This window comes from Papilio machaon, chromosome 5 (assembly GCF_912999745.1).
Source record: "Papilio machaon chromosome 5, ilPapMach1.1, whole genome shotgun sequence".
NCBI classification, from domain to species: Eukaryota; Metazoa; Arthropoda; class Insecta; order Lepidoptera; family Papilionidae; genus Papilio; species Papilio machaon.
The window spans coordinates 8,351,859-8,423,947 of NC_059990.1; the positions used below are offsets into that span (position 1 = coordinate 8,351,859).

Genomic DNA, 72,089 nt, shown 5'->3' on the forward strand with positions numbered 1-72,089 from the left:
GCGTTTAAATAAATTTCATCATTTTATTACAACGCCATCTTTGGCGTTAAGTTAAAACTAAATAGAACGCAATGCGATACAAGCGCGTAGAAATTCCTTTGATTACAAATTGAAGGTTTTAGTTTAACAGTACCACGGCTAGATGTAAGAGTGATCGCTTTACCAGCCCGTAAAAATATAGAAAATTCCTCATACGTTGGTAATGTGGAATGAAGCTTTTATTCGCTCCTCATATATTATGTAAAAACATGATACGAGGCTTTTATTTTGAGAACAAGTACAAATTTAAATTAGTAGGTAGCATTAATAATTTGTAAGTAATATTTTAGGGTAACATTTCATATTCCCATTGAAATGAGAATCGATGAAAATACATATATGATAGTTTTGTTAAAATGATATTTTGTACGCTTCACTTTTCGATGTAGTATAAGAAGTATTGAGTTTAATTGGCTTTAAATAAATAAATAAAAAATCTATTTATCTATATGAAACTTCACAAGTCAAATTTGTATAATCCCTCCAGCGAAATTATAATAATCTAGCACAAAAATAAAACAAACAATTCTATTGTAAAACTTTTAAATTATAAATTTCATGAACCATTTACCAGTACTTACAAGTACCTAATCTTATTGAAATCTCAATTTAGAGGTATGTGTTATTTTTTCTATTTCATTGAAATCGCCCGAACTTATTAACATCCGACTATTTACATACTAAATCACAAAATAAAAATCAAGTCGAATTTGCTCATATTTAATTGAGGCCGAAACAGAAATCACTATATTTTGTTTCGAACATTTATTTAATTAAATAAAATGATATACATGCCAAAGACAGAAAAGGGAATATGAAATAAATCGTTGTGGATAATAAAAATGTATGGATATAACTTAGGGCTTCCCATCTAATTATGCGTCATTTAAATAACCAATATTAAATTATGATAGCAGCTGCGAATAATGAAAAGGTTAGCCAAAGAGCAAAAAATTCCACAGGACAATAATATTCATTTAAGTACACAATAAATATAACATTACTGGACTAAGTTATACATGTTTGCTACGACGTAACGCTATACACAAGACACTAAAATTTGTAGCTAAGCTCTACGCAAAACAAGGTTCAATATTAAAATTTAAATCAAAGTTTTAGTAATAGACCACTACAACTTTGTGTTTTCTATTAAGGATTGGTCATTTTATTTTTTATGATTTGCGATATAACTAATTTATATGTTTTTTTTTTGTGTAAAATTATGTAGTATTTCATTTGTAGTAAAATAATAAATGATGTTACGCTACGAATGATTTGTTCTAGTATTTTAAATGTGATGTTAATGTGTAATATTGCGGTCTGAAATTCACAGTAGCGAATGTAATATGATATAATCCGACGAAGAGTATGTTCTGCACGTAATTTGCACGCGAAGCGTACAAAGCTGGCACGGTACGTGTTCAGCGATGTTATTGTATTCACGAACACTTGAACGGAATAAAGGTATGTTATTGCTAGTCTGACGTGTAGTCTATGACGCGGGTTCAAGAGCGGACTGAGCAAGTGGGCGCACTTGTCCTGAGTGATACTCAGCACGAGCGCCGCGGTAGGTTCCTGAATTAATTCGGCGATTGCTTCGAGTGGCCTCAATAGTGAGAGAAAATACGCCACAACCGGTTTCGATGTGATCGTTTTGTATATGATATACAGTGAGGGTGGATCAAGTGCGAAATATTAAAGTGGCATTACTTCACGCGAAACGTTTTTGTTGTATCCGTTTTTGTTAGAACTGCACCTTTTTGCTGAGGGATTCAGCCGTTTGATAGCTTAGTGCGGATACTCGTTATTTGGTATACAGTTTCAAATTTTGATTGTAGGCACACATGAATTTTTAAGTAACCGCTTTCACTTGATAGATTAGTAAACGTCACCGCACATAAATATTAATCAATCATTGTTGTCTAATTAATTCTCTATCATAATAGGATAGGAAATAACATTATCGTAACAGAGTAAAAATGAAATTTATATTGTAAAAAAATATTTGATACGCTAAATGTTCATTTGAAAAGGTACGGTTAATTAATTTATTTAAATAATGTAAATTATCCATGTACAAATTAATTCAAACCCAAAAACCCGACAAGCGCAACCCACAAACTCAATTAAACAGAAAATTGTTTTAATAAGGGATTATGATCGGTGCTACGTTGGTTTGTTATGACCACAAAATGTTTAATTAATAAATATTTCAATTAATTTTTCAAAATACACTTTAGCAAACAATTAAACTTTCAACAGTAAGATTAAAAATGTATTTCATTTTAAATGGAATGTAAAATTTTCAACGCTCTATTGTTCTCAAATTGCTTCGAAAACAATGTGACAACGTTTCATGGAACATTGATTACTAGTTATTATTATTACTTATTGGTTTATAATATTAGAACTTAGTTCCATTTAACTATGGAATCTTTCTAACTAATATTATAAATGCGAAAGTTTAGATGTAAGGATGTTTTGTAGAATGTATCTCCTGAACGGCTCAACGAATCTTGATGAAGTTTGGTATAGATGTAGAACATAGTCTTACTTAGGCTACTTATTAAGTTTCTTTTAATTCCGTGCGACCGGAGTCGCGGGCGTCAACTAGTATCACATAAGTTTATCTACATTAATCATATTATATTAATTTATTAGTTGTTGTAGTATTGGATATAATATTATTAAATTGATACCATTCAATTTTGAAGCAAATCGTACAACGATAGTTTCAACCGCTCGGTTTCAAGATGTACGCAACTTGTCACCTCTGAGATGTTGATAAAATACCTCATTGTACGTGATTAGTAGTTGTTGGTTACGGTCATTTTGTTGCTATTCCATATTAAAGACTACAAGTCTTAAAGACGAATATTGTTAAGATGACAAAGGATATATTTATGTTATCATTTGTTTTTTGTAGGTTAGTATCTAAAAGTACTGAGTCTGTTATTCAATTACAGTTTTTTTCTGATATAAATCTGACTTGATTTTTGAATTTGAAAATTCATGCATATTACTAAAATTTTCTTTTGATACAAATTTGTATGCATTGACTTGATCCGCATTTATTCACATTATTGTTATTTTTTCTGAAAATTCTTCTAGGACATAAAAGTGTGAGATTTACATATTCGTATTAAATTATTAATTTTGTTTGCAACGACACTACGCTTGCTCTGCGGTGCTTATATTTTCGAGAGCTGCAAAGAAAATTTTATGAATCTCTTGAGTGCACGTTGAGACTGTGTTAGCTAATATCACATCGGTATGAAATATGCTACCGCTTCACCATACATTGTTATGATTATGACTTAGTTATACAAAGTATCAGCTGTTACTCATATATTACGGATAAATTGTAACCTATATAATACACTGTAAATAAAATATTGAACAAAGAATTCATTTTATTGCAATCTATATAGGAAAGAACAATATGTACAATAATAATACATGATCTGAGTTAATCGATCGTGAATGCTGCTCATTATTACTTTGCCTAGGAAAATTGTAAATAGTTGTGTTTTATATTAAACAGTGGCAAACGAGCAAGTAGCCATTAGTGAATTCCCCGAAATAACGAGACGATCACTGCCCAAAGATATACGCAATTACAGATGCATTGCCTACTATTAATACAATGCAATACAATACAATTTTATTGGTAATATATACATTACAGGTCATAATCGATGGAGAAAGGGACGTACAGAAAGAGACTGTTTCCCTTTTGTATCGAATGTTATCGAAAAACTATTAAGCTGTTGTCGATAAAGTTTGGGCAAATGTAGAAAGTATCAGGCACTTCATTAGCTCATTACATCGTCACATAACTTCAAACTTTCTTGCTAGGCAAAGTTCCTGTTTGCAAACATAATTATGGCTAAGGCGAACTGCGATTGGGCGAAGACCGCGTGAAATTGGTACACGTTTGAAGTGTGACTACTAAAATCGTGACTTGGGAACAAATTAATTTATCCTTAATTTTGTTGTTAACTATTAATTAAGATGCTTTAAATTCTCTCAATAACAATTTTTTATCAGTAATAAAATATGTCGGAATAATAAAAGTGAATTTCGATGTTACGAAGATTTTGTCTCCACACTTGAAGCTTTACGCAGCTGTACGAGAATATGCGGAATTTTCTACGTTACTTTCGTTTAACGGAATAAAGTTAACTTTTAGCTTAAAGTGCGACTTTTTCTAATAAAAAAGTGATAATAAGGATATTTATTACTGTTTAATAATATCTATTCAGATAACAACAGAGAAGCAATAAGTCTTTAGGTCACATGGCGAACGCACGTGGCGCTAACTTAGCCAATATATGACGATCATTCCACTAAGCGGTCTTCCAATAGCGGACCCAGAGCGAGCTAGACTTTGTGTCTAATGGCGCACAAAACGCTGAATCTTGGCCATCTTTCAACAGTCAATCTGATTGCTCAGCTTTTTAACTTTACCCAAGACAATGTTTCAAATACAGTATAAAATTATTCAGTAAAATAGCAGCTATTTTAAGATATATGTTAGGTTGCTGTTAAATTAGTCGAAAATGACATGTAAACTGTGAATCCCATTTAGTTCTGAATTTACTGTCAATATGTCTGGTCCGATGATAAACTGAAGAAGTTCAATAATTGTTCGTTAAATTAAATGACACAAATATTACGTAATTCCATTAATTAAAAAAAATATTGCGAATTTTTAACCATACTACTTTATTACTGGAGTTTAAGCCATTCAGAGTTTGTAATAAATATATTTTAAGGTCAATTTTAATCTAAAATACAAGTAAATTAATTCGCTAACAAACAACAGTATGAAAGACTAAGTAGGCTAAGTATTTAGACTATCCTAATGAAAAGCTACAAAAGTGCTGACCGTTACAAATATAATTGTGTTCACGGAAAAAATTATAATGTCGTTACAAAAACTCTTTTTCATTCCACTCAACAATAACTTCATAATTAATTCCAATTAAGGTTGGTGGCTAATTCCTGAATTCATTTGTTTCATTTAATGGCTAAAGGGTGGCATAAATTGTGATGAATCATACGAATACGTGGAAGCTAGCGCGTACCATCTTTAGACCACATCTTCACCTCATCGGGTGAGATCGTGGTCAAGCGCTAACTTTTTCAATATAAAAAAAAAACAACATTCTATCCTGCTTCTATTTTGTGACACAGGACACTCAACCTTCCCGTTTCCTGTACCTGCATTAAAACAGCAGATAATGTATGTAACCGCACACTACAAATAGTAAAATTTGCATAATATATAAAAAGATTTTAAATATCCATGGCAAGTTTTATTTTAATTTCAAATTCTTAATCATACGAGAAAAAAGTTATATTTCTATTGAAAGGGTTACCGATGTTATCAATAAAGAAATGCTTCCGTCACAGAGTAAGTTTGGTGAAGACATTTCCTCCAGTCGTGAAGGAAAGAGTCGTTATTAACTTGAAACTATTACTAGGGTAGATTTACTACCAGCGACCCGGCGTGAGGGCCGCTGTAGATTGATAGGCAGTGGTTTCCACTCGAACGTTCATTCATTTAAAGTTATAAATGGCCAACATGTTCTGGACGGAATTGACGCAATGATTACTTTGAGTATAATAACTTAAGACGAGAATTCCTTGGAAGAAATAGCGATTTTGGATGTATCAATTCTGATTATGTTCGCCATTTTAAATTGTAATATAAAATGGTTGTATGACACAGTGTAATTGTTAACATAGTCAGTTTATAATAGGACTAGATATTATGTTATGAATTATTAGAAAACATTTTTAATGAAACTTTACTGTGTTAATGGTTCATTCAATTGTAAATTTCTAGATGTTTCATTTTGTAACATGTTTTGTCTCTTTATAAACTGACCAAGTTTGCTGTTGTTCGGTGACTTACGTCTCACTTGTACGACATTGCATATTATACTGCTCTACAGTGGTTATTATCCGTGCAATCCAACCGTAATCCGCCTTGAGATCCTCAAGTATTTGTGAGCTTCTATAAAAGTGTATGAAGTGGTACATTTTTCTCAGATATGCATGTTATTTACATTTTTAAGAGAGCAGCAAAAGCTTACTTCGAGACGGAACATCTGAGTGGCAATCAACAAGTTTTGATGTAGGATAAGTTTAAACTTAACGATATTGAAAATTAAATTTTAAGTATCAACATAAACAATTGTAAAATATTGCTTATTTACGATCTCTTAACAACATATCTTACTAGTATTATAAATGCGAATGTTTGGATGGATGTTTGTTTGAAGGTATCTCCGAAATGGCTTAACGGATCCTGACGAAATTTGGCACAGATGTAGAATATATTCTAGAAGAACACATAGGATACTTATAACGTTTTTTTTAATTCCGCGCGGACGAAGTCGCGGGCGACAGCTAGTACAACATATTTGTAAAATGTCAGAAAGGAATAAATAATTTAACGTTATTGTGATTTTCACACTATTCGGAGAACGGATTTCTTTTGACTACGGATATTTTTATTTACAGGCTATTTAAAGTAGATATTTCTAGTTATTTTGATTCTATCACAATGACAAAGCGATGAACCTTTGTTACATATTACATTCACAATTTATGAAATACCTCAACTTTTAATTGAATATTTCAACTTGAAAAGTTTATTGCTTCCACAACGTTCAATAGCGCAACATAACAAAGTCTGACCAAAACCAAGCGACTATAAAATTGGTTACGCTCAGAGAATAATCAAAATGTTGTTTTAGGCAACAACGAACCTCCGACCAACGTGCACAAATACATTTAGAAAATATTCACAGGAAAATTGTATAATTTATGGTTATATATTAAAATATTAATTACTATATCATAGTACATTAAATAATATTTTGAGTTATTCTTGAGCACCATCGTAAAATATCCAACCTTTCGGTGTTTTACAGTTTATATTTAGGGGAGTGTGCACTAGTTTTTTAGTTCCCTTCAACCCCCATTCTACCATGTGACGTTTAGACATACGACAGGTCTACACCCTTTCATAGTCGATGTTTCTCATGTTTGAACGAAACAATTTGAACCTTCGTTCATTGCGCGTGTAGCAAATAAGTGGAACAATTTGCCGGTGTCAGTGTTTCCGTCCGAGTACGATGTACAACGTACGATGTAGGGCTCGGGAGTGGAGTGAATGGACTAAGCTAGTCCCTAGACTAGTTCATCTTTGAACCTGATCAAAGCTTAACATCAGGTGGACTCATTATGAAAAGAATCATAATCAAGTTTAAAGTCCAAAATTTTTCATGCATCTTCCAGTTTCTTTGTAGAACAATTTCTTTACAAAACGTATTATACAGGATGATGTATACGGATGTATATTTGCATTTTAATAATCGCTTTTGCCGAGGGGCCGAGAAGGAAGGGCGCCACCAGACTCAAGGGTGAGCTCGCTTCTTAGCAATTTAGACGGTAAATTTGTTGGAAGTTTGCATTAAATGCAGCTCCTATAATAAGTCTCAAGGGTTCACTGCGACGGACTAACTTCTTTTCGTACAAAAGTACGCTGCTTTAGACTCGTCACGTTTGACTTCCTGTGACAAAAGCATAAACGCAATATTTATTAAAATCACACCTTTTACCTCCGGCGTACTTTGAATATTAAAAGGACTTTCTTTATATTTGAAATCGTTGTATATAATTATATTTTAAATTACAGTATTATAAATTGGACTATAGTTTCTTAAATTAAATTAAGCACTTAATTTTACATACATTTTGGTAATCTCAATAGATGAAAGAAGGTTGTGACGTAAGAAACGGGATTCTTACCACGATTAGACTGTTTGAGTATATTAGTAAAAACGACGAAAGTTTAAAGTTATATAACCACACGCATGTTTATCACCTCTAAGAAAGGAAAGGTCTAAAAGTAAGGTGAAATTGATGGTCTTCGAAAAAACTATTAAAGATTGTAGTAAAAAATTGTTAGTTCAACTTGATTATAAAATCTACAAAGGTGATAGATAACAATGCGTGTAACTATCAGATAACAAAGCCGTGCTTGAACACTGCGATAGCATCTCTTTATTGAACGTAATCTGATAGTTACTGGATGTAACTAGACGTGTATTAAAATTAAGTAACATTAATACTATTTCTATTATAAAATAAAATGTAGTTGTAAATACAACATTTAAAATGGTATGAAATTTAAAACAACAAATTAATACTGACTTTACTTTAGTTTGCTGGACGCTCTTTGCCTTTTTAGGTCGGCATAGTTGTTTTCACATTTAAATTTAATGTAAACACTCCATACCGAATTAACAATACGTTTGATATTTCACAGGCCACAAATAAAATAAATTGTAACAATATTTTAAAATGTATTTATTATCTTACTACTTACTAATATTATGAATGCGAATGTTTTGATGGATAGATGGATGTTATTAATGATTGGATGTTTAAAGATATCTCCGGAACGACTAAACGGATCTTAATGAAATTTCGATCAGATGTAGAACATAGTGTTGAAGAAAACATAAGCTATTTACGTATTTTTTAATTTCACGCAGACGGAGTCGTGGGTGACAGCTAGTTATAAAATAAATTGAAGCTAATAGACTTCTATTAAACCGACTTTGTTTATCTGAACTAAAGCTAACAGAATATCTATTAGGCATTTACTTATAACTTTATATATATTTACTTAACTTTGGTCGTGGCTTTTACAATTGTTAAATTAATGTCAACAAAGAAATAGTATCACAAAGGTAAAGTTAATCAATAGTCTTAACAGAGTTCTAAAGACAATGCTCTAATTACGGGAATGAGACATTAAATTGATTATTTTTGTTGCCTTTGATAAGTGATTCTATGTTCTTTATAATAATCTTCGTAATTAGATCTGTTCTCGTAAATAAAGAAATGATTACTAAAAATACATAGATAGAATAGTTATACGTAACACATTAAGCATGAGTGGTCTAGGAAGAGATGGATGGATTGCGTGAAAGGTAACATGATCAAGAAGGGGGTAACAATGAACATGAAAGCAGACAGATTGGTTTGGAAGACAGAAACCTGGTGCACCGACCCTACGTAAGTGAGACAAGGTCAGGGAGATGAGGTGTTAAATAATAGCATAGATTTTACTTTGATTTTCATATTTTTTTATTCACAGCGATAGTCATGTTTGTAGAGAGAATTTCCAGCGATAGTGGTTTGTGGGTTAATATAAAAATGCAGGTCTATTATGTATCTGAAACGAAGAGGAACATATGATGATTTCACAACATTCCTTTACAATTTAAATTAATTGCTTTTACACATTTCTAATTTATATTTTATTTATGAAATCAAAACTTCCAAATAGCAAAGTTACAATATTATTTGCACGCTTTTGGATCTTGACAAATTCAACTTGTATTGAAAGTTTCGAAGTCATATTATGCTTAAGAGAGCTGTTAATTATAAACTGTCGAAGGAGAGATTAACGCCTCGTAGTATACAACGCTGCATCGCATCGCATGGAATTAACAATTCCAATTTATCCGACTAACGAATACCGGACTTGTTAAACAAAGGTATGAAGCCAGTAGATTGTTAAACTTTTCTAATTAAATTTCACTTGTAAATGTTGACGAGAAACATTTGAACCGAATAGCACCCTTATATCTTTTGGTTAATTTCGTCAATTCTTGATTTGGTTTTCTTTTATTCGCTTTCTTGTGTCCTTAATCTTATTGAAATAGAAAGATACAGATGGAAATTATTTAAGAATCGAGTAGTCTAATATAAGACAGTCATACATTCAGAATAATGATACATTCTTTGGAAATGAAACAAAAAATATCAGTTTGAGAGACTATTAAAAAGGTGATATGGAACCCCCTTCTAAACATAATGTAAATGTGCCATTTCAAATTCGAAAATTCGTTTTAAGTTTTCAAGTATACTCGAGACAGACAAACACTAATTTTATTGTTATTTTTGAATCCTTTACCTAAAATAAAGGAATTAGTAACAAATAAGAACAAATTTTACTAATATTATATTTAAATGCGAATTATTGATGGACGAGTGTATGAATGGATGGATTTAGATATAGAACAGTCGGGAAGCACACATATGCTACTAACTTTTATTTTTAATTCTACGTGGACGGAGTCGGGGGCAAAAGTTAGTATGATATATTAAAAAGTTATGACTCATTTTACTTCCATGACTCGGGAAATACTAAATTTATTTCCACATGTAGTTTATTGCAAGGCTCCCCTTGGTCACATTAGGGGTTATTAATTCTCCTATATCGCTATCCCCCTCCCACTAATGTTAAATTAATTTACCTCGAAACGTATTGTGCTGTAGTTAATATTACATTAACACTTACTAAAGTTTAAGATGCCATATTGTTTATTATTCTAAAGCAAAATTAGATTTAAAATTTCATTTTTTTATAACATGCAAGTTGCATAATTTGTTTTCTATCTTAAGCGTATAAATTATAAATTATTTTTCTAATATTTTGGTAATTATTGGAATGAAGGAATAAATAACTTAAACATCGAAGCAATTGCTTAAAGTTAAGGCGCCTGTTATTTTTAATTAACTAAAAAAAAAAGATTGCCGATATATTACACAAGATTGCCAACATTGCAAATGTTTCTTATAGTTCAGGAGTTGCGACGTGTCGTAACATGTTTAATCTTGCTGTGAACATGTTTGGTTATGTCTTACAATGTCATTTATACCTTTCTGTTTATTGGACTTAAATGACCAGAGCCGACACCACGGTTTCCATTAGTTAACACCAATTGACCAGTCAAGTGCTTTTGACCGATTAATTGTGAATTGACCCTACGACGCGTCTTAAAATTAGCCACCTGCTTCGAATTTCCTTCTTATTGCGTTACGAAATAACTTTAAATTGAATCATACCATGTAAGTAAAGATTTAAAAAAAAAATGGTATAATATTTAATAATACTTTGTTTGAAAAAAGTTTACCAGACAAAGATAAATAAAGGAAAAAAATAAATAAATGGCAAATTTTTTTTTTTTTTTTGGTTAATGTGTAAGTACATATAACTCATTCAATGAATTTAGGCACAATATCTGTTATTGAACAGAAAAAAGTTAATGGACGATTACTATTAAAATACATCTCGAATATTAATAAATCATAGCATAATATAATCCTTTGGTATGTTGTTATTTACTGTTTGCGCCGAATTGTGTACCTGTACAACAATATTTATAGTTACGTAACATTTACGGTGTAACATTCCGGTTGCTACATTGTTCCGACTCTACCGCGTAATTGTTATATTAAACACTCGACCACAGAGTAGTAAACGAAATAGCATCAGAATTAAAATATATACTAAACAAAATATCTACTAAAGTAAATAACAATTTAGGTTTATGATTATATATAAAAATATATTAACATTAGTTGAAGATATGATTATTATTCAATCTTTAGACAAGACGTTTTATTCTATCGTTTGTTTCCTTTATTCGTAAAACTATGTTTTATTCGACTTTAATAAATGCAAAAAGATATTAATGTGAGAAAATCTCTATTACATTTAAAGAAATATTTATAGGCTGTGGCAATGCGGTGTATAAATAAAGCCGGAGATACGTTAGCAGTGGGACTTCTGATTATTAGGTTAGACTATGCATGCATTTGAATATTTTGTGAACATTAAGCTCACAAATGCACTCTGGTATAATGTTGAATTTTGAAGATATGGAAAATATTTAAACATCAGAAATAACTGATTAACAATGTCATTAAATATTCAACAAACCAAATTACGGTTCATTAAAACATCAATTTTGTTAATACATAAATCTGGTAAAATATTTCGAGAATTGGTTTTTAATTCAATTCATATTGTTGCTAACATTGTAATAATTAATTCTTATATAATCACTGTAATAGTGCACTATAAAATATTTTATTTGTACATTTATGCATGCACTAGCTGTCGCTCGCGACTCCGACCTATGTGGTCTATCAAGGCTTTGGTCTACATCTGTGCCAAATTTCATCAAGATTCGTTCAGCCGTTCCTGATATATAAATATCTTATATACAAATATCCATCCATCCATGTAAACATTCCCATTTATACGAGTAAGATTAGTAACATTTAAAACAGATTTAAAAGATAACCTCTCCTTGTATAATATGAGAAAGTCGAATAGATATGCACGTTACATCTGGTATGAACAGTACACAATAAAGGACACAAGAGCCCTTTCACGCTAAGTCGACTCCATTTATCATTCCGTGTACACTGCGAGGTGCTTTTGTGTGAACTGCGTACGCTCTGCGCTCACTCCACCGCCTAGTTATCATTGAAGAAAAGCAAACAGGTTGGATACGTTATAAATGAATAAAAAAATATCTCTACATTACATGTAAGGTTTTCTTTCCCTTACATAACGTTTAACTAATTTGTATAAAAGAGGCTTATATTTAAAACTTAAATAACTTTTGCCTTGGATACCGTATTAAAAAAAAAAAACTAGACTTTATAATATTAGTCATCATCGACCTGTCATTATCCCTAAGGAGGATCTGCCGACCCTGTATGTACTACTCCTCCGTACATCTCTATCAGCCGTCATATCTGAATTCACCCCCTTCTTACGTATATACTCTTTCACACAATCCATCCATACTTTTTTGGTCTTCCTCTACCTTTATAGTCCCTTTTAAGATATTTGTAAAATAAGATATAGTTAGAGTACTAATTTTTGACTAAAATTATACCTTTTTCCCTATGAAGCGTCGGTACCTTAAATTTCAACATAATTAATGTGCATAATCATCACAGTATTTATAATTTTGTTCGCAACTATCGATATTACTAACTTTATGTAAAGTCATAGTTTTCTGTGCGTTACGAGGCACTATAAACAATAATAACAACAAAACTTACGCCCGTAACCTACAGAAGTAGGTTTTTTGTGACTGAGTCACTGTTTGCCTTGAAGAGGCATTTACGGCATTCCAGTAGGCAGAGATCATGGACCTTAATATGTAGCAGTCCGGATACACCTATTAAAAAAACTTGAGAGGTGTCAAGGGACACCCAGATGGAACGAAGTTCCTTTCAATTAATTAGTGAAGGAACTTTGCATAAAAAACTTAAGTCTTCACAAGAAGCACATTTTATTTCTATGAATATTCGTTATATATTGTCACGTCGTTGCCATGGTGATATAGCAAAAAGTGTCGTGACAACTTTTCGTAAGAATTTTTTCCGTCTAGCCCCCTTTCACAACGCGCGATAAGGAACTTCGTTCCAAAAATGATTAAAATGACGTAAAAGATCAGTATTTTTAACAATTAGGGTATTTCTTCTAGGGTAGGTAGGTTCTAGGTAGGTTTAGGGTATTTCATTACGATACAGTGAAAGGTACAAAATATTTTTAAAATTTTGCTTAAAAAAGTTATACAAAATTCAAAGTTAAAACGTCAGTAATGATTATAATTTGTAGAATTATCCCGAGATACCAGCTGCTCCGGCCGGCTGAGCTAATTTATGGAAACTAGTGTTCATGAATGGCGAGACTTTGAAGCGAATTTTCTAATTAAGCTCCTGCACCTATTAAGACGGCGACCCAGTCCCTATTATAGTCGAGAATATTTAAATTAAATACTGATGAAGTCTTCAACCAGTCTTCTCACAATTACAAGAGTCTTGGAATATTTTGACATTAAAACAAAGTGCCCGTCGTGGCACAATACATTGATTAATTTAAGCTCATTTTATATACCTAAAGATTGAATATTCATAAACTTACAAGTAAAAAAAAATGTATTCCGTTGCATAGAGGTTTGGGGGCGTCCATAAATTACGTGAGGTGTTTTTTTTAATTTTCTGCCCCTCCCTCCCCCCATGGTGAGATGTCGTGAGATTTTATTCAACCCCCTCCCCCATCTCCTAATCTCACGTGAGATTTTTCAGATGTGAGTTTCTTACGTAAACGCGTTGGATTGTCATTGTAAAAAGAAAAAAACAAATTTACGACTAGTTATGACTAGTAATCAATGTTGCTGAGAGTTTAATTATAAGTGTAATAAAAATTTAACAATAGAATACTTAAATCGTAACTACTTAGATTAAAAAAGAGTATCTACTCTAATTCAGTCCATGGAGAATCATGCACGGTCTCAAGAGATACTATTGGAACCAACATGTCCATATGATTTTCAGTAAAATCATCTGATCCTTCAACTTCGTTCTGATCTAGCCACTCTAAGCCATTGGCACTTGCACAAAGTAATTCATTAGCTCGTCTTGTGACAATCCGTGAGGGTCGCACTTTTCGGAACATACGCGCTTGCTTAGCTGGTACAATGTGGGCTGATCGCCTGTGCTCTGCAGCTCTTGTGCTAGATGCAAAGTAAATACCGCATGTACTGCAGCATCTTTTCTCTAAATCATCACGTACACTTGGGCAATAGAGATCATAAGGCGTGCTGATGTAGGCATTCAGCGGTTGAATCGGTAGGCAGTGGCGTATTAGAAATGGAGCAAATGACTTTCCGTCATGCTCTTTAAAGTCCGGAATTGTCAAATGTCCATCAACTTGAGTGATAGGGTACGGAGGTGGCAGAAAACGGTCGTGAAGAATCATATGCAGATCACTGCACATGCAAATATGGTGGTTTGACAGTAAGTAAATGTATAACGTCGAAGTATGAATGAAATTATTTTCTATTGAACGAATTAGTGAATGATCTTTATCGTATTACGATTACGCTTAAGATTAAATCTTATGCATGTACAATCTGAATTAAATGGACCAAAATAGTATAATTTTTTTTTGTTTCAATCAGAAAAAAAATTGCGTGATATTTGCCGAGACCCCCCCTCCCTCCAACGTAAGATTAGATGAGATTTGACTCGACCCCCTCCCCCCCTTAAACACCTCACGTAATTTATGGACGCCCCCTTTATGTATCGATTATGAATTTATATTTGGGATAGCCTTAGCAAAGTTCTCTCCCTTCTTTTACCTTACTACGTACTTATCGCGCAAAAAAAAAAGGTATCCGAGTTTAGGTTGTCTTTCTGCGGCACACGCTTGACATGATCGACAAAGATTTGTGGAAATTCTTTTTTCAACGACACCATTCACTTTCCCGACATATTATATTTATACATAGTAAATAGACAGGTCTACGAATTTATCACTAAATGTTATCAAGCGAATTAAATTGTCACGGAAAGTTTTATTCATTATAATTTTTTTATATTATGTTCTTCAATAGTGGGGAATACAGATTTTTAAGTAAAAATTGAAAATCATTAAAATTAATGAACAAACTGAGTGAGATATGGCATTGACACAAAAAAGATAAACTACGAGTACATTTGAGAAATCATTTATGACGGATAATGTTGGTGGCACTTTATAAAAATTTAAAATATACTTTTTTGTCATAATTTTGTTTACCTCTTCGTTCTGTCTTATTTTGGTAAGAAGTTAATGCTTTTTCGTTTCACTTCCCAGTTGGTTAGTAGCACCAAATAGTTTCTTACTAAGTTTACATTTTATAGCACTTATGTTAAATTTTTAAGAATCCAAGAAAATAGTACAAACTTGTAAATAAATGATAAGGTGGACTGCAGCGCTGCTTGCAGTCCTTTCAGATAGGTTGTAATAAGAATCTGGTCATTTAGCAATCTAAACTAAACTATAAACTAACGCAATCGTTATTAGGTATTTTACGTTGCGTAAATTAAAGCAGTTAATAAGATGTTGTTTTTAAGTGGTTCTTTATAAAGGTGGTACACACCCACGTAGACATTGACCTTGAAAAATGTAACGTTCTTGAGTACTTGCCTGCTATAACTATTTCAAAATTGATGTTATATCACTTGATAAATTAATATACTAAAAATGTAATAAATATAATTGAAATTTAATCGAAAATCGAACCATTTTTTTCTTTATCTAAAAATAATATTTTAATTATATTCACAGACATATAAATCGTCGTCAACGTTTAATTGGCGTAATCCTAATTCTTTCATTGTACAGTCATAGTGCGGGACCAAATTAGATGTAGAGGGGTACCTTAGGTCAATACAATTAGTGGTAATTGGTCACAAACGGGGGCCATCATTATGCGCTCTTCTGACGCCGGCTTAACAATCTCATAATATTCTCTTAGTCTTCATTCCGCGGTGCAATGTACTGTTACGAGTTGTGTGCCTAAAATGTGATAAATATTTGAAGTTTTTGTATAATTCGGTAAGTTTAATTTCTAATAATTAATTAACGATTGTATATTATGACACGTGAATTACAATGTATGTAATTTAAACTTCATGTTTCTGTGTGTATTTTTCTAAATTAAAATATTTTAACTTTATAACAATTTAGTAACCAACAAATTAAGAGTTAATTGAAATTTATATCTCACTTGGAGCAGCTTCTATGTATAATAGAATACTTTGTTAAAAGTTTGTTTCACTTGTAACCTAGAAATATATTTCGGCGAAATTGTTTAAAATATGAGAGTTTTCCTTCAAAGATTAAGTTTAAAATTAGTAAGTAATAAATAGAACGTTAAATTCATTTATTTGGAAGAAAGAAACTTTCTTCTTTTCTCTCTTTCTTTCAAATTTATTTATTTAGCTCCTCGTCTACAAATTAAACTTCAATGATCTGAACTATGAATGTTACTGTATTCAGATTTTGAAATATTAAAATTAGTTTACTTATGATTTAGTTATAAAAATAGAAGTAGAGATTAAATTTTCATTTGATATAATAAATTGTACTAATATAATAAATGCAAAAATTTAGATGGATGGATGGATGGATATTTGTTAGAAAGTTTCTTCGGAACAGCTCAATGGATCTTAATGAAATTTGTCATAGATGTAGAAATTAGTCTGTAAAAACACATAGGCAACTTATTAAGTTTTTTTTTTTTTCTAATTCGCTTAGTCGCGGGCGAGAGCTATTATATCATATATTTGTTAAAGAAATTGTTAAAGTTGTAGGTTTATTCGAGGAGTTTAAAAGTTGTCAGTGGAATACATCTCTTATCGTTACTTCCTTAAGTAGAAAAGGTAATGTATGTAAATGAGTGTAACTTTATTCCCTAAGAGCTATTACGAAGACTTTGACCGTTTGATAAGTACGAGGGTGAAACTTTCCATTTGATTAGGTACTTCAAGAAGTTATATGCAGATCTTTTAAACATTGTAAAGATTTAGAATTTCAGGTTTTCTTTTCGGGAATAAGATTATGTTATGATAGCTGCGACTTCTTCAGATATCCAGAATATAAACGATTACTGTTTTAAATTTCATCTACAATCATTCATCATCATCAGCTCACTATACCTCCCCACTGAGGGGCTGGGAGCCTACCCCAAGTTAGGGGTGACTAGGCCATAGTCAACCACGCTGGCCAAGTGCGGGTTGGTTGACTTCACACATATCATTGAATTTCTTCTCAGATATGTGCAGGTTGTATCACGATGTTTTCCTTCACCGTAAGAACGTCGGATAAATGTACATATGTAAATCGAAAATCGAAAAACACATTGGTACATGGCGGGATTCGAACCCAGGACCTGCAGATTGCAAGTCAAGTGCTTAACCCCTGAGACACCGACGCTCAAGTTAGCTCCAATCATTAGTTGTTCATAATTCTTTTCATATCATTTTCAAATGTTACACTAATCTTTATCAACAATTTACTTTAAATCTTTATTTTCTTTACTTTAATTGTCTTTGTTTAGATGTCATAGAATAAATATTTAAACCAGGTCATATTTTAATACTCTTTTCATTGTAATAAAGTAAAACAATTAAATACTCGTCATATTCAAATGCAACTATAAACACGTTCAAACGACATTAATCAATATAATAATATCAACGTTGAAAAAAACCTTGAGTCATTACTTGGAAACTACTTGGTTCCAGGAAAGCCTTACGCTGAATCGCTGAAATATCAACTGTTAATAACGATGGATTTATTCAACTTAAAACTAACAAACAACTTTTAACAATAGTAAGATAGTTGTTGGGAATGTCATTTTTATACTAAAGTTAAAGTTCTTTATAAACCTCCCTCAAGTTGGATCGATGATCTGGTCAAGGTTGTAAGAGTATCCTGGATGCGGGTAGCATAGGATCATCGTGGAGATCTTTGGGGGAGGCTTATGACCAGCAATATTCGTAACGAGGCTGAAGAATTTGCATCTTTATCATTTGCATTTTTGTAAAAAAATCGATAGACATTTTTGCTATTTACAATCATAATAAAACAGTCTAAATATATATATATATATGTACAAATAAGTATATAAAGTCGCATTGGTGCTAAGATGGGACTATTTATGACTTTATATATTGTAGATTGCTATCTTACAATTCGCAAAATACAACACAGAACAAAACATATTTGAAATTGCCGTCTCTATTTCTTTATGTTGCGATTGCGGAATTGTCTAAATCATCTTTGGTTAGGCTTCGGTATCGATAGTACATTCTATAATATTTATAATACTTTTCGAACTTTTTAATATTATATGATAAGATTGTGCTCATTTTTGGCATATAAACTTTTAAATATTAATAAGGTGAGAAACAAACACGCGGCTGTCTGAATTCACCTAAATAGCGAATCGACCCGTCACCGTCGACATATACAACTGCAGATGCATTGCCCTTACCTTAAATCAACGGAGGGGACGCACAGAAAGAGAATATTTCCCCTTCCTATGCGTCTCTACCTCCATCAACTCCACTTCCTCATCCCATCCTTGAATTATAAGAAAAGGGTGGAAAGGAAAGAGAAATTCAGTCTTATTAAATTATCTGTTCTTTCAATTCATGCATATTTAGTGCGTGAGTGTGATAAAAATTGTATCTACGACTTCTGAGTTGCCTATCAATTTTATTTGAAACTAGCTTTCGCCCGCGACTCCGTCCGAGCAGAATTAAAAAAAAACTTTTTAAGTAGTCTATATTTCTTCCAGACTATGTTCTACATCTGTGCCAAATTTCATCAAGATTCGTTGAGCCGTTCCAGAGATACCTTCAAACAAACACCCATCCATCCATCCAAACATCCGCATTTATAATATTAGTAAGAAGTAAGATAACATATTAGTATTGCCACATATGTAATTATATGACTTTAATCAGAAATAGAAAAGTTATGAACATATTTTTAACTATGGAAACTTATGTCGTTGACTGGCGCACGTAATCTCATTAATGTTAGCACAACTATAATTATTCACATACGCGGTAAACATTTTGATTGCGCGGCTGTGTGTATAATTTAATTTGTTAAGTATTTCATGTCTAATGGTTTTTAATTCTTTTTACAAGACGACTTAACATTTTAATGGTTATGATCGAGAAGTATGGTTTTAATTTAGGACTCGTGTAAAAATTTTGACGAAATGTATTTTTTTCTCTTCAATTCTGACGGTTTTAAATGACTGCAAACCTAAATGAATCATATAAATAAAATTATCAACTCGCCCATAAATAACGCGTTGGGCAAACAATGTTAATTGGATTAAACTGGCTGATATATTCCTCGAGGATATTAGAGCGGCGTTACTAATGTAATTAGCATCTAATATTTATTCAATAAGGGAGGAACTGTAAGTGGGAGGAACATTAAATTCATTTAGAATGGAAACAATGCCTCACGAACAGAGGAAAGTGTTTCGTAGAAGCTACTGAAATATATAAAAGCCCTATCTCGCATCTCAAAGTAAAACAGATTAAGTATTATGAGAAAAAGGGACTCTGCTTTGCTGTTATAAGAAAATGAGATAGATTGACTTTGGCTTTATACGAAAAGGTTTTTTTTTTTTAATAAAGGTAAACCTGTATATTTTAATGTTGTTCATTTGTTGGTATAATTCGTATCTTAAAATAGAACACTCGGAGTTCCTTTCAAATAAGTTTAATTATATATTTCACGAATATCACTTGTATATTTGTTAATTTAATCAAAAGACAGTTCTTGAAGTTGTTGGAGTATAAAATGAGAACGACAATCAGGAGAGTTGACCAAAAGTTACATAACGATCGTACCCCGAGGCCTTACAGACCATTTTCAGAATATTCCCATACTTCTTTACTTGGAAAATGTAAACGTCTTTAATTTGGAAACGAAACTACAGTTCTTAGTACAACATTATTGTAATTATAAAATTTCGTTTAACGTATTCATTTTGTGTTTAAAAGTTCCTAGAATAATGGTTGCTTAGTATTATTATTTTATGCTTGTGCATTTTATGTTTTGTAAGATATCTGATGCAAAAGTATTTTAAAAGAAATAAACTAACAGCGAAATAGTGAATTTAACTCTACTTCTAAATAATCCTCGCAATAGTATAAATTCAAACCGAACGTAAGTAAACAAAAATGTAAGACGTTCCGCAATGACGGATGGAAAGAGACTGCCTCGAGCAGCAGCGCACGCTTCCTTATAAAACCTTTTGTGAGACTACCCTCAACAGTCTGTTAGATATTTGACATGTCTAGTGCTGCGCCGATACACCGGCACAGTGTTGATTTTTGTCTCTAACAGTTCGGCCATCCTGCATTTCCTTCGTCCTCGAAGGAGTATTGATCCTTGCTGCATCGTTTTACACGCTGTCCCAAGCGCCATGAAGAGCCAGAACACCTCCAAGAAAAAGGACCTAAAAGCAAATCAGCCCCGTAGGCAAAACATATAGCCCTGTAGGCACAACTTAGCCCCGTAGGCAAAACATATAGCCCCGTAGGCAAAACACAGCCCCGTAGGCAAACATATAGCCCCGTAGGCACAACTTATAGCACATTTTGTATCAACCATGTATCTGAAATAAAACTAATAATAATTGTTATTAAACATACGCCCCGTAGGCAAAACATACGCCCGGAGGCTAACCATACGCCCGGAGGCAACATATACGCCCGGAGGCTAAACATACGCCCGGAGGCAACATATACGCCCGGAGGCTAGACATACGCCCGGAGGCAACATATACGCCCGGAGGCTAAACATACGCCCGGAGGCAACATATACGCCCGGAGGCTAAACATACGCCCGGAGGCAACATATACGCCCGGAGGCTAAACATACGCCCGGAGGCAACATATACGCCCGGAGGCTAAACATACGCCCGGAGGCAACATATACGCCCGGAGGCTAGACATACGCCCCATAGGCAATCTTTGATTTTCTTTTATCGATCATGTGTCTGAAATAAAAGTTTTATTATTATTACCAATCATACGCCCCATAGGCAATCTTTGACTTTCTTTTATCGATCATGTGTCTGGCATTCCGCGCACCCTTGATTCGCGAACACTGGTATGATTCTGATGTCGACTCAACTTACTGCGACTACAACGATTATCACGGTAACGTTCTGACATTTTTCTCTTAGCCTTTATTTTCACGAAAATACAAACACAACCACAGAGTGAGCAAAGTGGATAGAATCACGCGGATCCTATCCCACTTCTGATGTAAGATATTTGATGCAAAAGTATTTTAAAAGAAATAAACTAACAGCGAAATAGTGAATTTAACTCTACTTCTAAATAATCCTCGCAATAGTATAAATTCAAACCGAACGTAAGTAAACAAAAATGTAAGACGTTCCGCAATGACGGATGGAAAGAGACTGCCTCGAGCAGCAGCGCACGCTTCCTTATAAAACCTTTTGTGAGACTACCCTCAACAGTCTGTTAGATATTTGACATGTCTAGTGCTGCGCCGATACACCGGCACAGTGTTGATTTTTGTCTCTAACAGTTTTAACTTGAAAACATTGTAAAAACCAGAAATTTGTGATTTGTTTTGATTTTTCAAATTTAGAAATTTCTTTCAAGAGATGGAAGAAAATGGAAACCTTAAGGCAAATATAAAATAAAGGAGCCGGAGGTATAATCAGCATTAGAGGTAAATCTACGAGCCTATGCTTAGGGTTTCACAGGCCACTCATTTTTGAAGTAAAATCACATCTTGCTCTTTTCGAACTCTGTTATGGTTTATTATTTTTTAATAATATTTTTTTATTCAACAACAAAAATACATTTTTTCCCGTAACTTAGACTTGTAGGCGGAGACCAGGGTTTTCCATTTGGAGAATTCTCTTGAAAATTCATTTTCCTTGTTACGACTATATGGATGGTAAGAGAAAGTGAATTTGGTGAAAGAGGGGACGCATAAGAAGGGAAATATCCTCTTTCTGTGTTTCTTTTTCTCCGTTGATTAAAAGTAGGCAACGCAACTGCATTTGCGGATGTCTATGGGCAACTGTCGCCTCTCTATTTATGCGAATGCAGGTGGCCGTTTGCACGTTTGCCACCTTTTGATATAAAAAATATGCCAAAGGGTATTGAAATATAAAAATATAGGTAACATTTAAATTGAGAATCCTCGAGAATCCAGGAATAAAAGAACTTATATTTAAGCCTATATTCATTCATGTCCACTCATCTAGATTTCTATGAATGGACCATAGAAATTCACGTATAATAGAGCGATTTTTGTTCGTGGGCTATCGATTTTATCTTTCATCCCGAAAAAAAACATTAAGCATAGACGAGACTGATGAAAAAGACTTATCCCGATTATTGGGATGGTTTTCATAGCTCTATCTTCAGTTCAATATCTAGACGATTTTTATATTATTTATATTATTTACCACTTTAGAAACAACACAGACTTTTTCATACATAAATGTAGCTAGACTTCTATTGTCCTTTTCACTTAATTACAATTTAATTTTTTTGTTCAATTTCCTAATATAATATGATATTACACATAAATACTTATTATGTTGTATAATAATTATCGTATTGTACTGAGGTATCTTAATCCATTAGAAAGTCTGTTACTCTTACAGTTTTTATATTAAATTTTTACATTATGTAAATACTGGATCAACAATATAAAAGTTAATAAAGGAAATATAAATAAAGTAAATTACAAATTGCGAATAGAAAAAGCAGACGAATCGAAGTTAAGTAACTTCTATTGCTTTCGTATAATGCTCTTTCTCACGCTATCCGTATTTTTAACATCTGTTATTAAGTCGCTTTCATATTTGCCGTGTCGGTATAAACGATTACCGTAACGTAGAAATCTTAATAAATCACGACATTGGTATTGTTGGTATTTTAAAAAGTTGTATCGGAAAATAACGTCATTTATACACGCATCTGAAAAAAATATTACAGTAAATATTTTTATGTAATAATCCGATATCGAACAGCGACTTAAGGTAAGATTTGACTACGACATTTTATACGGTAGGTACACTCAGTGTATACTCAGTGTCTCTGTTGCGATTGCAAATTTTATTTCTACACGATAGTAAGTGTCTTGTCAGCTGCTGAGTAAAAATCCGTACAAGTGTAAGCAGTACAGACAGATCATGTCGGAAATTAATGTCGGAATTCATGTCGGAGTCTAATCATAACTATACTCGTATGACACAGTATTTAACATCATTCATGAGTATCGCGATTCGAATTAGTGCTTGAAAGTGTAGTAATAATGAAATATAGACTGAATTGTGCTAGAAAATATACAGTGAGTTATCATCATCCGTTGATTGATCAACGTTATAGGTAGAAATTATAGATGTTTGATTTGCACGGTCACCAATTCCCACTATGCGGGATTCAATCAAGGTTCGGCGAATGTGATAACCAACCAACTTATAATTTAGTTACATAGCAACTTACATATATATAAATATGATAAATAACAAAATGAAGAAAATAAAAATATATTATTAAGTTTTAACAGATCAAATAGTACCGCAAAATTATTATAATAATAACGCGACCCCGGACAAAGTTTGTACACCCACTAACACCCAGACATCGGACGAAATATTTTATTAAGAGAGTCATTTAATACAGGGGGTTGGAAAAGTTGATATATTAATTAACTACTGAATAAGTCCGTCAAGCTGAAGAGTCACTTCGTTACACGCAAGCGCAATAAGGATCTGTCAAGTTACGCCCTTAGGTAGTGTGAAAGCGGCCTTCGTAGCAGGCGGACGCCTGTGCCCGTGTTGATAGTGCTACTGCCGATTTATTAGGCCAATACGTTTAAAGTGTAATGGATTCGGTACTGAAAAATATTCGTCACAGTGATAGCGTGACTTAGACAATAAAACTACCATTATCCAGTGCATATTTGGAACTGTTTGAATTTTGCAAGAAGTTTTACGTTGTGTTATTTTTTTAGTGGTTGTGCGATGTGTTTGAAAATGTACGCCGAAAGTTTATGTCACTTCACGGTGAGTCAGACATGTTTTAGTAAACTTGGTAAGAATATTCAATAACGATATGATTAAGTGGATAAACTCGTATGTTAAAAAAAATATTTAACTTTAATTTTTTTTAAGAGCGGCAAAAATTAGTTTTAAAAGGAAAGTGACATCACGCCAATAAACATGTTGATGAAGGAAGTATAATGATTAATTATCATTATTTTGTACACATTTTAAAAGTATGACATTTTTATTTTAATGTAAAAATATTTAAAGCAAATTATTTATATTGCTCAAACATAAGTTAATTTTTTTCTCACACGCTGTAACAGAAATATGATTATGCGTAGGCTTTCGAAATGCGATTTTAAAAAATAATAAAAATTTCAAAGTAATTTTACCAATAGCAGTTTTAGTGATACATATTCAAGGGTAAAACATACTCTTTCATAACTACGTTGACATGTACAATGTAAATCACCGGCGGTCAAAGGGTTTAGCTATTTATATTTTTTGAGTAAAATCAATTAAAAGGGTAATATTACTATTATTGGTTAAAAATCATTATATGTTAAGTTAATCTTAAACAATTTAGGGTTATACTATAATGATCTATTTCTACGGTAAAACAGATAATCTTAATTAGGGCCTTATTTCAAGAATCAATGCTGTCTTTAAAGTTATATTCGATAAACTATTATAAGTTTAGACTCTGTTCAATAGTTCGCATCTTGAAGTTCTTAATAAGTTTCAGGTTAAAATAGATTTTGAAATCTTTAAATAACACCTTTCCAACATTTAAATACTGTAGAGAGAGATTATTTTTATAAATATTATACGTTAGGGTTTAAATATTCTAAATAAGAAAGGGTGGAAAGATGATAGTGAAAGGTTAAAAAAGCAATGATCTGTTTTTGGGAATGGGGACGGATATAAAATTGTTTTTTGAGCAGTGCGTACCTTTAGCTACTTTGGCAATTATAAGTTGGTTGTAAGGCGACGACTTCATTTTCTTTAAGCCTAAATACATTACAAGATTTGAGGTTAGAAATGTCAATTGTCAGTTCCCTTAAGTAACTTACATTAAAATGTATTACTATGAAATGCAAACATTTACTTAATAACTTTATTTTATATTCAATGTTTATAATTTACAAAATAAAATAAAAACTACCTAGATTGTCACGCTGGTTAGTCAAACACAAGGCTTAAGGCCGACCTATGTACATTGCGTTTGCAGCCTTCAAACATACGCTCGTCGGTTACCGTCTCACTTTATACTGCCGTTTTATGTCACATACACATAAAAAATTTGTAGAAAAGACGCTCTAGGAAAAATCAAGTAGTAACGTAGACGTATTCTCGTCGTCTGACATATATCGGAAAGAAGGTCTAATTGGAATTCTTTGCAAAGACATGTTGATTGTTACGCTGTGTCACGCTGTTAGAGGTCATATTATGATATACCAATTTCGGAGATCTTGGCATCTTCTTTCTATTATTGATGTCTAATATCTATTTTCTTGTCTTAACTTTTATTTTGATAGGCAATTGTTAAAAAACAATAGAAACGCTAGGAAATTTAAATACAACTGGTTATCCACTGTAATAATGCTGAGTAATTTGGCCATTACTCGCATGTTATCGTAAATAATAGCGTGTTTAATTAATTAATAACAATAACATACGTTTTAATTGTATATCGGAGTAATTATGAAATTACAAACGTTCTTTTTAATTCGTACATCGTAATGCGTGTGGTACTGGAGGTTTAAGTCTTCTTACCCTTCCCAACGTTTTCTTATAAGGAAAAGAAATAGGGAGTGGTTTTGACAGAGGAGGGGATGTATAGGAGGGGGAAATATTTTCTTTCTGTACGTCTCCTCCGTCGATTAAAGGTAGGCAAAGCTATTAATCCAGGTGGACGCATGCATCTAATAATATAAAAAAAATTTCTTCAGTTGTTCTTTGAAGTATGTTATTTTTAAAACAATCCTTATTTGCGTGTTTAAATCAAAGTTATGCTCATTAATATGATAGGTAATGCGCTTCGAAGGTTAGTTGGTCGAAAACAATTGCGCATTTTTAACCGAGACTACAGGATGTAGGCAATTTAACTGAATTGTTACATCGTATCTATGTCATCTGTAGCTATTACGTTATTCCTATTTAATTATACCAAAATAATTTCATTTTTTAACATTACATAAACATCATACGAAAGTTTAAAACTATTTTAAATATTTAAATTATTTAAACTTTCGTTAGAAATCATAATTAATTAACTAAGAAACGGCTTAACTCACGTTTGATCGTCCGGTGGTCCCCCGATTGGTCCGAAACTAGTCGGTGCCGTCACCGGACGATCAAACTTGAGTTAAGCCGTTTCTTAATTAATTAATTTTTTAAAATATTTTTTCGTCATTTAAAAATATTAATTCAAAAGACGGGTTTACTTTAAACTACAAAATTACAATTTGAATAATAAATACACGACAGGACTCAAACATAGACAGTTAAATTTATCTTCCAAACAAAAATTTATATACAAAATAACTTTTCCAAAATTAAAGATGCCTACTATTAAAAAGCTTTTCGATAAGCAGAGGCAAACACAAATATTTTTTTATAATAGCACTATTTTATAAGATAATGCTCGTTATTATAATTAAACGTGTAATTAGAGAACACGTTACCTATAAAATTACAAGATCAAAGAAAGATTGAAAGAAAAATGCGTGGTTCATTAAATATTCCGTTGAGGTATAGCCATCTAGCCCTTACCGTATAATTTTAACATCATTCAGAGCTCCTCCATTGTTGAATGGATGAATATCAAATGTAACGACTACACAGGCCTTTACTGTGCTCGAGATTTAGATTATGTCACTCCCAAATTTAGTCCTGTACGATGTAATAGGGCCTCATAAATATTTTTTTCTTTGTATTACGACCCAAAAAGGACCATTCTGCTAAAAAAAAAAATGCTCCAAGGACGTAGTTTGACAAGACATCGATTTTGTAAGTACGTCAAATACAAGAAAAAGAACAAATAGAAAAAAGAAAAACGTATGGTCAATGATGCGTCATGTGCTTCATTTTTAAGTTGGCAATCAATTTGTATTGTATATAAGTGGTTTTTTAATAAAAAATATTTTAAATCATTAACAAGAAGAAATATGACGAATCTTTTAGTAAAAGTCACGTCTTTTGACATCGCTTTAGATACTTTAAATTAAGGTCCTAAAAAGAAGTGTCATTATGAAAAGAACTCATTTCGGTAGTCACATAACTGGCGAAGTGCAAAGTGCAACTCTTATGCGTTTTACGTTTTTACTTCCTTAAGTTAACTTGACTTGAATTGGGGAAAGACCACAGAGTTACAAATTGAGAAGTTAGAGGCATTTAAATATGAATTTATAATAGCAATTCTTACCGATTTCGGGGCAGACGGACAATCCGCATGTTTACACTTGAAAATCGGTCAATAAGTTTAAGCTACGCAAACACAATGGAATGGACATTAAATATTAATGAACAATACTGCTTCCGGTATAAATAATTTGTTATTTTATTTCTCACGATCGCATTTTAGAAGCTTGCGCATAATCATATTTTAATAATCATGATTTTTCGTAATGTAATATCAACGTGTCATAAAAGGGTTGGCATACATATGTTTAAACTAAACAGTAATTGAAACACTGCGTAAGTTTTCTTTTCAAATATTTAACTAAAAAAAAAACGAAAATGATACTTATGGTGAAAAACACTTGTTTAAATATAACCGTTAATATTGATAGCAGCTCTTTGTCAACGAACAATGACTAAACGAGCAGCAATTCCAGGATCGTTTGCGGGCTGATTGCTAATTGCCTCAACTGAATGCCTGAAGCCATACTCGAGATCTCCAATTGAATGACGCATAAAAGATGACGAATCCCTCTTTAAATGTTGATGAATTTCGCCCGTTCAGTTATGACTTAAATATCATTGAAATGTCTACTAGTTGTTTCGTTATATTTTATTACATTAAATAATTATATTAAGTTTACAGTAACTGTTAATACTGCTAATTCAGCATTTAATTTGAAATACAATCAGTAGAAAGAAGTGATTTTAGTTCATTTTGGAATGTTTTGCGAAAAGAAACAGCTCAAATAAACCTCAAGCTTTGTCGAAATATTAAAAAGTAGAAACAAGATTCAGCGAGGCTTGTCACGTTTTGAACAAACTCGTTCCGGTCAAGATAAGACAGATGAACCGGGTACACGGTAGACGACTTGAATGTAGAGTCAAATCTCCTTGCAACATTGGATGTAAGAAATAAAATTCTAAATTAGTGAAATAATTTGTTCGTTCGGCCCATAGTCTATTATCAACTTCGTTGGGTATTTTACGTTTAATTAATTGCCGGAGAAGCGAGTAAGCTGGCGATCGAAAATAATTTGTGGATCACAGCATTTCTTTGGCTTTCATTTTCCTTTACAAACTACTTCAACGTTGGCATTAATAATAAATCATTAAGTATTAAAGAAAATAATTCAGTCCATAGTCAATTCATATTTAAACTTTTCAAGTCATCTTTGTAATAATTTGCATTGAACCATTTGAATAAAAATTTGGGTCGAGAAAAAAGCATCAAAGAAATATGCCTCGACCGACCCGCCAAATATATTTCGCCGTTGTTTCTATTTGAGAAGGGACGTTGAAGTGTCATACAGAGTAAATGGGGGTTCAGCAAATCCGGGTCATTGAACACTTCAAACTTTACGGCTAATGCCGGCAAAATCTCTGGGAATAGCTATGTTATATCTTACCGAGAGAACTCCTGTCATAAACACTTCTGTGCTAAATAAAATAATGATGTTATATTTCAAAATATTTCCGACTAAATTTAACAAGCGTTTAGATTAGAATAAACGAAGGTTTTTAATTATATATTTCTTAAAAAAAGATCTATATTTTCTTTGGTGTCTGGTGGAATAATTAATTTTTATTATAGGCTACTTGTACTAAACCTAAATTAGCTTGCGTAGTACATTTGAGATCGTAACATACATATTATCTATTGGAACATACTCGCTGATACCAAGATTGGCAGGCAATTTGGCTTTCGTAGAATCCTTAGACAATAGTGAAATAGATCATTAATTCCTTTAGGAAAACGTGGATATCAATTTAAATCGTACTTCTTACTAATATTATATATGTGATTGTTTGGATGGATGGATGTTCGTTTGAATACATCTCCAGAACAGCTCAACGTAATATCTCGATGAAATTTGTCATACAAGTAAAACATAGTCTGGAAGAACACATAGGCTACCAAATAAGTTTTTTTTTTAATTCCGCGCGGATGGAGTCGCAACCGACAGCTAGTAGTGAATATTTTTATGAAGACTTGAAAGACTTAAATGATGGTGAAAAATTACAGGGCATATAACTTCGCTTTGAACGTTTTTTTTTCAAGGTTATTTAGGCTTTGTTTTATATGTGATAGAAAAAGTAAAAATAAGTTACTTTAACTTTTTTTTTTTTAAATCAATGACAGAAATTACACATAGTCGGGTATTGCTTTATATTTTTACGGGATAAACAAACATGGACTATTTCGTGGGAGAAAATTAATATTTTGATTATTCACCGTTAAACGATAGAATTAACAGCAGCGTAATTTCTATAATTCGACGAAGACATTTCACGTTTCGAAAAACATCGTTTAAAGACATTCATTAAATTCGTAAATCTCTGAGATGTGATTGAAAATGACGAGTATTTTGTTTTAATATTAAGTCGACCTCTGCTTACAATTTCGCGCACAACAATTTTCAACGGTATCTGTCGGCTTACAATTTCATAAAACAATGCAAACATTTTCACCCTTTCTGTAATCTTACTAATGTTATAAATGCGAATTTTTAGATGGATGGATGAATGGTTTGTTTGAAGGTATCTCCGGAATTACATGAATCGAGATGACATTTGGCATAATGGTTGAGCATAATCTGGAAGAACACATAGGCTCCTAATTAAGTTTTTATTTTTTCCGGGCGAATGGAGTCGCGGGCGACAGCTAGTTACTGATAAGATGACAAATATGGATAACCATACTAGTAGTGAAGTATTTTAGTTTTAAAATGTAATTCATTATTTATTGGTAGTTAAATTAATTATAAAAATTAAACGCGCTTCGTGTTTTATCATTACACGTCGAAAGCTTCAATGTGGTCATTTACTCTGTGAGTTACCTTTGTCCTACTTGTATTGCCTATTGTACCTAACTTGAATTATAAATAACACCGAAATATATTCATTTAGTTTAAGTTATAAAATTAAGTTTAGATAAGTATTAGATCCCGTATTTACAGTTAAATAATTTGTTACAGATTTGGACAGCGAACGAAGATTTCGGATCTGACTATCAGATATATTTGCACATCATTCCTGCACTATATGTAGCTATTGTGTGTTAAATAATACAAATGATAGTTAGAAAATAAACGTCATGAGCATAGTCGAATGTGTGCAGAAAATTATATTGGCGTTCCTATTGTTCGCCATATCGAAATCGCCGTCGGCAACGCACAATTCTATCATTTCAGGTAAATATTAGTTTTGATATTTGTTATTGGAACGAAGTTCCTTATCGCGCGTTGTGAAAGGGGGCTAGACGGAAAAAATTCTTACGAAAAGTTGTCACGACACTTTTTGCTATAGACGAATGAGCGCTACTTCACCATGGCAACGACGTGACAATATATAACGAAAATTCATAGAAATAAAATGTACTTCTTGTGAAGACTTAAGTTTTTTATTCATAGAATAAACATTGGTTCCTTCACTAATTAATAGAAAGGAACTTCGTTCCATCCGGGTGTCCCTTGACACCTCTCAAGTTTTTTTTTGTTGCGGTTTCGACTGTCGTAGAACTTGTATAAAATTATATTCTCATCCTTCTTATTGTCTTTGAAAAAATAGAGATGACAATATCGTGTCAATACAAATGTTACAACAGTGAAATTACACGGTTACAGTTGTTCGGCCTATTACGCTTCAAGCAGAATTCCGCTATTCCTGTCTACCCCTCTGGATTTCTGGGCTGGCTTGTGTTATTGTTTTTGTATATCTATTTACTCTAGTATTTGTGCTTTCCAAAAAGAAACGTTGATTAGGAGACTAACGGAAATATTAAAAAAATCGTTACTCAAACGAGGTTTTTTTTGCCTTAATCTATTTGTTTCATTTAACTCATGCACACAACAGACATTACCAAGATTTGTTTTTTCTTATACCAGTATTTGTTTATATTTCAATTTTCCAACATCCCTTACAATTGTAGCTTGTACTCCTTTAATCTTATATTTTTTTAGAACATTTTATATGGTAAAAAAGACCTTAAGTGATATCAGGATGAGTCGACTTGTTCCTAATACAATCTGTCAAAGATGAAAGAAAACGGAAAGTTAACAAAGTCAAAGAAAAGTAAATTCTTCAGAGTCTTTAATATTGTAACGGTTCAGTAAGAAATGCTTGCTTTCAAATCGGTACTTTTTATTTACTTGGCATTTTTAGTCAGTGTTTTTGTATTGTTATCTAAAAATATAATTATTATCTTTTGGTTTAATTTTTATATTCTGAAGAGATGATGAATAAAGGAACAGATTTGAAAAGTGTTTTCACTTAAATTTATTCATAAAATTCTTCGAGTTAAAGAAACGTCCATAAAAAAGGGATAAAGTATCCTCCAAACGCCATACGAATGGGACTATAACATAGGAAAGAACTAACATGCTCTGAATTCTAAATGAACTGTATAAAGCATAATGTTTGACTTTGCAAGGGGCCAGGAGTCACGAAACTTTTATTATTGTACGCCTCAGTAAATGCTTTATGACTTTAACTGATAAAATACGTGGGTACAAATTGAATATTTAATGATGAGTTGACAGCTCCAAAATTCATACGTATATTTAAAATATGTTTCCACGAAAATATCGTTGTACAGTTATTTATATAATCCGCCCCGTCTTCACACGAGTATCAACGGTATGTACTTTGTATGAATAATAAATAGAAATCGTTGTCTAACTTATACTTTTATATAAAACATTTTATTGTTAAATACGGATAGTTTTTCATTAAAAATCTTTGCTTAAAAACATACAGTAAATTATCTAATTAAATAAAATTAATTTTAATTTAAAAATTACAACTAATAAAATATACTCACTATGATTTCGTTGTAATAATGGATATGAGGTAAATCCTAAAACAATACTGTAAATAATCGAGTAGATAATGTTCTATTCAATGATAACACGAGGCTTATTTCGTAGAATATGTTGCGGTTTATAAGGATTTTGATGGCGGCCATCTATAGCTAGACAAATGAACTCAGCGAATAACTATAGAGGGTCAAATCGGAAACCTTGTTCGCACCCTCGGGGATAATTCGAAGGATCTCTCAAGTGCCGAGATTGGTATTTTATATATTCACCACCTTATCTTTGTTATTCGCCCTGCCTTTATGAGACGATACTATAGAACCTTAGAATATTTATGTAACGTATTGTACGAAAGGCCCTTTTGGTTTGCCTTGTTATCTATAAAGGGTTGGAATAAACTTGTGGAAACGATTTTTGAAACATTATTTATCACTTATATCGACTAACTAACCGCTTGAATTTTTCTATTGAGATTTGACTGTTTGTGTCTCTGACAAAAAAGTAATGAGATTGAATTTGGATGGCTATAAAGATAGAGGAAGACTAAAGAAAGTATGGATGGATTGTGTGAAAGAGGATATGCGTAAGGGGTGAATCCCGATATGACGGCTGATAGAAATGTATGGAGGAGTAGTACATATTGTGCCGACCCTCTATTGGGATTAGGGCAGATTGATGATTAGACTCTGTCGTCTGAAATGTCCGTATGAAATCTGCTAATGTTGTTACCTTACTTTATTCCAATTATAACCTTATAATTATTTACATACGTATGTTATTTTCACTTTTGCAAAAACTACCAAACGGATTTAGCTAGTTCTTAAAAAAATAATTTCCAGAACATAGAAATTAACTTTTAGTATTTTAATATAATATTTTATTTGATGGTACAAATACCAGCAACAAAGCGGAGCTTTTTACTAATGAATCATAACTTTCCATTTCCGCTAAGTAAGGAAAAAGTGTCACGATATTTTTTGATAAATGTTGAATAAATACAAAGTTATAGACAAAACATTGAAGTATCTTTGAAGTGTTACTAAAGTTTTACTATCACTTTATTTTTTTTTATTATTTTCGGCTTAATAGTACAAAAAACTGTTATTTAATAGTTACATAATATGAAAATTACACTAAAAATTATTTTCCTAAGTATTATTTCAAACATCGTTCCATTTTAAATATTTTTTTGTTTAAACTCTATATTCTTACATATCCATGAATTAATTCCTCTAAGGGAAAATCAGCCGCTGACAAGAGCGACGGCCTCCTTACCCTGTAATAAATCTCTTTGAACTAGATAAGGAGAATCTAAGGCCTCCGCGGTGTACATACTAAAGCAAGACCGTATTCTTTAAACTGTTACATAATGTTTATTTATAACAACCGAGGTAAATGGTAAAATTATACAGCCTTTGTACCTAATTTTAGAATTTAATCTATGAAAATATATACTTATCTTATAAACGCGAATGTTTAGATGGATGAATGGATGTTTGTTTGAAGGTATCTTCATAACAGCTCAACGGATCTCGATGAAATTTGGTACAGATGTAGAACATAGTCTGGAAGAACACATAGGCTACTTAATAAGTTTTTTTTAATGACATGCATCCAACAGCTATATATCAATATTCATTAAGTCATGGGTGCATCTTTCTGTTATTTTTAATCTACATGCAAATCTTTTGTATGTAATAGTGATCATAATGTAACACTTAACGACCCCGTGAGCCTTTTGTAACGCAGAAAAACAAGAAATGTATTTTTTTATTTATTCGAACAAGTTCACTATTGTGACACAACAAAAAAGGTTTCGGAAGCCTCCCAAGGTTTCCTTTGTTATAAGAAGGCAACTGATAAACGCTCTACTTAATGGAAGGTGGCATAAAGACATTTTTCAACCTTAACGAAAAATAATGTTATACTGAGCTTAACAGTGTCGGTGAAAAGGTGCTTTATATTCAGTTTGTTTTGACATTGAGTATATCTTATGATATTGCCTGTTGTGTTTCTGACAGTAATCTTCAAGAGGCTTACACTTAAATTCTTATTTCAGATGTTTCTTTTTTGGGTTTACCCTTCGTATCACTTAACATAGAAGAACTGACTTTGTTGATTTTGGTAAAAAAATCTTTCTTTCATAGGTCTTACTTGAGAAAAATATCTATTCTTATGACAGGATTGTATGTGTATGTTACCGATCAATTACGATCTTCGTTTCATTTTCATCGGACTAGGATTTTAAAGATTATAGGTAATTGCGAGTCAAACTATTTTTTTATATATTTGTGAGCTTTAATGGTTCGCTTTTTAGTCTGACGTTTATGAGATTTTAGCACTCACGACTGTATTGCTTTTATAACCGAAATCCTTGCTTTGAATTGCATATGAAATTTGGAAAAGAGCCAAAATTGGGACAGAACTGGGGAATGGAAAAGCTGCTTTACGAAGTCTATTTGGCCGAAACATTGCAGATGAGCGACGATGCAAATCGACAATTCGAAGTGACGTATATCACTCGTATGTCTAATGCACTATATATACAAGAATGCTCTATGAAGTTTCTTAGCGAATTACGCAATACAATATAGTAGAGTATAAAATAGTACACAAGTACGAGTCACCAACATTCTTTAGCCGACAAAACCAGTTGCTCGTTTGTCGAAATCGTAGATGATTTTAGATCACCAAGTACCATTCACAACAGCTGGATGGGTGGTATTCCACAACAGCGCAGTTTTCCTGTAACTTTCTGCCTCACAACGGTGATATTTTCAAACCAATATGACTTAGGGTCAATACCATCTCCTCAAAGGCAACGCATCTGCACTTTCTCTATTGTTGCGGATGACCATGGGTTTCGTTGATTAACTCAGTGTTCCCGCAGCACATTCCCCCCCCCTTCTTTTATAAAAAAAAATATTAGAAATTAATTCATAGAGCCATAGTAGCGCTTTTTCATTGCTTATTTATTCAATATAATAATTTTGTTTATTAATTGACTTTGGCATTGAAACATATGCCGGCTTGAGCTAGTATTAAATAAAAATTATTATTCACATTTCTTTGCGACTGAAAATACTTGAAATACACTCGCAAACAGAGTTTCCGGGTCAGTAATGAAAGCCTCAAAACCACTATATTTGCAGAAATATCTACTCGAGTTCTGAAAAATACAAAACACAACATTATAATAAATTACACATTTTTTAATAATATACTTTGAATTATAAAATTGAAAACATAAACGAACTGAATGCTTTTTTATGGATAGTTTCACGGCCATATCAAAGGTAGGTAGTGATGACAAATTGATAGATCAACATTACCTTGCAATTTTACTTTTAGAGTTGTTTAGGCCAAACACAGTTGCTTGGTTGTAATGGTTTATTTTAAATATAACAAAGTTGCAAATTATTCGGAGCGCGTATGCATCGGCTGGTCGCGAATTTTGAGTGACGTTTCTTTTCGCCCGCACGCCGCTCCGCCCGCTTATAGTGTTGCCCGCGTCTCGGGCGCGAACAGGGTCTAGAATTTCTAGTGTACTGTAAAATTGGATTAACATTTTTGTTGTAATTTCCTTTGCCCTTTCAGTTAAAAAAGGAATTTAATAAAATGAATTTAAATAAAACGAATTTTCGCTAGACTGATCAATCTGGATTCAAAGCAAAGTTAAAGGTCGCTGGTCAATGCCTAAAGCTAAAGTTTACTAGAGATTTATATTAAATTTTTCAAACATTTCAAATTACTAATCTAATTACATATAATTCTATACTGTACATATGGTTATCATTAATTACATTCATGGAAAAACTTTCATGTCTACTATATTAATATTCCCTTTAGGCGAGGTGATAGAAATGTTTATACGCTAAACAACTTTGTAACACGTTCCACGGTTTCGTTAGATAATGGGGGAACGTTTCCGAAGAAACATTATTGTAATAGCTACGTGATTGTAAGGGACTGTAATATGAATCACACCCGAATATCTAATAGCACGTGAGTGTTAATGATAATTGTAATCGTAGTTTAATTTGTCTACATCTTTGTTTGTAATGTTGATTTATTTGCGCAGATTTGTAATTTGGGGACTTTAATGGCTTTAATGACATTAACATAAAAGAGATTTATACAGATTATGCAAATGTTAATTTTATCAAAGAATGAAGTGTTATATTTTTTAGTAATATACTTTCTTACATACTTTCTACAATGATAAAGTGGCAAAATTATTTGTTTTACACTTTGTTTTATTTGTACTTTTTTCTTAAGATACTCAAAACTCAATACGACAATACGTCTAATTAATAAAAAGACGTATAGAATATAGGACAGTAGATATGTTTTGTAAGTAAAATAAACGATGACGTCACGTTTTACGACATCGTTTATTTTGTTTGGATGTTAAATCAATTTGGTAGTTGCAGTTAACTTTTTAGTTTAAAAAAGTATATAATTGCTGCAAGACAAGACTGCAGTGGAAATTATCTTATATAATCTGTTTAATCGCCACGATAAAAACAAATATAGATAAGGCAATTCAGAGGAAAGCTTTCCATTAATTCGCTGTAAAATTATCTTAATACGCTTTACTGAGAAACAAAATCCTCGGAATATACAGGTAATGGAAAAATATATATTTATTGTCAAGTAACTATAATTTTGTACGTCTTTTTATTAATCTTAGAATTAAATGAACATCATTTTAAATTCGTGGTTGTATTTTTGAATTATTAAAAAGTGGTTTCATTCCATTTAGCAATTTAAATATCGCCTGAAGGCAGGTCCCGACTGTTTAATTATTTTTACAAAAGAATAATTTAAGAAGACTATTTATGAATAACTTCATATTTCGGAAAAAAAATCCAGTTTCGGAATTTACTTGCTTATAATCACAATTTAGAATTCGATTTTGGTATATCTACTATGTTGTTATATTATAAACTGACGAAATATTATAAACTGAACCAATCAAATCCAATTAAATATATTTTTCGTTTTTTTAGGCAAATAATAAATTGACAATATTATTTATTTTACGGTAAAATCATAGTACAGTTGATGACTGAATATGTTTGATTTATAGGTATAACAATTACGTTGTATACTGTCAGGTAGCGCGTTGACTCCGGTGGCTGGGACCGTGACACGGGTATCGTCGGTGGCGGGCGGCGACGCAGATCTGCCGTGCGACTCCCGCCCGCCGCTGCACAATGACAGCCTCCTTCTCGTCGTCTGGTATAGGGACGACAATCCTGTTTACAGGTGAGCTACAAATTGCTGTTGTAGTTGTGACGATTTTAATTCTTCATTTAGTACTGACATCTGTTGGTTTAAGCAATTCTTTATTACAAAGCAAACCTTTATAAAAAGGAAATTCTACTAATTTAAACTCGGTTCTTAAAACACGCATATTTGCACGCAATTACAGTGGTAGATCCCGCAACAACAATATTTGTTGGATGCACGAATGGGCCGGGTCGAATGGTACAATACCACGACCACACAGAAGACATGCGTGAATGGAAGAAATTCCGCGTTTCGTCTGATGAGTTTGGTGCCGGAGGCCTCATTTTAATCTACGTTGTCTGGCCATCTTTTTTCTAAGGAAAGAATGGGAAAATGAAGTGAATTTTACGGAGGAGAGGACGCGTAGGAAGAGGATATATCCTCTTTCTGTGCTCCCTCTACTCTGTCGATTAAAGGTAGACAACGCATTTTCAATTGCGGATGTCTATGGGCAGTGATCACTTCGCTGTTTAGGCGGACTCGGTTTGCCAAGGTGGCATATGACATAAAAAATGTAAAATTTTAAACTAAGCATGGATATTATATTTACATTACTATGCAAGTCATGAAGTCAAATAGAACTTTTTAAATATGAACGAGCGAGCGTCGACTTGTGTATATGAGACGTGAGGCAACTTGTAAGCTTACACAACTGGTACCGTAGCTTTATTAAAACGTTTTCAAAATACTTTGCCAACTCACTGTGGCTGTTTCTTTTTACATAATTTAATTTCAATGAACGTGTCATGAATAATGTTTATTTTGGTTCTATGTATAATTTATTTCACAAAACATTAAATTTTTTGCGTTTTAAAAAGAATATAATGTCCATCTCGAAGATTGGATTGTAAAACTAATCACACTAAACTAATGGAATATGTTTAATTAAATAAAAAATATACTTTTTCATATTATTAAAACAATTGACACTCATCACCACATTTTTATAACTGAGACAGGTATAACTAATCGACTAAAAAGTCCAATGCGTATTATTTAGAAACATATATCGCTCATCATCATTTGTAATTAATTTTACAAGCGACTGGTTTTTCTTACATTGAGCATTACGTTTGCTTTCCTGCCAAACAAAGAAAAAGTAAAAAAGAAAAGAATGTTTTTATTTTCGCCTTGTAAAGCATTAAAACAATGTTCGTTCGCGGAGAACAATGCAGGCAATATATTTAAACTTTATTGCACCGGCTCTTTGTGACAATATCGAATGGATTTCACGACTCTTCTTTTAATGATTTCCCTCAAAATTTACTGTAGTGTCAACTGGGTTAAAAAATAATGAATAGTTTTAACAAAATCATATATTTTAATGAATTTTTTGAATTATAATAAAATGTTATTTAAAAAAATGCAGTCATTTAATACATTTGTAGGGATTTGGCGTTTTGGAATGTATTATACTAATTAATTTTGGAATGTGTTATATTTCTAAAAAGGTATGTTTTTAACACACCGGCACATTTAATGCTACGAGATGTTAGATTGTACAAGTTGAATAAAACACGACCTAGTTTTATCGTGTCGGACGAGTTTTAACATAAAATATTTTAGTTCAGTTCCATGCTAGTCAGCACAACCGATATTGCGAAAAATTCAATACACAACTTGACATATTATAGCTAGAAGCCTTATAGGTATCTATGTTCCAAGTTTTAAATATGTTAAATTGGGTCAAATACATAGAGGAAACATTTTATAAGTAATTTGTCAGAATATAAGTCTATTGTCATGTACCGGATAGGAACTAGACAACCTTGACTTCGAACATTATTACAATATTTCTTTTTCGATTGCTAATCGAAACGTACAATCCCTGGTTCACACATCGTTGCAATGTTTAGAGGTTAAAATCAACAATCGAACTCAAACCATTTTTATTTATACTAGGTATTTTACTAACATGTTTTATTAATTTGGTAAAAGTTCAACCCAAAAAAATTGAAGCTTAAGCATTGGAAAGCAGGAAACATGATCTAATATTTAAAGAATGATCAAATAATTTTTGCACACCATTTCAAAGTAATTAAAATTAATTTCAGATCGATCTTAACGATTTTTTTTACTATTATGTTTAAACAGTTACGATACGCGTGTGCAAGGCCCTACCGCACACTGGACGGATGACGCGTTCGCCGAGCGGTCGCGCTGGCTGGGAATGCCGCACTCTGCGCTGCGCCTGCGCAACGTGCAAGCCCGCGATCGCGCTGTCTACAGGTGCCGTGTCGACTTCCAAGTCTCCCCTACAAGGAACTACAGAATCGCTCTTGATGTTATTGGTTAGTACTACTAAGCTTGCATAGAATTTAGTGAAAACATTCATCACGTAATTTATTTTCAAGCAACATTCAAAATCCTGGACTCACTAATGAATCAAATAAGTTATAACAAAATATGCACTAGATTGTAAACAAAATCCTACACTGTACTAAAAAAATATTCCAGTAATTCAAACTTAAAACTTATTGAGGCAATCGATTGAAAAAGGCATTAAGTAGGTATTACAGTATGGTAAATTCTTGTATCATTCTCACAATCTGCATTTACAAGCTTGCAAAACAATAAACTGGTGGTAGGTGTTCATTTTAGTAAGCGATATCAGGATTGCGGTAACGGTAACGAGGCCCGCGATCGCTGCTATCCCCTCCTGAATACTCATATCATCAAACCTTTTGTTCTGAAGCAACGAAAACATTTTCATTTCTCTCGTATACTGTGGTTGAAAGCCGTTCTCGGTTTGTTTATCCCCAATTTGAGGGTATCGAAGCGCATGACGGGCCGTGTTCTATTTGCCATATCAGTTTAATGGTGAATAGATATTGAACACAAAAGATATGCCACTAAACATTGGCCTTCCCAATTTCTCTTATTGTAGTATTTAAGAATTTTTATACTACTTTTATGTTTCCAAATTGTATTGAGTAATACAACATTCTTGTGTCAAAGATTATTTAACATATGTTTTTGTTAGAACTCCCGAACAAACCGGTGATCTTCGATGAGTACGGCAACGAAGTGTCGGGAGTTGCCGGACCTTACTACGAGGGCACTGATTTCAAATTAATATGCTCAGTAAGTGGAGGTGAGTGTAACGTTAAATCAATATATAAAAAAAAGAAACCCACATAACCCCTTTTCATATAACCTCGATGTTTTTAGAAATAATTTATTTTTAAATAATTTATTTGATTTTTTTTTTCGCCTGAGAGCATCATAAAATTTTTACGTATGTTTTCCCTTTTCAAATGATTTCCTTTCGTACTTCGTATTTATGTTTTTGTAACGAAATCTCGAAGTAATTTAGATGTCAAGATATTTATAAAAATCGATCGGTTACTCAATTTACGATGTAATACAAATCTTATTCGGAGCAGGATCATTGTCGTAAAACGACGTAGAAAATTAGATGAAGGAAATAAACTTCCTACGTTATTATAACCTATTAATTTTATAAATAAATTTGTGAAATGATCTGAAATTAAATTTATTTTGTTAAGTAAGTACAAATATCAAATGTAAATACTTAAATCACACTTACGATATAATTATGACAGAAATATGATGACAGAAATATTCTGGAATAATATTCTTCAACGTTTAAATATTTATTATTACTTAAATCGATGCTTATATTAACTTTTTTTATTAATAGACATTTATTTATTAATAGAAGTATATAAAGAAAAACATTTCCTATGGAACGAAAAAAAATCCTTTGGACCAATGCTTTGAAAACACTGACACGAAAAAAACACGTATTACAGAGATGAAATTACTGTTTACTTAGCGCATTTTCTTGTCGTTTTTCCTGTTGTTGGCAGAGAACTTTTTGTAGGAAGTCAGACAACTTTTTGTACCGTACTTAATAATAAGTAGTGCTTGAAGGCAACACTTAACATCTACATTCCGCGTACGGCTTCGTGTTACATTATCGGAGATTATCACATAGTGTTACAGCATTATAATTATTGTGTTTATGTTCATATTTCTAATATTTTTTTTCTTGTAGACATAAATAATGTTTTTTAAATGAATAACTAAACGTTTTTTACTCTATAAAACATGTAAGTTTTAAGTATTGTGTCGCATATATTTTATTATTGAAAAATATGTACATTTTCGTACAGTTCCAATACATTGTTTTAAGTGTAATAATGTTACACTATGGTCTGGAAACATGTTACAAAACTATACTAATGTAATTGATGTTCTGTGAAATAGGTAATCCAATTCCGCGAGTGCAGTGGCTTCAGGGCGATACGGTTCTAGCTACGTTAGGTGTCGGCGAAATTCAACTCGGCCCGACGAGGTCATTGAACCTGCTAATACGGAATGCATCGCGATCGCATTTCACAACAGTCTACACTTGTACAGCAGACAACACTTTGTTGGCACCTCCACAGCGATCTACAGTTCGTGTGGATCTTTACTGTAAGTGCATTTAGATTAGATTACTCTAGTACTTACTGTACGGAGTTATGCCTGTACAATCTTATTAAGAGTAAAATAGCTGACTTTTATCTTTATATTAAATAAGCTAGCACTAGACCACAATCCCATCTGATGTTGAGTGATAATGTGATCGAAAGATGAGATGGTAATGATATAAGTAAGCGTGTTTTACTCAACTGAATTATCACTGATAATGATTGATAAATACTCATAACTCATACGGTACTATGTACAAAATCCATATATAATATTAATAAAGTTGGAGTGTATGTATATGTAGTATGGAATACAATAATCATATTTCAATCAATTTTATCAATTTATTATTCGTTATACCAGATATCAATAAGTGATCATTTTAATTATATATCTTTATTATTGGAAAATAACTTCGTTATTGACTTAGTAATTGTTACCTATAGCGTAATAACTATTAATGATAGAAGTATAAAATATAAATTGTAAGAGCATACATTGTGTTTTATATTACCTTCAATTGAATTATTGCTGTCAAAGTAATGAATTTAAAATTGCCTTACGTGCTGTCATATGACGTCATGTGGCCTCATTCTGAATTAATATGTCACGGACGGAATGTTTCTATAACATTACTTTGGTTACGACCCAAGTGTTTAATTACGTGGAGGGAAAGATTACGAAAAATATTACCTACATTCCCTAGCGTGGAATTAAGCAAATTAACATCATAGTATGTTATTAAACAAATAGAAAGTTAAAATAGTAGGAATTCGGAAAACCTTTATTGAATTAGGAAATTAAATTGTTGTTGTTGCCTTTATTTACTATACTGTCAAGTTACAGTTTACCAATTACTTATTCGACATCTGTTTCCTCAGAAATTGGAAAATATGTTACAAAATTGTTTTTTCCCTAAAAACCGTGTTCATACACATTTTTTAACAGTACGACCGTTAACGGTTGAAATACTGTCAAGAGAACAACCGTTGTCAGTGGGAAGGAAAGCAGACCTGTGGTGCAAATCGACCGGAGCACGGCCGCCAGCGACTATTACTTGGTGGCTGAGCGGGAAGAAATTAAATTCAGAAACGAAACAACAGGTGCAATTCATTTATATTAATTTTAATTAATACTTTGGCTACATGAGACTATGTACTACAACATACCTAAATATGGTATAAGGTTATGCTAGGTTTCAGTGGAGCTTTAGTTTTAAAAACAGTGCCGGCAAAAGTTTTGAAGCTTATTTATTGCAGAAAGGACTGCTTCATCAGTCCATTCCAATTTCTAAAAGGCAGTAAAAATGTTCTGCATCTATCTCACTAAGTTAAGCAATCATCTGGCACCGGCCTGAGTAATCTCGCGCGTAATCTTTGCGCCTTTTCCCGGTTCCCGCGCCGCCTCCACTGTCCCCTATAGATTGCCGTCATCAACGCTTCCCTGCGTGCATCCATTAATTTCCTGCTAGATTGAATGGCAAAGCTATATCTTGTGAAATGTCCTCCATTCGATACGACTGTAGATTTGTATTTTAAAGATTTAATTATAAGATTTTTATTTAAAAAAAAACAAGTTTTGTATATTCAATTTATTTCTACTTTTCAACAATTTAATAAAATATAAATTAATTCATACAAAATAAAGTTCCAACTTCTAGTATAGCAGTATTTCATGAATATGGCATTCAACAGATATCCTATAAAAAGATGACGATGGAAGAAGGTAATGAAACGCAATCGTTGTTGCAATGGACGCCACAAAAAGAGCACAACGGACAAATACTGGCGTGCAGAGCGGAGCATACCAAGTTCAATCAGTCCACTATTGAAAGCAGATTGACTTTGAACATATACTGTGAGTACTATGATTTCTGAATAAGTTTGTAAACTATTTTAATATACAATAATAATCAAAGTGTGTTGCATATGACTCCCTGGAGAAGTGTTTGAATTGAATGACATCACAGACAAAATCAGTTAATTCGATCGATCTGACATCTTGGGAACGAACACAAATCCTCAAAATAAAATTCATACAATATTATAAAATATTTTATTAATTATATGTTCTAATTTAGCAATAGCACTATTAGACGATATAACAAGTGAAAATAGAAACATCTTTAAATAGAGTTGGTTTTGTGTTAGCGTTTTCCAATCAATATTTTCAAAATGTTCAGATGTGCCAATAGCGCGAATGCACCTCGGTTCCAAGATGAATCCGAACGACATTGAGGAAGGCGATGACGTGTACTTTGAATGCGAGGTCGACGCCAATCCGCCCGCCTATAAAGTAGTCTGGGAACACAATGTGAGTACTTTGTATATTTGTGATGAATCGATAGTTTTGTCATAGCGTCGTTCTATTATAAATAATGAATGTTCTATCTATAACATTTATTTATGTTAATACTTGATGAGCTAATGTGCTCTGTAATTACTAATTTATTATTTACGTTGCTAATTCGTTTTCAATTCAAAAACGGTGTTACTACGTATAACTTTTGAAATATAAAGTTTTACTTAATTAGATAACTTCCTAACCTTATTAGTCAAAGAGCAGTACATTTGTTTTTTATGAATTGTTTTGTTGATCTTTCTTCAAGTTTTATTACTTCTCACTAATGTTGTAATTGCGAAAGTTTGCATACACGGTTGTTTATTATCATGGATCTGGAAATAGACTACGGTCTGAAATAACGCATAGGCTACTCACTTTTTTCCAATTCCTCCTAGACGTAGGTAGTAATATAATATTTCATTCTACAGGGTGTTTTATTACAAAATAATCCTCCCAATGGAGTAATACTGACTGGTAATACAAACCTAGCGTTACGTAACGTGTCTCGACACCAAGCTGGCAAGTACACGTGCACCGCATCAAACGTGGAAGGCGACGGAAAGTCACCGCCTTTGCATCTGCAAGTTGTTTGTAAGTAGATTTTATTCTCTCACGTTCTTACTATTTTGGTATTCTTGTGTGTCTTATGTTTAAAAAGCAATTGTTTTCGAGTTTCCAAAATTGTTACTAAAACGATTTTGTAACAGCTATTTTTAATTCAATTTGCCATAACTAATTCACAAATGTATTTGATGTCAAACCATACTTAACCTAATCGTCCCTAAATTAGTAGAGTAGTAGTAATAGGTAGACTAGAGCTTCTAGGGTGACATGTTTATAAACTGACTTTGACCACAGCTATATATTTAATGTGCACAAAGCAAAATGTTGTGTAGCCAAATAATGTTGAAGACCTGGTTTTTACAATCTAAGAGCATTTTTTTTATTTTATTACAAGACAAAGTACATTGGTGCGTAAGAATACTCGGGACGTCCACAGCAAAATGACGGGAAAAAGCCGTCGTTTATTAATGGCTGATTTTAAAATTTAATAAATTTCCAGCCAGTAAGAGTTGTTCTATTTTGAATTTAAAACAATTTTAGGGCAGATCTTTTGTATCTTTTCAGTTATTACGAATAGAAACGTGTAGTTTATATAAGACGTAGTTTAAATCATCCTTCAACAAAAGTATCTCTACATTAAGCTTTTTTCTTACTCTCGCCGAAAAGTTACTTATGTTCTATTACTTCCGCATTGACAAGGGTTTAGTATAATAAATTATTTTTACTCGACGGAGGTAAATGGCTGAATTTTGGTCCTTTTAGAGAATTCTTAAGTAAGAAAAGTTACCGGCTCAAATAATAATATACGACATTACAATTTTATTTTAAACAACTACTTTAGTAATAAGGACAAAATATATAAAAATGTAAAAATTAAGCTAAAACATTAACGTTTATAAAATCTTGTGCGCCAACCTCACCTGAGTGGATTAAGGGCAGCGAGATGATGATGGCACACAATTCTTTTAATTTTATTCCATCAAAAGCAGTTTAGATATACGTCTTGTTTACGTCTGTCAAATATACGTATAAGTACTAATTTCTCGCGCTTCAAAGAAGCCATAAGAGTTGTGTTTCATTGTAATATTAATATCGAAAAGCATGGAACTGAAATAGCTATCAGTTACATACATTTAATTATAAGACTAGCATCTATAAATGAGTGAATAAGTTAATATCAAACACATCACATTTTAAACATTCTTAAAATTGACTAAACGTTACAATATGTCTTATAAACGCACATTGAATCTTACATTGACAATATTAAGTAACGTAACAAAGTCTGAAGAATAAACGCTAAAATACAATAAAATATTGAACGTGTCGTAGACCGTCCCGTGTGCCGGCGGGGCGAGGTTAAATTGATCGGGGCTGCATTACAAGAGCCATCGAGCGTCGAATGCGAAGTCGACGCGTTTCCACCGCCCAATACTTTCGAGTGGACTCTCAACAACTCCGCGACCTCGATAAAGGTCGATCCTGTGAGTAGCTGATATTATTTTATACACAGAGTTAGTTTACATAAAACGTATGTCATATTTTACTCCGTGCTTAAAAAGTCTTCTGTTATTGTAAATAGTGAAAGGGAAGTTGGAGATAAAAATCAGCCCAACCAACACAAAGACATTTCTTAACGAATCTCATAAGAGGTGTAATTATTTTCTATCTGGAATGATATACCTGAATATGTGTGGTAAATCTTACAACGTAATTTTAACCTTAATTACTAATGACTTTCTCTGCACTCTTAAAATACGTAAATGAAACTTTTATCTCAGTCTAACTTTATGTTAGCCTTCACAGTCAAATTTGTGCCGAAGCGTTGAATGACAAATACTTTGTTGTGTACGAAAACGACCCTTTGAAGGTCTTTAGGGTTGGGGACGCACAATTAACTTCCCTCGGTTGTACGGCTGATAAGTAATAGTTGGTACGCTTTATCAAGTGAAATGAATATTTTTCCACATAAAAGGATGAGAAATTTTAGAAAATATATGACCTCGATAAAATTTTATTCCTAGGACCGATTCTCGATTGACGCGTCTGCTGGAAAATCGATATTAACATATCTGCCAGTATCTGAAATCGATTACGGGACGCTGTCGTGTCGGGCGACAAACCTAGCGGGGCAGCAAGTCACTCCATGCATGTACACACTGCTGCCGGCGACACGGCCCGACCCGCCGACCAACTGTACGGTGTACAACCTCACTCACGACTCATTGGATTTAATGTGCTTACCAGGTATGGTTCTGACGAATTTAGTCTATATACGAATATGGTGGAAGTGAAGTTTATTATTAGTTAGTCTAAAAATATTTATAGTTATACACATGTAAGTCAACACATTTGCCGTGTAAATACGGATGCCTTACATAATGCAGTTTGTGCAGAAAATAAATTAACCAGTAGGAGGGAAGAAAGACGTGACGATTGTAAAGTGAAGTCGCTTATTTATTTCTGTTTATGCAGACCTACTCTACTGGTCGTATAACTGTTTTTATTATAAATTCTCTAGACATTTTCGTCCGTACAATATTGCCCTTATTACCAAACATTCTAATTTAGTGTCTGGTCTCATTTGGCATTGGCCCAATTTAGAGGCTTTAACTATTTATGATTCTAAATTATCATCAAAATTGCTAGTACACTGTAACACTACAAAATTTGTTGTTATCCTTTCAATGTTCCGAATAAATAATGGACGCAAACGTTATATTATCGGTAATCAGTATAATTTTCTATGACAAAAGCTGCCGAATTGTTAATAAATTTATACGTTTATTAATTTGTTATTTTAAGATATGATTTTTCTGGCTTATAGACAACTCATTTGTACTGTCTCTTATATAAAATAATTCAATTCATAAAGCAGTGACTTATATTTCTTAGGTTATGAAGGTGGTCTTCAATGTGTGTTTGTTGCTGAAGTGTGGGCAAACGAGGGACTTGTTGTTAATGCAAGCAATGGAGCAGCACTATGGAATCTTAGAAGACTCGGAGCTAAGAGACAGTTGAAAATAATTGTTTATGCAGCAAACGCTAGAGGACGATCAGAACATGTAATTTTTACAGTGGAAACAGCGCCTAGATTGTCCCCAAGAACTGGTAAATGATTGCTCATAATACTATAATTAAATGATCTAAATAATATAAAAGCTATTTAGATTCCCCAGTTTTTGTAATAATTTAACATCAGATAAGTCGTGAACATTTTAAGACAGTTTTAGCTTTTGTTAAAAAGTTTGAGATAATAAAATAAATAGTAACGTTTCGCACAGAAGCGCAAGAAGCGTGGGAGGTGAACTGGGCAGTGGGCGGCGTGTTAGGCGCGGCATGCACAGTCGCGCTTATCTTATGCTTGGCGCTAATCGCCACCAGATTACGACACCGGTCGCGGGATTATGAAGGTATCTTTTTCTTTAATTTCTTAGCCAACATTTTTATTTCTCGAAATTTTATCTACAATACTAATTAAGGACGCTATAATATTGCGTTTAACCTACAGATAGAAACTAAACAAACAACACATAAGATAAACCTAATTTGTTTCTTTTTGTCCAGTTACTATGCAACTAGCCAAAAATCAAAAGTCAACTCCATTAAAACGACAATCTCCTGACGATCGGAATCCAGATTTAATTCCTTTAAATAAAGGTAAGTTTGTTTTGAAGGTTCATTATTGCATAAATAATATTTAAAAATAATTTAAGAAGTTGCACATTCTAATTTGAACATAGAAAAAAAAAACTTCATGTTAAAAAATACACAAAATACGCCTTAATAATGTAATCTAATTAATTGGAACATAACAGCGTTAACTGATAAATTTATAAAAAAAAATACAATTTGTTTTAGCGATCGTCAAAATAAAGCACTGAGTAGAATAATTAATTAGGTCCAAATTAAAACGTTCTCTTTAGGAATATAAATTGTTTCTAATGAAATTGAACATTTTATAGGAGCAGACTGCCCGCCGGATCCGCCACATTACTCAACGGTGGTCAATAAACAAGAGGCTAAGAACTCTAACAGTTCCCAGAGCTTGGTTAGCACACAGACACCTAACACACCCTTATCGCCTCTCACTCATAACTCTGAAACTCAGGTTGGTATTTCTAAAAACTAATGCTTGTATTCTTAAATTTAAAAAATGTCGTTCTAGGACCCAAAAATATATTTGATAATCGAATTTATTTTTTGCTTTATAGCATTAAACTCTTTGATTGCTAATGTGCATAATATACGTCCTTCGATTACGGAGAAACTAATTGATTGGATGTTTCCCTTATAGATTGATCGTACTGGAATAAACGGTGCTGCGAGGTTGCACAGAGAAGTGGTTACAACTAGAACACCATTATTAGCAGCACATCAAGAGAGTTGTGTTTAATACCTATTCTTACATTAAAAATATTTATTAATATTTTACTTTAATTCAAAATATATAAAAAACACTCCAGTAATATTTTTTTTGTTAGAAATAAATACCGATTCTTCAATTGAAGACACTTAAAGATCTTGATTTTTGTTTGTAATAAAAAAAACAGAATTTTATTCAAAACATTGCCATGATCTGACAACATTAAACATGTTACGATATCAATAGTTTCCTTCTACTCGTTTAATTTACAAAAAAAAACTACATATAAAAAAGTGATGCAAGAACTTGGTAGATAATTTTCACACACAGGTCTTGTTTAGTTTTCATCAAATATATAACCATAATTAAAATATACATGGTGCTTACAAATAGGTACTTATTACTATAGAAATATCATTTTCCGTATTTTTAGGTCGACTATATATTACGTTTCGCCAATAGAAATTAAATAAACAACGAATCCTTGGAATCAATGTATACATTTAGTAATACATAATAACGGACATATTGAATCCTAATATTATTGACCTGACGTACAATCTGGAACAGAAATTTTACCAACAATGCTCAAAGAGTAAAAAGGTCATAAATATAGGTCATAATTTTTTAATAATGTTAGATAAAGAAATTTTCTGTACAATATGTAAAATTTATAATTCATTTGTCACTTAGTATTGTATATATGATAGATAATTCTGTTCGTCCAAATAACCCAGAATTTCGAAAAAAAATAACAGATTTTTTTTTTGAAAAGTACGTGTTAGAAATTAAGCACTCTAAAGAGTTAATTTTGAATCCATAAATAATTGTAAAATTATAGATTAAGTTAACTTATTTGTCTAAGAAAATGACTGATGTATTGTAAATATGGAATCGGATTAAATAATATTTAAAAAGGCGACATGAAATTTACTTGTTATAGGAAAAAATCTTATAGAAAAAAAAAAAATTATCGATTTTACATTTTTTTTTTTCATTATTATTTTAATGTGATAAGCGACGACATGTTAATAATAAAATTTGATTGATTAGTTAGGAAAATAAAACAGAATTGATGTTATTGACATTTTCATAGATTAAATTGTAGTTATAAGGCACAAATATTTATTAGAAAATTTCGTTACCTGTTTTTTTTTAATAAGTGAATTTCTAAACAAAGCTAATCATCAAAGTTATTTAAAAAATGTATATTGTAGTTATAATTAAACTCATGTGTCATAATTTTTTTGTTTTAATCTGTACATTTTTTGTATGTGTTTAATGTTTATATATTAGTGTACGAGAATATTGTTTTCCCTGATCATAGAAGACAACATTTTTTACCTTTAACTATACTAATATATGTTTAATTATTTAATATGTTCAAGAATATTGCATTTTTTGTCTGAACACAAATAATGTAAAATAGGCACAGTTTGGTTTTAATGTATAAATATAAAATTGCTCATGAGAAAAGATAAATTTAAAATCTCTACCGCAATTTGCACTGTGTTAATTCAATTGTAATAAAATAAATTATTGAAACGTACAGAGTTGCTGAATGGATAATTTTTTTTTACATGTCAATAAATTAAATGACAAACAATCCGATTTTCAATGATCCTCACAATTCTTGTTCAACGAATTAAAACGAGAAATAGCGCGTTGTTTGCCTTATTAATTTTTAAACTTAATAGGTAAACAACGAGCTCCTTCGTAAATAATCATTAAAACAAAATTACTTCAGAAGTATCCCACTGAAGTAACGAGTCAACTGTGATAAAAATGTGACATTGATAGTAGATCTTAAAATAATAAGCTTAAGTCATTGCTTGCGGTTTTTTTTTTAAATAGGATAAGGGGGCAAACGAGCAGCGGGAACACCGAGGTGTTCATCGACAATGAATACGTGAATTATTCCTGACTAGCTGTCGCCCGCGACTTTGTCCGCGCGGAATTAAAAAAAATACCTAATATGTGTTCTTCCAGACTATGTTCTACATCTGTGTCAAATTACATCAAGATCCGTTGATCCGTTCCGGAGATACCTTCAAACATCCACCCATCCATACATCCATCCATGCATTTAAACATTCGCATTTATAATATTAGTAAGATAATTTTACTTCAGAGCTTAAACATTTAAATCGATTTATAATTCATACTTAATTATTAGCCTTCGAAGTATGATAATTAGCTTTCTATTTATTTCGCCTTCGTTAAAAACTTTGTAAATACAAGAGCCACTAACGGCAATGTTTGGCAAATTGGGAAGCTAAATTGAGTTTCCTTTGGTGTGGTTTATTGATTGCTGACTGATGTATACGGAAATTGAGTTTTTCATGTTCCTAACAATTTTACCGGTAAATGGTAAGAAGTGAACAGACGTTTTATATTAGTAAGGCTATAAGGATTTTTATTATTATTCGATTCGGTATTGTAATATTGTTTGACAACATCAACGTATTCGAGAACGTTCGCCTATGATTTGTGACGTCACATTAATGTACTCAAAAATAGGGAGCTTTGTGTCGTCATCGGTAGGATAAGGTTATTCAAAAGCTGTACTTCTTGGTTTCCAGGAAACACAAAAATTCTTCTAAGTGCTTACTTATGTTGTGTTGCCTAACAGAGGTGGACAAACTCGTAATATCTGTCTTACCTATCTGGGTTATGGGCTTGATTTTTATATGTCTGTTTTGTATTAGTACACAAAAATACAATATAGTAACATTAATCTACATAATTATAATAGTCTAATCATGTGATATTAATACCGTCTACTAGAAGTAAATGTAAATTTTACGCAAAGCTATCTTGTTGAGAAGGTTTATCTAAGAATTTGTAAAAGAAAACCCTCCAAACGGCCGAAACCCACGCGGTGTTGATCTGTCGACGATAAGTTGGTGGATTTACAGTTTAACGATTTTAGGGTATTTTATTGTTATGACTTCACCGCTCTTTGTTTTTTTAGAATCAAAATTTAGAACAAAAGTTTTTACAAAAAATATCTACTATTCGCCACTTTCTTTATAGGTTACTTTATCTTACTTATATTTTACTTATATTATAAATGCGAATATTTAGATGGATGGATGGATGGATGTATATTTGCATGAAGGTATCTCTGGAACTACTCAACGGATCTTGTTGAAATTTGACACATATGTAGAACATAGTCTGGAAGAAAAAACAGGCACTAGCCACTTATAAAGTTTTTTTTTATTCCGCGTGGACGGAGTCGCGGCCGACAGCTAATTTGTAATATTTATAAACTTGTAATAAATAATACTAGAAGTAACAAAAAAAAAAATAATTTCGACTGACTATTGAATTCTAGAGAAGCACACAAATGACACGTCAAGAACGGTAAAGCCATTTAGAATATATCTCTGGAATGGGACGGTATACCTAAAAACACATGTAAAAATCCGCGGAAAACCCCCCTCATATTAGTCGGGCAAAATAAAAACGTTCAGATTAACAAAGTTATTTGAGATACAGGTATACTAGGCATGTATTTCAAATCTATTTTTCTTCCGACTATCAAAAGTTTCCCTTGTCATATAAAAATTAGGCAAAATAAAGTGACATGGGTGCTGCGTGATGTGACCTTTTCCACAACCCTCCCATGAGACGATGTAGGTAGTAACGTATCGGAACTATTGTCTCTCATATCTTTTCCCTATTTTACGTGATGCCATTTTGACCGAGATAAAAAATACGAAGCGAATAAATTCTAAAAATTATGTTATTTCGTATTAAAAATAAATATTTATTATTATTAAAAAAATAAACTCCACTGACTGTGGCTCTAATGTGCGAAATAGCCATCTGCTGTCTACTTTTTAAAATAAGGATTTTAATTTTTCAAAAACACAAACACTTTCCTATTCCTAGCCGACTTCAAAAAGAAGGAGGTTATCAATTCGACTGAATTTTTTTTTTTTTATGTGTGTTACCGCGAATCTCCGTCCCTGGTGGTCCGATTTTGATAAAAATTATTTTAATCGAAAGGAAGTGCTTGCAGGTGGGTCCCATTTTTTTGTTTTTTTTTATAGATTTTATTTTACAGTTGAAAAAATAAAAACAATTTAGAAAATAACAAAACTGATAAACAAAATAGTCAGTCATAAAGTTCAAAAGTCAGTGATAAAGTTTGAGAAATACAAATTATTTTGGTACGAAAAAGCAGTTTTAATTAATGTTTACGTTAACGTCTATGAAATGAGAAAAATCCAAATTAATATAAGTTTTGAAAAGTTTTACAACTTATTGAAGCGAGAAAGGATGTCACGAAGAAAGGAGGTCACGTTGCCAACATAATTATGGAAATAGGTTTCTAGTGTTGAATCACTTAGCGTGTAGCCAAAGTGTGCTCAGACATATTTCATGCGATGTTCAACAGTATTTTTTTACGTTGATGAGTTTTAGATATTTATTTAACACGAATTGAACCAAATAAGTGTTGTAACGCCGAAGTAAAAAGTTTTTATTATTTAATTTACACTTTTTAGGGGACACACATCTACAGAACATAAAATATAGAACAAAGGTTCCATCAAATACATGTTATGAAAGAATAAATACGATTACAACACTTCAATACTTCGTTTATTAATGCAACAAATATCGACATCAAAAAAAACGCTCCCTGTATAGATGTTGACTGAAATTTAATATGCATATTAAGATCAACTAATTAAATATTATTTTTGTACGAAATGAAGTTTAAGAGTAGTTTAGTAGGAAATTGTTAAGCTTTTAGCAACTATATTAGAATTGATATTTGACATTTACTGTCTCATGTCAACCCAACGCTATATTTGTTCCATACTTGGCACGTAGTTTGGATTGACAGAATGCAATTTCGCAATTCGATTCTCATTCTTCCAATTTAACACTGTAATATTAAATTAAAAATAGGTTTTTATTTTTGAACGAGTGTTACAACATTTAATAAAACGATTTAGTTTATTCTGTAATATTACTGTCATAATATTGTCATATATAATAAATAATATACTGTTCGTAAGAAACGGGATTCTTACCATGATTAGGCTATTTGAGCTCCCGATATTTCGGCACAGTTGCATGAGCCATGTTCACGGGTTGACTGGTGTTCTGTTGTGTTGTGGCATGCAACTGTGCCGAAATATCGGGAGCTAAAAACAGCCAAATCGTGGTAAGAATCCTGTTTCTTACGAATAGTATATTAGTAAAAACCATGAAAGTCTGAAGTTATGTAATAAATAATGTCATCATCACATAAATGAGACTAGCCGAAGACAGGACGGCGTGAAGGCAGCTGTTCGACGCATCTATAAAGGCATATCAAGACGAGCACGACCTTCAGTAATGAAGTATACGCAGAAGAAGAAGTAACTGTTGTAAACAAAAGTTAGTTTGACTTAAAGTTCATGATCGATATCTTTCAATTCTTTAGTTATATGTTAGAATGGTACAGATACAAGTCGCTGCAAGGAATGGAACATTTTTAATAGGATTGCTGATCATTAAACAAATGAAATTATTTCGTATAAAACTTGTACCAATTTTTTAAGGAATTTTCGGCATCGGATAAATCAAATTATTATTGAATTTCATGCAATCGGCGACTAGTATAACCTTTATAGCTGAAATCATGTTATTGCAGTGTAAATGAAACCATTCTGACTAATCATTTACTTAATGGATATCATGGGTACGCTTCAATGGTTTCCTTTTACTTCATTTAATTGTAATTCAATAGATGTTTGGTAATTATTGGTAGTGTTCGATTACTAAATCCATACTATAGCAACCGCAATGAGTAGGCTTGTAAAGCTTCCGATTGTATTGCTAATGATAAACACGAAGTAACATATAAACAAATTTGTGGTAACAAATTTTTTAAGTATCAAGGTATGATTAATTATTTGACTCTTTCAGCCAACAGCAAACTACTAGCATAAACTCTAAATTTTTACTTGTTTCAAGGTAACTTATATTTCTAGTAAATATGAAGAAGATAAAAAAAAGATGAGATGGAACAAATGAAGAGAACAAAATTCAAAGTCCAACATTTATAATATATAGTAATTTTCTACTCCGTTTTTCAGGTCAATTAAATCTTCGTAACTTTTAACACTGTTAAATGTTCATTATCATCATCAGCTCACTATACGTCCCCACCGAGGGGCTTGGAGCTCACCCTAAGTTGGGGGGTGACTAGGCCATAGTCAACTACGCTAGCCAAGTGTGGGTTGGTTGACTTCACACGTATTTTTGAATTTCTTCTCAGATACATATACAGATACATACGCACATATGCAGGTTGCATGATGATGTTTTCCTTCACCGTAAGAACGTCGGATGAATGTAAATATGCAAATCGAAACTCGAAAAACACAGTGGTACATGGCGGGATTCGAACCCAGGACCTGCAGATTGCAAGTCAAGTGCTTAACCCCTGAGACACTCTGCTCTGCTGAGCCACCGACGCTCTAAAACGTAAAATGTTACCTAATGAAATTTATCTCACTCTTTATAGAAGAACAGTAGTGGAACAGATGATAAATAAGATGTGTTGTTGTTCATAAAATTTATTGATGCGAACTTATTTCATACAATTAAGGCTAGGCAATAAAAGTAAATGGTAATACTTATTAATAATATCAATTTCAATAACATAAATTACGTTGAACGGTTCCATTAAAATTCAAAAATAAAACATTAAAATTAATGGAGAGAAAATTATATTTATATTTCCTTAGGCGAGTAATATTACTGCTGTTTCGAGAATTCATTTTGTCCGCTTCCTTTTCTCAGCTTCAAAATATAATAAATGTAATTTTGATGTAAAGAAAGAGTTTCCGTTCGGAGTAATTTAATTTTCATAAAAAATATTGTAGGTTAGAATTAGACTATTCTAGTGATTACTTGGCAAAGGAGGAGGAATATTGAATTTGTGGATAAATGTAATCTTTTTTGTTGACTAATGATAAAAAATGTATCACCTGGTCAAAGTCACTATAATTTTATTTTACATAAATTTGTAATACAACAAGATATTTAAAACCAGTAGACTCGAACGTGGATAAAAGATAAACCTCTATATGTGAGAGTTATTTTATGGTCCCAACGGACGACTTCCATAAGCGAGAAATTTAGGTAACAATGATACCTTTATGAGCGAGAACAACATCGCTTTCCCTAAGAGTCTCTTTTTGATCAACTGTATAACATTAAGAAATTGCTCCACTATTTCTTATTAAGTTTTTAATTCAAGAAAGACCATAATAGATTTAAAGCAAGCTCGTTAAAAGTCCAGCTTCTTCGCTTCAGTTGAATTCATTCATTCATTTCAGTATCTGGACGTAGTGCATCGAAACGGGGGAAAATAAGCGTAGTGGATTTAACAATTTATTTCTCTTCAAGTATCAACTTTATCGTTGATTGCAAAATTGTTTAATTTTTTTTTCATTAGCCTTTTGAAGTAATACAAAATTTCTTAAATCTTTAATTTTTTTGTATAATATATGTACATATAATCTTTAATACTCTATCATAATTTCCTTTTCCTATAAAAAAATAAAAATACTGATACGGATAGTAGAAAACATTTCATTACTGATTTAGATTTATTATATAAATTCTGAATCTTACTTAACATTATTTTTTAATTATCATAGTTTTTTTTTATTTATCCGAGAGTTAAAATATATATTTGAAATACTGTCATTTTACAATTTTTCTGCCATTTTTTATATTGTTGAGTCAAAAATACATTTTTATGTATACTTTTATTACAATGAGAAAAGGCAAAGCGAATTTTGTATTTATTTCAGAAAAGGGAACGGGGATATACATTACGACTTTCGTTACAGTTACTAAAATATTGCCTGCTACCTATTTTACATTTTGTTTTCGTACAAGTAGTATACCATAGTATACCATAGTGTACCATAGTAGTCTACCAAAGTTTAAATCAAAAATCGTCGGCGTATTGAATTCTCATAAAGTTGCAGACACCTAACATTTTATTTTATTTTGTTTTGTTTTCCTTTTCTAAATTATGTTATACGCGTTTTTAATTGTGGTTTCATTTAAAAATAACTACTTAATTTAAATTAACTTTGATCATTTCTCTAATATTGTTTGTTTAATTGCTTTACTTACATAGATAGTGTTTTGTTTCATTATTTGATTGTTTATGCACCGATACATTATACAAGTTGTGTTTATCTGTAAGTGAAATTACATGTTACCTGAAACCTGTTGTAATAGTGTCTAAAAGTGATGTATGAACACATGTACTTTTGTTGATAAACCAAATAAATAAATAAATAAAATAAATAAATACAAAACTGAGAAAAGAAATATTATTGAATAAAAGGTTTGATGTACTACTCTTTTTTATATCAAAAGGTGGCAAACGAGCAAACGGCCTGAATTCGCCAAAACAGCGAAGCGCCCACAGACATCCGCAATTGTTGATGCGTTGCCTATCTTAAAACTAAACTCCATATCCAAACAAAACCACTCTAAATCAAAACAATATCTACCAGATAAAATTAGAAATGTTTCTATTTGCAATACATTATGTAATAATACATACTTCAACTAAAAAAATGTACTCAAAATATGTTATTTCAATAAATAAAAACCCAAGTGAACAATAATTGTTGTTATAAAATTACAATTTATTTTATATTCCAGTGAGTACCGTCGTCAAAATTGTGGAAGAGAAGTGATAAATACACGAAGCACTTGCGTGTTTTTACCTGGGGATATTTGTCGTACCGCATTGCGGACTGTACCGAGAGGATGGATATTACATTATAAACGTTAACTCGTGTCTCATTCAAATATATCCTTTATTAAAATATTAGTTTTTAACCACGCCTTTATTCACAAGGATTTAAAAACTAAGTAAGTAGACTGTGCGCTATATCAGATACATCTCTGTCCCTTTTTCAGATCCGTTTAGTCGTTTTGTAGTTACCTGCTAACAAACATCCTAGATGGTTGGATGTTTCGCATTTATTTATTTAGTTGAAATGAAAATCAACTTGACCAGTCCACCAACCAATTATTTTTATGGACATTAAAAGAGAAAAATAAATTAAAGAGTAATATCTGAAATACATTTCATGTTATTGAAAATATTTTTAAATAAATACCTACGCTATAATCAAGTATGAACTTTTTTGGTATTCATTTAACAAATACAGGGTGCCTTTAAAATATTAAGTATTGTGTGTAAATAAAAATTTTAATTCACTTTTACAAAGACGACAACCAAAAGCCGCACCCCTATTCGTTAATTAACATAAAAATTACCCGCCTGGCAAATCCGATTAAGTACTGTTTCATTTTTACATTGTACTTACATTTTTACATCATAATTAACATATTAAGAATATTATGAATCATAAATAATATCTACCTAGGTAACAATATTAAGGTATAAAAAATATTACTAGGTCGTTGCGTCCAGTCTCTACTTAAAAATGTTATATGAGTTTTTACGCAAGAAAATATAGTTGTTAATACTGTACGTAAAACTTCAAATTTTTCAAACTTCTCTACTCATTCACACTCTATGAAAGTAATTGTGACAACGGTTTAAATATGAAAATTGACATGAGTCATTATGTTCTGATTGGACTGATACATAAACCATATTATTACTTTAGACTGTATCCTTGAAAATAACTTTTAAAGCGAACCCCGCGTTAAATCAATAGGAGAGTTGTCTGTTAACTGTTAGTTATGTATTGTTAATAAATCAAATTGTAACTCGCGATTTACTAACGATGTAAACAGTGCCTTAGTTGATACTCCGCGGTCAGTCAAAATTGTTAAGATTAATAGTGGCTTATTGAATATTTAACAAATGACTGTCGGTGACCGCTGTCCCAGCAAACGCCTGGACAAAGGTTCCCGCCGTCAAACCTCCGTCACTGCGCCACAATACAACGAATCATTTAATATATTGTTAGTGATAATAGTAACAAATCACATCAATTTATTCTTATAATTGGTATTTAAATGACAGGGAGTAAGCTTATATAAAAGATGACTTAACTCAAACACAAGTCTTTATGCACAAGAGAAAGAATCGTGAGAATTTACCGAATTTAATAATTGCACAAACTTTTAATAAGTCTGGTGATTATTACGAAAAAAAAATATACGCTGGTGGTGTACGATAAATGCTTAATCTTAACTTACGCTTTGAATTGCTTCCGCTTATCCTTGTATAATTACGCGAGCGTAAATAAAGTGCAGTTTGCGTAAGGTTTATACTAAAACTAAGTGAAATATTTTACCTGGACATTTACATTTATCTTACTATTTGTAATTATCAAAGGTGGGCATTAACTCGTTAATCCGTTAATCGTTAATTAACGAAGTTAACATTTTCCTTAACGGATTAACTTTTAAGTTAAATTCAAAAAGTGTTAACGCTCTTGTTAACTTCCGTTAAATTCTACTTCCGTTAATTTAGTCCGTTAATTGTTACAATAGACACTTATTGACGTGTTGTCATTTTATTTAAATTATGCATCAGGTTACATTCGTAAGTTCGGCTATGTTCGGCGACCGTCGGCGAGTCGAATGGTGAACGAGAACGAGAACGAGCGAGTGTGATGCATGTCATACAATACACCGAGCGGCCGGGATAGACGTGATCAAAAGAGTACCACAGAATCCTTGTTAGAAAATAGTGACGGTTTAAACAAACTTACCTCTATCAAATATTGTGAAGTTTAGGCGCTAGACACCTTCAAAGTTTAATAATTATTTCACATTTACACAAATATCTCGAAAAGTCTTTATTACGTTTTTTATATTGTTTTCATTTATTTAACATCACTTTTTTTAGAAAAAGACTTTGTTATAAAATCAACATAAGGTTCGAAAACACTTTACTCGTAATTCACAGTGGTAGATCCCGCAACAACAATATTTGTTGGGTGCACGAATGCAACGGTCGCCTCGCTATTTCGGCGAATTCAGGTGGCCTTTTGCTCGTTTGCCACCTTTTGATTTAAAAAAAATATATATAATAATTGTTATACGTGAGACGCAAAATCTATTAAAAGAGATAAACTCTGCGTTGAATTGCAATCAAATAATCGAGATTACTCTTCAACGTCGTACCTAAAATACAACTAAACTTTGTTGCAGACAAAAATGTTTATTTTAATGTTGGAGTTTAAAGACAACAAAAAATATAAAAAAAATAGTTTATGGTTCATATGAAAAAGCGTACAAATAGGGTTTTTTTGTCATTGCGTAGATAAGAAAAAAACAATAAAAAAAATTAAAAAATTCGAAAGACGAAATGTGCACGCAATAAACGTTCCTCAAAAACAAAAGGGATTTAGGTGTTTATTACCGTCGTTTGTTTTTTTGGGGGCTTCTTCATAGTCAACCAAAAATAACTTTACATTTTAAAAATATGAACAAAGGATCAAATGGACAGCCGCACAGAGAATGCGATAACGAACTCGATGGATTTATGGCCCCAACCCTTCTAATGGTCGGGGATGCACGTGCGCTGCACAAAGACAATAGCGAAGATAATTTGTTTGTTTACAAAAAAAAGTATACGACAAAACGAGAAAGAATGAGGAAAAAGATAAAATAATTATGTTAGTGAAATAATGTTAAACTGTGTTATGCTAAATTTAATATTTGAAATGTTGCCACAAGTGACCTTTACAAAAAGACATCGATTTTTTTACGTATATCGAAAGTTTATTTTAAAATTAATCGAATGTCGTTGAAAATAATTCAAAACCATATTCTTACTAATTAAGTATAACGATTTTAAAGGTGATAAGAAAGAGAAGACAACACCCTCGATCGGTTGTTTTCGTTATGTCGTGTAACTTATGCTCTACACACTGAGAGTAATTTAACTTGACTTAACATATAACAATAGATCGGACGATAGATCATTAGATGATAGAAGTTATCGAAGGCATCTCAGTTGTATAGTTTGATACGTTGAGATGTATCAATGGATTGGTTATATAGTTTATTTATCAATGTTATAAGTTTCCTCTGATGTTAGAAGTTTTATTAATAAATAAAAAGTACGTAAAAAATGATAAGTCTGTTCGTGGGTCCTTAGCTAAAATAAAATAAAAAAATATTACCAAATTATTCATAAAATTAAATGTTCAGTTGTTGGAGTATGAGCAAATGAATATCCGGGTGCAAATAGTAACAGATAAATGTAAATACTGCACAAAAGTTTTGATTGTTTTCTTTTGAATATTATCACATGTCTTAATGTTTAATAGAAAATTTGTGTTGTCTAAATTTAGTTAGCTCTCTAATTCCGTGACGTCGGATTGTCGATAAAAAAATTGACTGAAAAAGTCAATTGTCCATCATTGTCAGTGTAGTATATAAGTGTGTGTAACTAGTGCATGCTATGTCATTATTAGTGATGCAACGGATGTCTGTTTCCGTTTCCGCAAGTGCGGAAGTTCCGCATGCTTTTCAACATCCGTTTCTGCTTCTGTTTCCGCAACTTTTATAACGGAGATAAAACGGAACTTTACGACGGCTGAGATATCCAAATGCGCGGCGCGAGACGCGCAGTCCGTGCGCTGCCTTTCGGCACTTGTCGCATTTGTTTGTTTACGTACTTTTTAATCGTACGTAATATTTTCTGCTGCTGTTTGAAACAATCAGTTTCTCTTGCTGGAGTAAACTGTCTAGTTGTTGTCCATATAAAATTTGACAACTGGCAAAATGTGACTATTTCATACTTACGAGTTATTAAATGTACTTTTGAATAAGTGATAACCATGTAATATGTCATCATCATTATTATCATCAGGTCACTATACATCCCCACCGAGGGGCTCGGAGCCTACCCCAAATTAGGGGTGACTAGGCCATAGTCAACCACACTGGCCCAGAGCGGGTTGACTTCACACATATCATTGAATTTTTTCTCAGATATGTGCAGGTAGCATCACTATGTTTTCCTTCACCGTAAGAACGTCGGATAAATGTACATATGTAAACCGAAAAACACATTGGTTGCAAGTCAAGTGCCACGAGCCAACGACGCCTAATAATTATATCTTTTTCTCATCTAGATTTGGTGTATTTGATACTTAACACATTCACTGTTTACAAAATAAAAAAAGGTAACAGCTGGGAGCCAAAACTTTTTATGGTGAATTTTTATTTAGTATCTGGGAATGTTTGAACATATAATTATTTCAATAAAAAAACACATTTTTTGCAATTGAGCGCTAGGAATGGCAATGGTTTAGTTCACTAATATATAGATATTTGTTCCACGATCGCATTTCTGTGTACTAATATGTTACAAGATTTTGACAAAGTCAAGTTTTTCATCAAATTCCAGAATATTGAGTAAAACATGTAAGGATACTAATCAAAACAAGCTTTTATCTTCTTGGTTCAAGATCTTGTAACATTTCATACACACCCACACATACACACACGTATACACACACATACAGGACATACATATATTTAAAAAATATACATACATAACATAAAGTTCAGACTTAGCTTCATGTGATACAAGATATTTGTATGTTTGCCTCCGTACAAACGTGGTACTAATCACTACAACACTGTAAGAATGAAACTAATACTCATTTTCGTTAGTTGACTATATTGCCAGAGTGGCTACACAAAGCAATATGGACTCGCTTCAAACGCCGGCGGCTTACTGGCTACTACAAAGTGAACGGGCCCCTCGCTCGGATCCGAGGGGGAGGCGCTGCTACCAATAGCTCTGCCCACTCGGATCCGAGTGGTCAGCAGTGAATGTGTTAATAAAGAAATATATTTGTAAAATGGTTTTAATATTTAAAAGCCTCCGTTTGTCAACACGTATTTTAACTTATTGCAGCACAGTAAAAATACATACATTGAAGGCTAAAGGACACCGATATCCAATGCCTTAATAAATTAAAAACAAATACAAACTGCTTTTACCAAAAAAAAATGTAAATATGTTTTTTTTTTCATATTATTTACACTTCTGTTTCCGCATCCGCTTCCGTTTCCGTTTCTGCTAAAATTTATTTTTGACATCTGTTTCCGTTTCTGGTTCCGCTAAGACACTTCCGTTGCATCACTAGTCATTATTATGGTACAGGCATTAGTACATCGCTCCTATTGTCTAAATTATATTTTAGTATATTATATAACTAAACTATAGATAGGATTAGCGATCGCCCGAGATTTCGTAAACTCAGTAAAAAAATAGCCTGTTAATAGAACAATTCAATTTCAATTCAATTCTTCAATAGAAGGTCTCGACAAAATTAGTCCATACGATTCGGAGATTATTCATATGGCCATTTCCCGCTTGCGCCTTATACTCGTGATATAAACAAAAATTAACTTTAACTGTTAACTTTAACTTGCGTTAAATTTTCGTAAATTAAACGCTTTAACGATTAACGAAGTTAAATTTTTATTTAACGAATTAACGATTAACGAAGTTAACTTTTTGATTAACTGTGCCCACCTATGGTAATTATAACTATTACATTACATTATTTTAAATTTTGTTTGTTTGTTTTGTTACACGGAAATTCTGTACCTAGTATTCGTATACTGCGTTACTAGTTAGAATTTCATTGGCTTTATTAATTTTTGTTTACTAATTAGATGAAACGAATAAAATGTCGATATAAGGTAGGTACATGACTAATTAAAACGTTTTTAAACGTTCAATCATTTACTTAGTGACAGAATTCATGCTCATCGAAGAATTATTTATCCATTTACTTGACATTGAACAGATCGCACTAGCAATTTAAACCTTGTATATCATTTAAAAGATGATTAAAACACTTTACATTCCTTGACATGAAATATAAATGAAAATAATCTTGGTATAATATCTAATAGTCATAACAAAAACCTGATATTCTATTGATATCTCTTCTCTTAAAATTGACGTGAACGTGCGGAATCCAAAGTGGGTTTTGGCTTCAGCCATAGCCCAGTGAGTTCTCTTAAAATAATTTTGTAAGATAAATAAAGGATACTTAGCACCTCCAACAATTACAACAAGACAATTCTTCCGCGAGCAATATTAAAAATGTCTCCAGATTATGATCCGTTATGCACTATATCGTATTGTAACAAAAGAATAATGGATTTTTAAATAATATAAAATAAAACTCTTTTAAATTTTTTTGTAAATCTTTCTCCGAAAACTACGAGTATTTGCCGCATGATTCAAACGGTAAGTGCTCTTTTGTTGGAAACTTCAAGCACAACCATTGTTACGATTTAAAAAGGTTTATGGATTTCTATAAATAAAAATAAAAATGACTGAAGTCAACTTGAAAGCTAACCTCATTGATACGAAAAAATTGTCCTATTTAAAGAATTAGTACATAAATGCAATTGAATATTGTACAAAGTCAGATACGGTTTAATTTTTATAATTTACAGAGACATATTATAAGAAAAAAACTGCCCATAAAGCTAAAACTTTACCCTTCAAAGTAGTATAAATGTACTTATCATTTGATCGAATGAACTCGTGGTAAAACTTCAGTTCGGAGTTCAATGGCTATAACTAAAAAAATATACTTTTCCGCTTACTCATACATCGTTCAAGGCAATGGGATCGTAGTTTTTTAAACACTTACCGAAATTATGTCTCAAGTCATCAACGTAAACTACTGAAATGACACACGGTGACGACTATGCGGCATCGGAGTTCAAATCTATTTCGCCGACCATTTCTTTTAGTATAGTTTTTTTTTTTATTACCGATTGTCAAGATTTGTAAAACAAAATTGTACCCTATTTTTGGCAAGTGAAGGTGTTTTTTTTTTTAAATATCATATTTTTTTTTGGCTGTAAAAACACATTTGTTAGCTACAAAAATAAATAGACTTAAATTGTATTTTAACCCTTCGGATTAGTCTCATTAATGTAATTCTAGCTACCCTTTGAAGTACAGCGTTCTCATTGAAGCCAAAACAATTGTGATTCACATTTACAGTACTAATTCAGTAAACTCGCATTATTTAGTGTGCGGAGGATAGAAGCCAGTGAACCACGCCGCGCCGCTTTTATTGGCTTTCACTGCGCAATGACAAGGAGTCAAGTTTCTGTACAACTATTTTTATACTGGAATCCGTATTACTGAGGAAACCATTTTCAGTTACATCAAAACTCTTTGGTTGCTTGCTTTAATATACTTTTAAAAAGAAAATGTAAAAAAAAAACTTGAGAGGTGTCAAGGGACACCCGGATGGAACGAAGTTCCTTTCAATTAATTAGTGAAGGAACCAATGTTTATTCTATGAATAAAAAACTTAAATCTTCACAAGAAGTACATTTTATTTCTATGAATATTCCATGGTGAAGTAGCGCTCATTTGTCTATAGCAAAAAATGTCGTGACAACTTTTCGTAAGAATTTTTTCCGTCTAGCCCCCTTTCACAACGCGCGATAAGGAACTTCGTTCCAAAAACATGGAGATAATCGTGTTTCATTCGGACAAATAAAACTAATACATATAAGGGAAATTCTGTTATCACTCTTTTGTTTTGTATAGTTGCACAAATAACAAAATGATTTCACACGTGTATTTCTCCGCAAGATAACACGTCACAATATGAAGAATCTAGGAAAAAGGTTACTCAATAATCATCATCATTAATCTGCCCTAGTCCCTACAGGGGGTCGGCAAAATACAAAATATGTGCTACTCTTCCATATATTTCAATCGGTCGTAAAAACTAAATTCACCTCCCTGTAAAGCATAACCTCTTTCACACGATCCATCCATATTTTCTATGGTCTTCCTCTACCTTTGTTGCCATCTACATTCGATCTCAAGGTTATCAAAAGGTTACTCGTTAATCAACAGTATATAATTAAGCGAAACATTTAATTCTAGCTAGATTAAACTGAGTTGTTTCAGTGAAACAATTACCGGACGACGTTGTCGAGTCGCCTAAGCACTTTGATTAAACCAAAACCGCTACTAACACTTCATAGGTAGTTACCAGCATGCAGCAGTGTTATAAAGTTAAGTCACTTAATTTTTTCGTATTACACTGAACTCGAAAATAAACGATGAACTCTCAAATTATGTTTTTATAACTTTCTTAGTAGGTGGCAAATAAGCAAGTGCTCTCTTGAATTCGCCAAAATAGCTGCAAAACGCTGTCCATAGACTTTAACAAAACGGGAAGAAAACGCATAGAACGAGGATATTCCCCTTCCTACCCGTCCTTTTCTTTGTCAAATCCACATACCCACCTTATAAGAAAAAGATACAATGGAGTATTAAAATTAGGCCTGCTGCACGCATACTCATCAGACGGAACTCGGAATTACTTCCACTCAGAACAGTTTTTTGTGTGCTCGTGTTATTTTGCCGGTGGAGTCGGGCCAATTCGTGCAAAAAATGTTATGACATGTTACCACGAGCTTACTTAATACATCAATTTCTATGAACAGTCAGAAAATATTTTTTTTTTAGTTTAAGACAGGCTTGTTGAAGGGTATTTTCGTTTTACAAAATATAGTTAACATTTTGTAATGATAAATATAAATCATTTCAGTTAACGCGCAAAAAGCTTAATTGGCAGTGTAGGAAACATTAGAATGAAGAAATCATATCTTTCATCTGTTAGTGTACTCTGTAATCATTATTGACCTTAATAGCATTATTGCGTGTGAAGTCAAGGGTCTGAGTATTTACGAATATTAATTATAATGTCACACATAAGGAATTTCATTTTTGGCGGCATGAAAAAAAAACACATCTCCACGAACATTACATAGTTAATTTCAAATGTACCGTTATTTAAATTGTTTTAATTTTGTTCTGAACTGCTGAAACAAAGTGGTAAATTAACTCGAAATCGACTGCTGAGTATATTGTGGTTTCACTTTACTGCTCGACGCAGGCAAAATGTGCGGTGCGTTGGTGGTGGCACACAAATTAAAATGAGTAAGTTTGTAATTGGTAATATCGTACCGTTATATCTTAAAGATCTATTTAAAATTACTTCAAATAATTATTATAATTTTTATTTTCACCAACAGAGTATTTTTATTTTCGAAAGGCTGTGAAAATGTATGGTGAAAGCACTTTGCTTTTAAATTGTACATCAATAAGACGTTCTGATAAAAAAACATAAAAAATATCAAGGTTTTTGATACATTAGATATAAAAATCTTACCAAATTCCATCAGATTTTTTACAAACAAAATATTAAAATTTTCGCTTTCACTTTTATTTCAGAAGACAGTTTGAATGTCGGCGTACATTGCGACTCGCATAACATAACATAATGTTTTAATGCTGTCATTGCTACTTAGAAGTAAACTAATAATAAGGAGCCACTTTATAAGTATAAACACCGGAAATTAATTAAATTTAACTTAGCTTAACACTGCTTTATCCATCATTTAATTTAAGTTTGTTTTATTAGAATCTTGGAATTATGTAGTTTTTCAACAAATTAGAAGGATTAAATTAATTTTAAATTCGTTTTCATTAGAGCGCCATCCATGGGCGAAATGTGGCTCCAAAAGTAATGAACGGTCGTTTGATACCCATGAACACAACTAAAGTAAATCTTGTAAGTTAAAACTGATGAATCACTAGATAGGGGAAATAAACTAAACCTTCAGAAACCGGACATAAGAAAAGTTTTGTATGTTATCATTTTAGTTTTGACTTAAGTGTCAAATCGCTCGTTACTTATGGCTTAAACTGTAGCCGGAAATGGAATGTGTAATTTGAATGAGTGCGTTTGCGATGTTTACCCGTTGCTCGATGCAACCAACACTCCATTTCCAGTTCATACGGAACTACTTCATATTACTGAATAGCTTCAGTTCGTATCAAAGTCTACGCCGAATGTACCTCCAACTATGAAAAGGCCCAGTTAAAGCAAAAAGACGCTTCAACCTGAGGTTTGTTTAGGACTGTTGATGTTCTTATAAAAATGTTGTTCAACTTGCCATGAAATCGTAAAATAAGAAAATAAGATGTTATTTTTTAAAAAGAAAACTTTAAAAGTTCATAATCAGTGATATTTACTTAAAGTTTAAAAGCCCCCATTTAGAAAAATAGAAAGTCAGAAAGAAAAATTCAGTATTAATGGTCCCGAAAATAGTGCTATATATTAAAATAGTAAATATGTCCAAAATATTGTTGATGATTAAAAACGTTTATCAAATTGGAATGTGCTTTTTCGTTGCATCTTCGTTGGGATTCCCAGTAGCGGGTTCTTCGGTAATTTAAACTTTGTATCCAACTTAGTGCCATACTATACTATAAATACTTCAGCGTGACGAAACATTATAACTATAAAATATTAAAAACGTTAGAATATATATACGACACCGATATAAAAAAAATTCTTGAAAAATTTGATGTTGTAAAAATTGTAATGGCTTGCTGAACATGTTTCCCAAAATTCTACTATTGTTTTTTCTTATATTTCAGCAACTATTGTAAAAGGCAAAAAAAAAAAAATATTATCAGTGTTTATGAAAATATATTTTGTTTGATTTGAGCGCTGTTTGTAATCCATAGGTACATCCTGGTGCATAAACAACGTGTATGCAATGAATATTCAAGCCATAATGTGACTAAGCATAACTTCCAAGGCTTACATATTCTATGTTACAACCATCTTGTCGTGTCCTAGTCTCAAGACAAAATTATAATTTGTCCCTCATCACCACAATTTGACAGTAATATAATATAGTCATGTTACTTAAGCGACAGGTAGTAAAAAAAATGACAGATCGTAGGTTTCTGAGGTCAAATCTCCGTTTAAAACATATTGTTATCACTGTTTTGTAAAAAATAATAACGTGGATGACGATATGATTTATACAGAGATTATTATCTCAGAAATCCTCTGTTAGTAAACATTCGCGAACAAATATTTGTACGTCATATATTTGCTAAGACACCTGAATATAAGTTACCCTTGTATAATTTTTTATTGTACAATATATGTTTATGTTTAATTAAACTAACAACGTGTCATTGATCCTGTGACGTAATTTACAATACCGTCAGCTCTTAAGCGGTTTACATCGTGTAATCGTATGCGGCCAATTGAAACGACGCGAGCATTGGAAGCGAGGACATGAAGGGTTTCAATTAAATTCCTATCGGAATTTATGTCATTTAAATATTATGAAACCAATAATATGTCTTGTAATAATACAAGTACTATTGGAATTTATAACACACTTGTACGAAATAATACGAAGGTGTAGTTTGACCAAAGATAAATTAGATCTAATGGTCGCTTATTGATTGAAATTCGACCATAATTCATTGTAAAAGATTTGTAATTTTTACATAAAACTAGCTTTGTGCACTTTTTTACCGCATTAACTTCAACGTTTATCCGTCAGCGAAGTTTTTACTTCTCTATCTCTCTTTCTCTCTCTGCATCGTTTCCTTAATTCTCTCTTTTAGACCACCTCTCGTACTCTGTGCATTTTTTGCTCGCTTATTTTTTACAACAATTATACAACGATTATTATACAACTATACGCCAAAACTATACTGGCTTTAAAATATAAATAATTTATGTTTAAATTGATTACCTAAATCATAATAATAATCTAATTTTAAAGTAACAATAAACTCGTAGAATAGTTTAGAGAGTATGTGAATGGTAACATATTTTTATTTAAGGATAAAAACTGTGAATATAGCGACATTCGCAACAGTAATCATCATTCGAAAAAAACCTATATTCCGGACAAAAGCAGAAAAGTGAAAATTAGAGCGCAGGCTTTTTCGTGTTCAAAGCGGCATGGAAATGGAAATGCAGCTTTTAAGAGACGCAAAGCAAAACTATTTAAGCAGCACCAGTCAATGGGAGTTGGTGTTTTAACGTTAAGCACTTCCCGGGTGTGTTCCGAAATACCTTTTAATAATTCAAATAACAAAACGAAATCTTTTTCTTTGAAAACACAAAAAATAACATTTATAAGTATATTATTGTAAAGATGTTATTTCACTTAAAGAAAACATCCTTTTTAATTGAACACCTTTTCAATTTTTTTTATCCATAGAAAGAATAAACATTAATGTACCATAACTGTGAAATTACCCTACTATTAGAGGGAAAACAAATTAAGTTAGTGAAAAATTATATTAATGTATTTCACAATTTTATTCCATTATCCATAATTGAGTCTGCACACAAACTAAAAGGAAAATCTAACGCGGAAATTTCTCTAAGAAAAGTGAACGATGAGCAAAGAAAACGGCAACGTAAACTTTAGCTAAGCGCTCGTCGCATCCTCGTGTCGTGTCGTGTCGTATGATAGAGCGAACAGTGTTATTGTTGAGTAGATTACAATCGATTTACTAGAAGAAGTCTCACTTAAATGGACCTATGACTCCTTAATATTGTGTTACGCGTTCGACAATACTGTCATAAATCATATCATCTTACTATCTCACTTATATTGTAAATGCTAAAGTTTAGATGGACGAAAATATGTTTGTTAGAAGGTATGTCCAACCGCTGCATGGATGTCTCTGAAATTTGACATATCAATTGAACATAGTCTGGAATAACACAGAGGCTACAAATTATTTTTATTTTCAATTCAGCGCGGTCGGAGTCGCGGCCTAATGCTAGTGTTCCCATAAAAAAAAATGTCAGTCATCTGCATATATCTGCGAAGAAATTGAATTAATGAAGTCAACCAACCCGCACTGGGTCAGCGTGGTTGACAATGGCCTAGTCACCCCTAACTTGGAGAAGGCTCCGAGCTCCTGAGTGGGGAGTGAGCCGATGATGAGTTGATGATGATGATTCACTTGCATGCTGCTAAAATTGTATTGTTATCACTTAAACATCTTTTTTTTTACTAATTTTCCGCAATGATCTTGACAATTTCTACCCAAGGTTAACATATTAAAATACTATCCGTGGGTTTCTAAGATCGATAAATTCCCGTTTAAAACATAATATTATCTCTAGTATGTTAAAGATACTAATGACAGGGATGACCAAATGTTTTATACTAAGATTCTGGTCGCAGAAAAAAAAGGTTTATAGGAATAAATACAAAAAGTCAAAAGTGAATATACCCTAAGTTTCCACCGCCGAAACACAATATTCTTGTTAAAAAAACAAGATAATAATGTCTCTTTGTACAGTTTTTGCAGTTCAATCTGACTGAACAAAACAAGATTTCGATTTCATTGATACAAATCAATTGAAATTGTTTCTAATATTATCAAAAATAAATTTATAGCATTAAAAAGGTATATTAATTGTGCAAATGTTTATTTTATTACAACAGCGCTTAGGCACTCAGGCGGATTAAAGAGATTTGTTATTCTTCGCTCGCGTATGGAATATCAAAGCGTTCAATGTTAAAATTTTTTCGTAAATACTGACTTCATATATATTTCGTACATCGATTGGGTTTGTGAATAGGTTTCCATTTTTGAATTTGAATTCGACTGACCTGTTT

General features: G+C 32.2%; 1 protein-coding gene across 3 annotated transcripts; it reads left to right on the forward strand.

Annotated features, from left to right (window-relative positions):
• Positions 1-16,253: 16,253 nt before the first annotated feature.
• LOC106710562 (B-cell receptor CD22) lies at positions 16,254-49,670 on the forward strand. 3 transcript variants are annotated; one of them, XM_045677899.1, is made up of 17 exons: positions 16,254-16,324; positions 30,731-30,946; positions 37,690-37,840; positions 39,959-40,155; positions 40,848-40,958; positions 42,098-42,307; positions 43,253-43,407; positions 43,999-44,161; positions 44,487-44,617; positions 45,076-45,238; positions 46,544-46,695; positions 47,236-47,458; positions 48,107-48,322; positions 48,499-48,624; positions 48,779-48,871; positions 49,177-49,322; positions 49,509-49,670. In XM_045677899.1, the coding sequence occupies exons 2-17, from the start codon at positions 30,850-30,852 to the stop codon at positions 49,605-49,607; spliced, it is 2,433 nt and encodes an 810-aa protein (XP_045533855.1). In that variant the 5' UTR covers positions 16,254-16,324; positions 30,731-30,849; the 3' UTR covers positions 49,608-49,670. The 3 variants fall into 3 exon arrangements, with proteins under 3 accessions (XP_045533855.1, XP_045533853.1, XP_045533854.1); XM_045677897.1 differs by having other exon boundaries at positions 48,496-48,624; positions 49,509-49,669; XM_045677898.1 differs by lacking the exon at positions 16,254-16,324 and adding an exon at positions 24,114-24,368 and having other exon boundaries at positions 48,496-48,624; positions 49,509-49,669.
• Positions 49,671-72,089: the final 22,419 nt, after the last annotated feature.

Coding starts and splice junctions, on each gene's coding strand:
- LOC106710562 (XM_045677897.1), top strand. CDS start 30,850: ATGAGCATAGTCGAATGTGTGCAGAAAATTATATTGGCGTTCCTATTG. Junction 37,841..39,958: donor GACGACAATCCTGTTTACAG/GTGAGCTACAAA, acceptor ATGTTTAAACAG/TTACGATACGCGTGTGCAAG. Junction 43,408..43,998: donor ATTCAGAAACGAAACAACAG/GTGCAATTCATT, acceptor GGCATTCAACAG/ATATCCTATAAAAAGATGAC.